This window comes from Humulus lupulus, chromosome X, assembly GCF_963169125.1.
Source record: "Humulus lupulus chromosome X, drHumLupu1.1, whole genome shotgun sequence".
Classification (NCBI taxonomy): Eukaryota; Viridiplantae; Streptophyta; class Magnoliopsida; order Rosales; family Cannabaceae; genus Humulus; species Humulus lupulus.
The window spans coordinates 210,023,879-210,095,967 of NC_084802.1; the positions used below are offsets into that span (position 1 = coordinate 210,023,879).

The 72,089-nt window shown below is 37.7% G+C and overlaps 5 protein-coding genes and 1 long non-coding RNA gene across 7 annotated transcripts; 5 read left to right on the forward strand and 1 right to left on the reverse strand.

Annotated features, from left to right (window-relative positions):
- Window positions 1-16,916: 16,916 nt before the first annotated feature.
- On the forward strand, window positions 16,917-20,007 carry LOC133804029 (lysine--tRNA ligase, chloroplastic/mitochondrial-like). Of its 2 annotated transcripts, XR_009878275.1 has the most exons (7): window positions 16,917-17,142; window positions 17,239-17,283; window positions 17,879-17,936; window positions 18,492-18,560; window positions 18,984-19,091; window positions 19,659-19,793; window positions 19,924-20,007. XR_009878275.1 is itself a non-coding variant. In XM_062242174.1 (6 exons), the coding sequence occupies exons 2-6, from the start codon at window positions 17,240-17,242 to the stop codon at window positions 19,734-19,736; spliced, it is 357 nt and encodes a 118-aa protein (XP_062098158.1). In that variant the 5' UTR covers window positions 16,917-17,142; window position 17,239; the 3' UTR covers window positions 19,737-19,945. The 2 variants fall into 2 exon arrangements, 1 of the variants encoding a protein (XP_062098158.1); XM_062242174.1 differs by having other exon boundaries at window positions 19,659-19,945.
- A 1,921-nt stretch (window positions 20,008-21,928) lies between these two features.
- On the forward strand, window positions 21,929-24,594 carry LOC133804978 (putative ubiquitin carboxyl-terminal hydrolase 11). Its single transcript, XM_062243072.1, has 6 exons — window positions 21,929-22,019; window positions 22,133-22,273; window positions 23,012-23,182; window positions 23,314-23,571; window positions 23,668-23,816; window positions 24,195-24,594. The coding sequence occupies exons 1-6, from the start codon at window positions 22,014-22,016 to the stop codon at window positions 24,259-24,261; spliced, it is 792 nt and encodes a 263-aa protein (XP_062099056.1). The 5' UTR covers window positions 21,929-22,013; the 3' UTR covers window positions 24,262-24,594.
- An 11,688-nt stretch (window positions 24,595-36,282) lies between these two features.
- LOC133804802 (uncharacterized) lies at window positions 36,283-39,310 on the forward strand. The gene is made up of 4 exons (XR_009878637.1): window positions 36,283-36,450; window positions 36,686-36,740; window positions 36,892-36,964; window positions 38,910-39,310. It is a non-coding gene; the product is annotated as an uncharacterized LOC133804802 (long non-coding RNA).
- Window positions 39,311-41,288: 1,978 nt separating this feature from the next.
- On the forward strand, window positions 41,289-42,316 carry LOC133803237 (plastocyanin). Its single transcript, XM_062241206.1, has one exon. The coding sequence runs from the start codon at window positions 41,559-41,561 to the stop codon at window positions 42,066-42,068; it is 510 nt and encodes a 169-aa protein (XP_062097190.1). The 5' UTR covers window positions 41,289-41,558; the 3' UTR covers window positions 42,069-42,316.
- Window positions 42,317-43,827: 1,511 nt separating this feature from the next.
- Window positions 43,828-44,732, forward strand: LOC133803238 (plastocyanin-like). The gene has a single exon (XM_062241207.1). It carries the CDS (start codon window positions 43,961-43,963, stop codon window positions 44,468-44,470), a length of 510 nt encoding a protein of 169 aa, XP_062097191.1. The 5' UTR covers window positions 43,828-43,960; the 3' UTR covers window positions 44,471-44,732.
- Window positions 44,733-44,827: 95 nt separating this feature from the next.
- Window positions 44,828-49,507, reverse strand: LOC133803234 (phospholipase D delta-like). The gene is made up of 10 exons (XM_062241205.1): window positions 48,280-49,507; window positions 47,810-47,926; window positions 47,322-47,519; window positions 46,945-47,226; window positions 46,775-46,843; window positions 46,533-46,680; window positions 46,264-46,412; window positions 45,894-46,058; window positions 45,539-45,739; window positions 44,828-45,423 (listed from the first exon to the last, which is right to left on the reverse strand). The coding sequence occupies exons 1-10, from the start codon at window positions 49,189-49,191 to the stop codon at window positions 45,130-45,132; spliced, it is 2,535 nt and encodes an 844-aa protein (XP_062097189.1). The 5' UTR covers window positions 49,192-49,507; the 3' UTR covers window positions 44,828-45,129.
- Between the last annotated feature and the right edge of the window lie 22,582 nt (window positions 49,508-72,089).

Consider the following 72,089-nt stretch of genomic DNA (forward strand, 5'->3'; position numbering starts at 1 on the left):
ATTGTAAAGCACGACTGCTGCCGAGAGGCGATGGCCGCGACCGAAGCAATGGACGTCGACCTGATCTTAAACTGTGCTTTGAACGAGTTTACCAGTGTAAGTCATCTTTTTCTGCGGAGATAACTCTTCTATGCTTTACAGTTAGCCTAACTTCTGCTCTGACCGCAGGCAATGCTGACCCTTACCGCTGGCCACCTCCGCTCGGGTGCTGTTTCAGAGGAGGCCAAATATTTGGAGCAAAGGCACACTGATGAACTTAAAGCTGTCGAAGCAAAATATGTCGAACAGCTTGCAGTGGTGCCCGAGGAGAAAAATAAGCTGGTGGAGGAGTTGAAGGAGAAGCAAAAGTCTTTGGACAAGGCCATTGCTCAAAGGGACCAGTTCAAGGAGTCTAACCGCTTCAATTTCCACGCAGCCCAACAGCTCGAGGGGGAACTGGTTGCGAGTAGACAGGAGAATACTACCCTGGAGGGCCGGATCGAGGAGCTCGAGAAAGCCAATGCCAACAACTTGGAAAGGTATAAGAATGCCATTCTCCGATGCTTCTATGATTTCTGGAAGCACAACCAGGGTGCCGACTTCAATTACCTTCCTGAGAATGCAAGGAACACCGAGCTTGCTCACTGTGCCGCTCGACTGGCAGAGGAAGAAAGGGCGAGGATTCCTACTTCCCCTGAGATCTCGCTGGCCGCTGGGATGGATGGGGCAGATAATGAGGATGCCGACATCATCGATCAAGGCCCTCCTCAAGATCCCCCGGCTCCCTAAGCTTTTTCTATTTATATTTTATCTTTTTAACTACACGACCTACAGGTCGTGATGTCAAGACTATATTTTTTTATTGCAGGATGGGCAGCTTTTACTTTTATTTGAACAATTACATCCGAGCAGCGACTGCTCGCGGTGTAAAAGGATACATTTTGACGTTATAATATATTTGCATATTATTATAACATCTGTTCGCATGACCGAACTTAGCATAGCACTTTGGTTTGATTTAACAAAATAACAAAATTTTGAAAAGTACTCTAAGTGCCCTAGCATGCTTTCACTTATTTTGCTCATGTGTTTACATACCTTTTAACGATATGCTTTGCTTACTTGTACCTTATATGTCCCCCAAGTGATCGAGGAGCTTTAGGTCCTTGGTCACTTGCCTTGACAAGAACCTACTCGAACATTACTGCTCGTAGCAATATGACTAGAATTATAATACAGCAAAACAACACACGTAATGAGCAAATACTTGTAATAAATACAATAGTTGGCAAGAAATGACTGGCTGCGCACAGTCCCTTTTACTTCTCATAATAAATGGACTAAACATGTATATACGCGTGATCAATAAGATCTTACATTTATAAGCGATCAGTCACATAAAATGACCAACCCTTTTTCAAAACTTGTAATAAGTAAAATTAATACAAGCCAATTCTTTAAGAAGAATTGTTTATTCGTAATACTTATGCAGGTGTTCTCCATTCCAATAGCGAGGAACGAGATCTCCGTTTAAGCGTGCAAGTTTATAAGTGTCTGGGTGAAGGACCTCATCAATCTGGTATGACCCTTCCCAATTAGGCCCAAGTACTCCAACAGCTTGGTCACGGGTGTTTAGAAAAACTCTTCGGAGTACAAGGTCTCCAACACTGAATTTTCTTTCTCGCACTTTAGAGTTGAAATACCGGGCGACCTTTTGCTGGTACGCAACTACTCGGAGCTGAGCTTGTTCACGCTTCTCATCAATTGAGTCCAGGGATTCCATCAATAGCTGGCTGTTAGAGTCTTGGTCGTATGTTAATCTGCGGTGCGAGGGTGGATCTAACTCGACAGGCAACATAGCTTCATACCCGTACGCCAAGGAAAATGGGGTATGACCTGTTGCTGTTCGGTGGGAAGTTCTGTACGACCAAAGAACTTCAGGCAACTGCTCTGACCATGCTCCCTTAGCTTCTTCAAGTCTTTTCTTCAGGGTATCCTTCAGCATTTTGTTAACTGCTTCGACTTGCCCATTCGCTTGGGGATGAGCGACTGAAGAAAAGCTTTTGATAATATCATGCCGTTTGCAGAAGTCCGTGAATAGATCACTGCCAAATTGGGTGTCGTTATCTAAGACTATCTTCCTTGGTAATCCATAGCGACAAATGATGTTCTTGATTACAAAGTCAAGCACTTTCTTGGTCGTTATGGTTACGAGTGGCTCAGCCTCGGCCCATTTGGTGAAGTAGTCGACGGCAACCACTGCATACTTTACACCACCTTTTCCTGTAGGCAAAGATCCGATTAGATCTATTCCCCAAACTGCGAAGGGCCATGGACTCTACATTTGCTTTAACTTGTTGGGAGCTGCTCGTGGGATTTTAGAAAATCTCAGACACTTATCACATCTCCCCACGAACTCCATTGAGTCTTCATTCATGGTTCGCCAGAAATAGCCCTACCTTAGGATCTTTTTTGACAGACTTTGCCCCCCAGCGTGGTCCCCGCAAAAACCTTCATGCACCTCTTTCATCAACTCTTTGGCTTTCTCCTTGGTAATACATCTAAGAAGTGGCAGTGAGTATCCCCTTCGGTACAGGATCCCATCGACCAGGATATACCTAGCAGCTTGCCGCTGAAGGGTCCTGGCTTTGCTTTTGTCCGCTGGTAGCACACCGCTTGACAGATACTACTTATAAGGTGCCATCCATGTATCCACCATCTGGATGACCAGAGTGGTTTCTGCTGCTTGGATGCTTAGTGCTGATAGTCGCTCGACTGGCACTATGTTTAGAGTATCAGCATCCTTTGCACTTGCCAACTTTGCCAAAGCGTCCGCATTGGAATTCTGATCGCGAGGTACTTGCTGGAGACTGTATCTGTCGAACTGGGCTAATAGATCCTTTGCTTTGTTCAGATAGTCGACCATCTTCAAACCTCGCGCCTGGTACTCTCCCAAGACTTGATTCACCACCAGTTGTGAATCGCTATAGATGTCAAGCACTTTTATGTTCATATCCTTGGCTAACCGCAATCCAGCGAGTAGTGCTTCATATTCGGCCTCATTGTTAGAAGCAGTGAAGTCAAATCTGATTGCACAGTGAAATCGATGCCCTTCCGGTGTTATCAATATCACTCCTGCTCCTGCGTGGGATTCGTTGGAAGAACCGTCTGTGAACAATTTCCACGAGGGTGCTTGGATTTGACACTCAGGCTCGCTGGGTTCTTCAGTCTACTCGCCACCCGTGAGCTCTGTGAATTCGGCGATGAAGTTAGCCAAGGTTTGTCCTTTTATCGCTGCTCGCGGCAAGTAAGATATGTCGAACTGCCCGAGTTCGACTGCCCACGTTAGCAATGTAATGCCCCAAATTTCCTAATAAGGTTTAGGACCTTGATTAGGAAGCCGGGAGGGCCATAATTGATTTATAATGCTATTTAATGATAATATGCATGTTTAGGTGTATTAAATATGCATGTGAACCCATTTGTGATTAATTGAGTGATTTTCATATTTTGGCCATTTCGGGCATTTTTGGCATATATGTGAAATGGGCGTGGTGCTTTATTATTGTTTGGTTATGCCAGGGTTACCCAGCACAAGACGATCCTAGGACATAAGCTAGTGGGAAAGTCACAACGGGATTTAAGCTTGACTTGGAGTAAGTCAAGGGGTATTTAGAGCATTACCGGGTTATTGGGTAATGGGAATTAATATTTGGTGATAAATTAGGAGTTAGTAAGATCAAGGGGAAATTCTGGAAGTTTTGACTATAATGTCCCCGGGGGTGTTTTCGGGACCCCGAGTACTAGGTTTTATTGGAAGCTACTTAAGCTTGAAGTAACCTTTTTAAGAAATAAAAAGAACGTTATGTACATTCTCTCTCCCTAAAAGTTCCCTTTTCGTCTCCCAATCGCGTTTTCGAAGGTATCTAATGTTCTAGGACTCAAATTCAAGCGAGGATCGAGGCATAGCAATCCTAAGGAAAATTAGAAGCTTATTAGCCAGAGGATTTAGTTGAAAATAACTCAATCGGAGGTAATTCAAGTTTTAAGATTTAAGTTTTTAAAAATGTTAAGCTTGAATTGGATTTTGTAAATCGTTGAGTTTTTAGTTCGTTTGAGCCTCAGGTTTTGGTGGTTTTGGACCATTGGGGAGTTTGGGAACTTTGATTTGATGATTTGGGAATGTTTAGACATGTTTTTGGGAGGTTTTAAAAGGTTAAAAATGAAGGAAAATGGCTGCCCCGAAGTTGGGCCGCGGCCCTTGGTGTTGGGCGCCGCGGCGCTTGCTTCAGGTTGTGCTGGGGGCCGCGGCTCAAGGTTCCAGGGCCGCGGCTCAGGCAGGCTTTCGAGCCCGTTTGCATGTTTTAACCCCGAGAACATGGTTTTAGGCCTCGGGATCATTCCTACTACCCAGATTAGTGAGGATTGATGTCTTGGAGGCTAAGTTTTAGTTCAAGGATTGGTTTTAGAACTTGAACTCATTGGATCACCATTTGTGGTTGTGACTAGGTTTTCACTAGAGGCTTGGAATCGGGATCGTGCTTGTGGCTCTTTTGTTGGTAACCTGTGCTTGGACCGAAGGTAAGAAAACTGCACCCCATGTGTGACATGCATGGCTATTATTGATGCATGTTGGATGTTTAAATGTAAACATTGATAGCATAATGAATGCTTAGCAATCTTGCTCATTTGCATATGATTATTATTGAGGCATGTTGGATGATTAAGTGTGATGCATGTGATGCACGAGAAACATGTGATTAGGACATGCCATGAATGATGAGTATGAGATTGGTCAGAGCTTGAGTCTCTGTGTTTGTGCATGATCATTATTATGCTCCCAATTATTAAGTAAGCATGATGAATGCCCCATCTTTGGATGTTTGACATATGATATATGTTTGGTAGCAATGCTTACTTGTGCATGGTACTGACTCATTAGTCAGAATTGGCAAAGGTGTTAGTATCAACTGTGAAGCTGTGACTCATTAGTCAGGTTCGGCGGTGGTACTGGGCACTGGTCGTACGGTGCTGACTCATAAGTCAGGATGGCCTTAGCGTGCTCAACGCAATCCAACAGAGATTAGATCTAATCGACATCTGCATTGAATGACTCAAATGAGCATTAATGCCGGATCGACCTCAAGTTCGATTAATATTAATAAGCGCTTGTCTAGCCAAAGGCTAGAAATCTAGAGCTAGAGCCGGAAAAGGCTAAGGTGACCCATAGGTCACATGGCTAGGAGGGTATAGGACCTCCAGAGCGTGGCTCATTAGTCACCTAATCAGAGCGTGGCTCATTAGTCACCTATCCAGAGCAATTAGTACTGAAATTTCTAGAACATACTCATTAGTATTGTTGATTATGAACTTTTATGCGGTACATGCTGAGTGCTGAATGCAATAAACATGTATCTGCCTGTATAATTGAATGACTGTGGAATATGATAATTGTCTGCTTGTTCTTGGACCGTGAGGCGGCAAGAGGTTTAGTTATTACTACCTGACTGGCCGTATTGATCAATGTTTCAGCAAGGTATCAGATAAGAATGAACCCAGGGCAGACAGATACTTCAGCTGGCCAAAGTGATCAGGGCCAGAATAACAATAACAGCTAGGGTCAGGAAAATAACAAGTCTCAGATTCCACAGCCAGCTCCTGCAAACTGGCAGCTGTTGTTTAATGACTTGCAGGCAACAGTGTTGAAACAGGGAGAGGAGCTTCGTCTCCTGAGACAGCAGCAAGTGCCTGCAGTGGTTAGTGTGTCAGAGGCACCTCCTGTGTCGGTGCCAGCAGCAGAGCAGCTGCCTGAGGTAGGAAATAAATGGGAACCTCTTTATGAAAGGTTCAAGAAGCAACAACCTCCAGTGTTTGAGGGCAGTGCAGATCCTGCCAAGGCATAATAATGGATGAGCATGATTACCACTATCCTTGACTTTATGAGGGTAACTGGTAATGAGAGGGTGGCATGTGCCACCTATATGTTTCGGGAGGATGCCCGGATTTGGTGGGAGGTAATTACCCAGACCAAGAATGTTAATGCCCTGAGCTGGGAGGAGTTTTAGACCTTGTTTAATGAAAAGTATTACAATGATGCCATCAGGGCAGCTAAAGCTGAGGAATTCATTAGGCTACTCCAGGGAAGTTTATCAGTCACTGAGTACGCCTTGAAATTTGATCGTTTGGAAAAGTTTGCCAAGGAACTGGTGCCCACTGATAGGACCAGAAGAGAGAGATTCCTGCAGGGGCTACAGCCCAGATTAGCCCGAGATGTACGTATCACCACTGTGGCAGGGGTGACTACCTATGTACAAGTGGTTGAAAAGGCACTCACAGCTGAGAGTGCAGAGATCAAGATCTGGCGTGACAGTGCAGCCATAAAGGATTTCAGGACGACAGTTCCTCCATTTGTGGGTCCAGGTAGGGGTGTAGGCCCCAATGATCAGAAGAGGAAGGTTCCTGATACCTTCCCAGTTTCAGGTCCTGACAGGCAAGCACGAGGTATTACAATGGGTCGTCCAGGTGGGAATGAGGCTTTGAAAACTCGTCCTGAATGCCCTAGATGCAAAAGGCGTAATTTGGGAAAGTGTAGGGCAAAGGCCTGCTTTTTGTGTGGAGCAATAGGTCATTTTAAGAAAGATTGTCCTAAAGCTAGAAAAGAAGAACCCAGGAAAGTAGATGGCTCGACCCAGCTCGAGTGTTTGCTTTGACACAAGCAGAAGCTGAGGCTTCTCCTTCAATTGTTACAGGTCAGATTCTTAGTGCTGGAACATTTTATAATGTATTGATTGATTCAGGTGCTACACACTCATTTGTTGCTAGTAGAATCATTGATAGATTGTGTAGACCCTGTGATTTTTGTGTTGTGGGGTTTGGAACCTTATTACCCAGTGGAGAATTAATAGTATCTAGGAGATGGGTTAGATCTTTGCCAGTGATAGTGGAGGGCAGAGAGTTGTCAGTGGATTTGATAAAGTTGGTTATGACTGACTTCGGTATGATATTGGGTATGGACTGGTTAGCAAAGTATGGGGCAACCATTGATTGCAGAAGGAAAATGGTCACCTTTGAGCCTGAAGGAAAGTATGGGGCAACCTTTTGTGTTTGATGGTACTGTACATCGACCACGCATTCCTATGATTTCTGCATTGAGAGCTAAGGATCTATTGCAAGGAGGTTGCATCAGATTCCTAGCTAGTGTGGTTGATACCACTAGGGTCGTGCCAGTGAGACCAGAAGATACCAGACTTGTTTGTGAGTTTCTGGATGTGTTTCCAGAAGATTTTCCAGGGTTGCCACCTCACATAGAGATTGAGTTTGTGATAGAACTGGCACTAGGGACGGAGCTAGTGGCAAAAGCACCTTACAGAATGGCCCCAACTGAATTGAAAGAATTAAAGGTACAGTTGCAAGAACTGTTGGATTTAGGTTTTATCAGACCTAGTTTCTCACCTTGGGGAGTGCCAGTTCTATTTGTAAAGAAGAAAGATGGTTCTCTGAGGATGTGTATTAATTACAAAGAATTGAATAAGCTGACAATCAAGAACAAGTATCCTTTGCCAAGGATAGATGATCTGTTCGATCAGTTGTAAGGCAAGACGGTATTCTCAAAGATCGACCTTCGTTCTGGTTATCATTAGTTGAGGGTCAAGGAGGGAGACATACCGAAGACTGCTTTTCGTGAGGTATGGGCATTATGAATTCTTAGTTATGTCATTTGGATTGACTAATGCCCCTGCTGCTTTTATGGATCTGATGAACAGAGTGTGCAAGGATTATCTAGACCAGTTTGTGATCGTCTTTATTGATGACATTCTGGTATATTCTCAGTCAGAGTCAGAACATGAGTATCATCTGGGATTGGTTCTACAGAAACTAAGGGAACACAGATTTTTTGCAAAGTTCAAGAAATGTGAGTTCTGGTTATCTTAGGTATCCTTTCTTGGACATATTGTCAGTAAGGAGGGGATTAAGGTAGATCCAGCAAAGATTGAAGAGGTCAAAGATTGGCCAAGGCCAAAGAATGCTTATGAAGTTAGAAGTTTCCTTGGATTGGCAGGTTATTACAGGCATTTCGTGGAAGGGTTCTCTAAGATTGCTACTTCGTTAACTGAGCTGACACGCAAGAGTCAGAAATTTGTGTGGTCAGATAAATGTGAGAACAGCTTCCAGGAACTGAAGCAGAGATTGATTACAACTCCAATTCTGAGCCTTCCAACAGGTCAGGAGAAGTTTGTTATTTACTGTGATGCTTCTCATCAGGGTTTGGGCTCTGTTCTAATGCAGTCAGAGAGGGTGATTGTTTATGCTTCACGTCAGTTGAAGGAATATGAAAAGAGGTATCCCACTCATGATTTAGAATAGCGGCTGTGGTTTTTGCTTTAAAGATATGGAGGCATTATCTCTACGGAGAGAAGTGTGAGATTTATACAGACCACAAGAGCCTGAAATACTTCTTCACTCAGAAAGACTTGAATATGAGACAAAGGCATTGGATGGAGGTAGTAAAAGATTATGATTGTGAGATTTTGTATCATCCAGGAAATGCCAACGTGGTAGCTGATGCTTTAAGACGGAAGGGTCCAGGACAGATTTACATTGCGAGGTTGATAGCCAGAGAGTTAGCTCATGATATGACCAGAGCCGGTATAGAGTTGTTGGTGGGCCAGTTGGCCAATGTTACGCTACAGTCTACACTGTTGGAGAGAATTAAGGAGGGTCAGTTAAGTGATCCACAGCTGATCAAGATCAGAGAGGATGTTATGGCTGGAGCATCTAGAGATTATACAGTGTCTGAATTAGGCTTGTTGAGATACAAGGGGCGGATATGTGTTCCGTTAGACACTGCATTGAGGCGTTAGACACTGCATTGAGGCGAGAGATTCTGGATGAATCTCATACTACACCTTACTCTTTGCATCCAGGCACCACGAAGATGTATCAGGATGTAAGATCGTTGTATTGGTGGCTGGGGATGAAGAGGGATGTAGTTGAGTATGTGGCTAAGTGCTTGACATGTCAATAGGTCAAGGCTGAGCATCAGAGGCCGGCAGGTTTATTGCAGCCTCTGGATATCCCAGAGTGGAAATGGGAAGACATCACGATGGATTTCATGGTGGGCTTACCCAAGACTGTTGGTCAACATGATTTTATTTGGGTGATAGTAGATCGCTACACCAAATCAGCTCACTTTCTTCCAGTGAGGACTACTTATACAGTTGACCAGTATGCAGATCTCTATGTAAAAGAGATCGTGTGGCTCCATGGTGCACCTAGGTCGATCGTGTCAGATCGTGACCCCACTTTTACTTCCAAGTTCTGGGGGAGTTTGTAGAAGGCCATGGGGACATATTTGAAGTTCAGTACAGCTTATCATCCTCAGACAGATGGACAATCTGAGAGGACGATCCAGATATTGGAAGACATGTTGCGGGCATGTGTATTGGACTTTGGTGGATCTTGGAGTAAGTATCTACCTTTGATAGAGTTTTCCTACAACAACAGTTATCAATCTACCATTGGAGTTGCACCTTATGAGATGCTGTATGGTAGGAAATGTAGTTCTCCCATTCATTGGGATGAGACAGATGAAATGAGATACTTGGGTCCTGAGGTAGTTTAGAGGACCAGTGAGGTTGTTTAGAAGATTAGAGCTAGAATGCTTACTTCTCAGAGTAGACAGAAGAGCTATGCAGATCCCAAACGCAGGAACGTGGAGTTCCAGGTAGGAGACTATGTCTTCCTCAGAGTCTCGCCATGGAAAGGGGTGAGAAGGTTTGGGAAGAAGGGCAAGCTGAGCCCCAGATATGTAGGTCCATTGAGATCCTGGAGAGGATTGGTCAAGTGGCTTACAGGTTGGCTTTGCCACCGGCGCTGTCGGTTGTGCATAATGTATTTCATGTTTCAGCTCTTCGGAGGTATGTGCCTGATGTTAATCATATTTTGCGTTATGAAGATCTAGAGCTTGAGGCAGATCTCTCCTTTGAGGAGCAGCCAATCCAGATTCTTGACAGAAAGGATAAGGTCCTCAGGAATAAAAGGATACCTTTGGTTAAGGTATTGTGGAGGAACAACAAGGTCGAGGAAGCGACCTGGGAGTTGGAGTCAGATATGCAGAATCAGTATCCCGAGTTGTTCAGGTAAATTTCGACGACGAAATTTCTGTAAGGAGTGGATAGTTGTAATGCCCTGAATTCTCCGATGTGGTTTAATGGCGAGATTAGTAGGCCGGGAGGGCCATACTTGTTTAATTATGCTATTAAATGATTTTGTGCATGTTTATGTGAATTATATCATAATATAATGTTATATTCATGCATGTGGGTCCACATTTGTTAATTGAATTATTTTGGCAATTTGGCCCGTTTAGGGCATAATTGTGTATATGGGTGCAAATTGTGAATTATGAATGAGATTCCATCATTATGGAGATATATTCGAGCTAGTTGACATGAGACGGTTTTATTTAGTGGATTAGTGGTTTTGTCATAACGGGGTCAATTTTGGGGTAATAAGAATGTTTATTTGATGATAAATTGGGAGTATTTGAGATCAGGAGGGAATTTCGGAGGTTTTGACTATAATGTCCTCAGGGGTGTTTTCGGGGTCCCGAGCACTAGGTTTTATTTGAGGTTACTTAAGCTTGAAGTAGCTTATCAGATAGAACGTACGTTAGAAAACCTCTCGTTCTCCTTCGTTAGTTCATTTTTTCCATCCGAAGCATTTTCGAAAAAATCTCGAGTTCTAGGAGTCAGAATCGAGCGAGGATCGAGGCATAGCGATCCTAGGAAAGATTAGAAGCTTCTTGACCAAAGGATTTGACGGGAAACAACCTAATCGAAGGTAATCGAAGTTTAAAGTTTTGAGTTTCTAGAGTTTCTAAGCTTTGAATTAGACTTTGTGAATTGTTGAGTTTTCGGTTCGTTTGAACCTTAGGTTTTGAGGGTTTTGGTGCATTGGGAAGCTTGGGAACTTTGATTTGATGATTGGGGAATGTTTAGGTATGACTTTGGAGGCTTTGAGAAGTTGAAAACGTGTTTGGGAATGGCCCAGGGTTGGGGACCGCAGCCCTGTTCTTGGGCACCGCGGCCCTAGTTTGATGAAGCAGGAGAGGTGGTTCTGTTCTTGCTGGGTGCCGCGGCCCTTGGTGTTGGGCGCCGCGGCGCTTGCTTCAAGTTTTGCTGGGGGCCACGGCTCTTGAGCAGGGTTAAGCCCGTTTGCATGTTTTGATCCCGGGAACATGGTTTTAGGCCTCGGGATCACTCCTACTACCCGGATTAGTGAGGATTGGTGTCTCGGAGGCTAGATCTTGATTTGAGAACCCTTGATTATCATGTTATTGATGGTATCCTATAATGTGTTATGATTAGGTAACCGCTAAAGGACTAAAAGCTAAACCGTTCTCAAGGGTCATTCTTTTACTCGTTCTAGCTCGAATCTGAGGTAAGGAAAACAGAGTAAGAAACTGCACCCCCAAATGAGACATGCATGGTTATGTTTTGATGCATGTTGGATGGTTAAATGTGGACATTGATAGCATATTGAATGCTTAGCAAGCTTGCTCATTTGCATAAAGATATCATTAAGGCATGCCATGAATATTGACTATGAAACTGTTCAGAGCTTGAGTCTCTGTGTTTGTGCATGATCATTATTATGCTAGCAACCGTTAAGTAAGCATGATGAATGCCCATGTTTATATATTTGACCTATGATATATGCTTGGTAGCATTGCTTACTTGTGAATGGCACTGACTCATTATTCAGGACATTGACTCATAAGTCAAGGATGGTTTTAGCATGCTTAATGCAAGCCAATAAAGATTAGATCTAATCGACATCTGCATTGGATGACTCAAATGAGCATTAATGCCGGACCGACCTTAAGTTCGATGAATATTAAAAGCGCTTGTCTAGCCCAAGGCTAGAAATCTAGAGCCAGAGCCGGAAAAGGCTAAGGTGACCCATAGGTCACATGGCTAGCAGGGTATGGGACCTCCAGAGCATGGCTCATTAGTCACCTATCCCGAGTGTGGCTCATTAGTCACCTATCCCGAGTGTGGCTCATTAGTCACCTAACCAAAGCATGACTCATTAATCACCTGCCCAAAGTGTGTGGCTCATCAGTCACCTGTCCAAAGTGTATGGCTCATCAGTCACCTGTCCAAGGTGTGACTCATTAGTCACCTGTTCATCTGATGGCTAGAGACTTATCCAACAGTCACTCATCAGTTTAGAGCTATAAGCTCTGTGTGATGTAATTACGTCATCTGATATTGTTCACATGCAATATTGTGTTTTCCTGCTGGGCTTTGGCTCATGGGTGCTATGTAGTGCAGGTAAAGGGAAAGAAAAGCTCACCCAGCCTTGAGTGGAGAGCTGAGGCGACGCTGTGTACATATGCGGCCACTTGACCACCACGGCCAAGAAGTTCTCAGAGGAACTAGGGGGTTTACCTTAACTTTTGCCGCTTAGGTCAACGGATTGTAAATTTTAAATAGTAATGGCCATTTTGAGATGTAAATAACTTGTAAATGTTCTGGTGGGCCCATGAACAGTTTTTAATAAAATATATCATTTCCTTTTTATTGATTTTCACCTTAACTTATTAATGACATTAGAAGCACATTTTTAACCAAAGGATTCGGGCAACGAGTCAAATTTGTCGTTCACCGATCACCGTCGCGTGTCCCGGGGCAGCCGCAGCGTGACAGTCTTCTTGGTAGTTTTTGCCATTAGATTCTTTGTTAAGCTCTCAATGAAAGCACCAGAATGTTGACCCTCTTTTTGGTCAACGACACGGAGTCAAATAAACGATAGGAGATTAGTGCGATGCTTGAGAAAACAATCTAATGGAGAGTAAATGACACAAAGAATTATAGTGGTTCGGCCCCAGTGATTGGTAATGACCTACGTCCACTTGATACTATTATTTATATTGAGCTTCAAAGGTGTGATCAAAGAACTAGGGTTCCTGAGTTTCACAGACCTTAGAAGGAGAAAACAATACAAACGATGGATAATAGTAATGCAATTCGGAAAAAGATCAATAGATCCCCGCTTGAGCTATTTCTTGTATATTTATAGGCTCAAGGAAGGTTACAGGAGTTAATTAATCATATCTTTCCTTAATAAACGGATCTTCAGGTTATAATGAAGAGATATTCTCGGAAATCATTACAACTGTACAGATTTACACTTAAATAAATGGAGTATACGACCAGGCTGGTCGTATATAAAACTTGAACTCCGCATATGGAAATATCTCTGGTCGATAGGCGAGTAGCATCTCTACCACGTATCGAAAATTCTTGCCACGTCATCAACAGCTATTTTTTGGATAAACAATTGTAGAGTCCCAGAATATTTACTTAACTAGCTAGATAGTAGTAGTAGTAGTAGTAGTTAGTATTAGTTTGTAGTATCTTAGATTCCGTGGATTTTGGTTCAAGTCGGGACTTAGTTGGAAACTCATAGCAATAGTTATGAATTTTATAAGTTTAACCTATAGTTTAAGAAATTAATTATAACATAAGGTTTGATTAATATTGCTGGTCCTAGGTGTATTATTTATTATAACCTAAGGTTTAGATAAATCCAATAAGAATATGACACTTGTCATAAGCATGATTATTAGGGAATTAGAGTTTGTTATTTTATGGTTAGTTAAGAAATTTGTGGATTAGGTTGTTATTTAGATAATTAAATAGATTTTCCCGTAACTTTAGGGTACTGTAACTTCCAATCTATTTTTGACCTAGTTATATTATGAATTTCTAAAAATAGTATTTCTAGAAAGTTGTAGATAATTAAATTAGCTTTCTAACAATATAAAGATGGTCTAAATTGGAGTTCTATAGCTCTAATTATGTTGATTTTACTATAGGTGAGTTTAGAGTTACGAGATTTAGGAAGTTAGAAGTTAGGATTCTATTTTTTTTTATTTTTATCTTTAATTTTTAAAACAAGCTTTGACTCCTTAGACCTACCTCTGAATGATTTGACCGAGTCATAAGCCTTTGATTGATGAATATTCAAATATTTTCAATTAAATTCATTATTTTTATTCAAAATCAAAAAGAATATTTTTATTCATAGAACTCTATAAATAGGACTTAGAACTCAGCCCTTCCATTCATTCTTCAACTGTGATCAGACTCCAAGGTGCTAGTGAGACCTTAAGAGTGATAAACACTTGGGTTGGGAAAAGCTTTGCCATTATTAAGCTTTATCAAATACTTGGGAAGTGAGGTTTAGTGTATTTCGGTATTGGAGTTAGACCAATCCATAAGGTCAATTAAGGTACTCTTATTCTTTAAGTTCAATCCTTTAAAACTCTTTAGTTTTCTTAGTTTCTTTTATTCAGATCCTAACTTTCGTTATTGGTTCTTGATTAGGTTCTTGAAACTTAAGTTCTTTCTTGGTAAGTTTCTTCTTGATGGTTTAGTTCCACATTCATTCTTTATTCTTAAGAAATACTCACCATTTGTATTGTTGGTTTTAGGAGTGTTCCAAATCCCGTCTTTTTTCTCAAATATCCCAGTGTTGGTAAGGAAAATAGGATAGATCTTGTATGCTTGTATGATATGATATGCTTATATGTTATGTTTATGTATAATATGTTATGATAAGTTTATGTTATAATATGTTATGGTATGTGTTTTATGTTATCTAGGGTTCATAGTTGCTTAGCTAGCAAGCCCTAGTGTTTATCATTTTCATGGTTTAGAGTTATGGTTTACCCTACCTCAGATATTAGACAGAGGACCTAGATGGGTTATCATATACTACCATGTGATCTAACCTACCTCAGATATTAGACAGGAGACCTAGATGGTTTATCGCATGCCATGTTAATGAGTTAATGACCATTAATATTGTAGTCCTATATGGTATATGTTTTTATAGCCATATGTTTTATAGTGTATGCTTATGATATATGATATATGTTTTTATAGTCATATGTTTTATAGTTTAGGTTTATGATGTAGTTTTATGCTTATGATATATGATGTATGTTTTTAGTAGATTTTCCTTGCTGGGCATTAGGCTCATTCCTTTATTTTTAGTGTAATGCAGGAAACTAGACACGGAGGCGAAAGGATTCTTGGAAGCTTGGCATGTGTGTTGAGGATGAATGGACTAAGTGGACTGCGTGTCGATCGAGGATGGCGTTATTTTTAGTTTTTTTTTTAAATTATGTTTCTATGTAATTTCCGCATTTAGTTTTGTACAAAATTTTATTTAGTTTAAAATTATGTTTTATGTTTTAAATAATGGGTACCCATACCAAAATTCTATTTTTACTTTGTAATTTTCACAATATTATGTTAAAGTTTTAATAAAGTTATGATTATTTCTTATGTATATGTTCTTCAAAGTAATAGCTATGTTTAGTAGTTCTAATGGTCCAAGGTCGTAGAATAGTTGGGTCGTTACAAAAACTCAGACCAAGAATGTAACGCCCTACTACCTTAGAGTCGTTACTAAGTGAGTTTTAAACGTGCATTCAACTCACTAATCGAGGTTTTAAGACAAAAGTGTAATTTAAACCATCATCAGAGTCATAAACTTTGAAAATAACCATTTACTAAAAATTACAAAATGTTTAACCTTTGGGATCCCAAAATACTGTTTAGAAATATTTACAACTCAAAAATATAATCAGAGTCGGCTAGACGACAAAATTAAGGTTTAGTACAATCATCTCCCAAAAATACCCCTGGCCGTGGCAGCCAGGCAGGCCAAATATGTACGCGCCGCCTCACGCTCTCTGTACTCATGGTTGGTCGACTTTCCCCTTGCCCTTACCTGCATCATAGAGCACCCGTGAACCGAAGCCCAGCAAGAAAACCCTCACAAGCAAATAACATATGTATATTACACGCTTAATGTAAAAACATGCCACCATCAGGCTAAACACATACGACCATGTCGTCCCAGGCGCTTACCAGGCCCTAGGTTCGCGGTCCACACCGTGAGGATATCCTAGGTATCCTTTAGGGTCTCGCCCTGGCAACTCGCACTCCGCGTGCTAAACGCTGCTCCCGGCCCCTTGCCGTTCTCGGCCTTCGTCGTTCCTGGCCGTCGCCATTCCTGGCTCTCGTCATTCATTCATTTATATGTACACATAATATAACTAAATAGATACTTAAACACATACAAATTCAATCATAGGGCTACGCCCTGCAACACAGTCATATAGGGCCGAGCCCTGCAACACAATCATATAGGGCCGGCCCTGCAACACAAGCTCTATGAGAACAGTGGTTTTCTTACCTGTATCCCGAGCTTTCCAAGCACTGATGTCCCGAGCACAGTCCCCTAGTACGAGCCTCGCTGAAACCCTAGTCACAACGCACCAACAATATCCATCCATCAAGTTCTAATCCATTAAATAACTTTGGGTCATAATTCTAGTCTCCGGGACATTGAATTCTATCAATCCGGGTGATAAAATCCATCCCGAACCTTAACTATTCACTACACCAAACATCTATTTCCATAACACAAGAAGATAAGACTATTTAAAAAGTATTATAGTAAGGATGGTTAAAAAGTGGTAAAGTACAAAACCAAATGAAAAAAAGGCAGCACCTTTAGGAACTCTCGCTAAATAATATAGTCTCTCTCAAAAAAAATTCACATGTAAAATAAAATAAAATATAGAAGAAAGAAAACCCTTTCTCCCACCCGATCCCTATACTTTCCTTTCTCCCTCTCTCTATCGCATTTTTTCTGCTAGGCCCGAACGACGACGGCAGGGGCTCGGGGAATGGTGGTCGACGGCGGCAAGGGGGTCGGGGTCGGGCTGTTCGGCGGCAGGTGGCTCGGAGCTGGGCTCGACAGCAACGACTGGTGGCTCGGGGCTAGGCTCGACGGTGGGTGGGGGGGTCTCGGGTCCGGGCTCGACGGCGCAGGGGCTGGGCAAGACGTGGAGGCTTGGGGGCTCGTTAGGGCAGGTGCATCAGTGGGGTTCGATCGTGGCAGAGTATGTGAAGAAATGTGTTATGGAAATGGCGAAGAAATGAATGGTGAGCAAGACTTATAAAAATTTAAAATGGCGAAGATGAAGGCCTTGAGAAGTTGGAGGAAACTGTAATAAGCACAAAGCATATTGCACTGACAGTTAATGAAGAACTAGATCTGCACACCAGACTTATTGTATGGGTTTTGTCTCTGATATTTCACCTTGATTGTTTATATTTTAAAATGTACTCTGCTCTGTACAAGTAATAATGCAACTATGTTGTTGTGCAGGATGACTTGGACTACCATGTGGATACTACAGACTCTAGGCTGCGGGTAATAATCTCATTGCTCATATAATTCTAATAAGCCTTAAGTTGCTTGTTTCAACTGCATGTGCTTTACTTTTATACCTTCAGTCTGCGGTCCTGTCCTTAGTCAAAACTTGTTAGTGCCTGATTTGACATAGTTTAAGAATATTTGGAATTCTTGGAGTCATCTCCAAATAATTGGATGAATCGACCTGGAAGGAAGCCAAAGAGAGAAAAGAAAATGCATATATCTAAAGACTACTAAATTACCACCTGTAAATCATTATTAGTTGCTTACTTTTGTTAAGAAACTATCACACTAAAAGAATCCTCAACAAAAGATGATATTTTTGCTGAAAATGTTGTGTTCATATGTCGAATTCTGAAACTAACATCATCTTTATCTTTGTTATCTATTTTACTTAAATAGAGTAAAATTTTATGTTCATACATCGAAATCTGAAACCAACACCTTATGTTCGTTACTGTTATACAAAAACAGAGTAAAACATTGTGCTCTTAAATGGCTTGCAAAAGACTTGTCTAAATGGCTTTTTAAAGAAAATATATATTTTTTGGGGTATACTTGGTTATAACTAAACTTTACTTTTCTTTTAAAGGTACATTGATATGATTTCCAATCCTGAAGTAGCTGATGTATTTCGGAAGAGAGCAAAGGTAAGTTAGGCTGAGGAGTAATTAAAGACCTTTTAGTTATTTAAAGTATATGTTCTTTCCAGAAATAGTATTTTTATTAACTTGAGGACCTTAGAACTATCTTACATGATTGCTTCAAGTGTACTTAGCTTCTGATAAAGTATTTGAATAGACAAAAATAGCATTAAATGACCTTTCCTGAGTTGAAGCACGGTTCATTGGATTTTATTTTTTTCTAAAAGAAAGGTTACAGGGTTATAATTTCTATATTAAGTTCCTTAACAGCATTAACACTTAAGGAGATAATTTATTTATGCAAGTTATGGATATTTTATCTTTCTTTTGAACAAATTTGCTCTAAATATTAGAGTGCTTACGGTGGTTGAATGTATTTAGCAATTATGGAGTTGTTGAAAACTTGAGCAAAAGAAGGATGGTATACCAAGTTGTTTCTAGTTTGGGCATTTTGAAATATACATATATAAATTCAATATTGTTCCCTAGATAGAGTGGTTGAGGCATCTTGCTGTTTATACATTAAAGATGTTTTGCTATTTTTTCTTTTTGGTGGATTAGATTGTATCAGAGTTATGCAAGACAGTGGAATCTTTTGGATTTCTCGAAGTTGAAACTCCAGTTCTACAGGTTTGTGGATTTTCTAACCATTTTATGGTCATATGGTTCATATCAAGATTTAGCATTTCTGTAATGGAATTTGACTTTATAGTTTGGCTGAGTTCTTATGTAAGATTACTGTTACTTCTGGTGATGCTTGTTCAATTGCTTAGCTTTTGTTCTTGGCCAAGATACAACTTATAGAATACCCTATTCTATAATTTTTAAAAAAGATAATGTCTAGTTTATTGTAAAGATGACTGGAGGTTGAACTGTTGAAATGCTTAGCTGGGAATTCTTTTGGTTCATATTTTATAAATTTTGATTAACTGTATTCATTTCCAGGAATAGTTTTTACTTTTTCTGTATATGACAATTTTTTGGTGCCTTAATTTACATACATTAGTATTGTTTCTATTTGAAGGTTGGTTTTTAATTGACTTAATCAACTAGGGAGCAGCTGGTGGAGCAGAAGCAAGACCATTTGTTACCTACCATAATTCGCTAGGAAGGGATCTTTATTTGAGGATAGCAACAGAGCTCCACTTGAAGAGGATGCTGGTGAGGATTTAAAGTATATTCATTTTCTTTCGAGTGCTATACTAACATGCATAATCTCTTCAACCGCCCTCTGGTATTTCCAAGGTGTAATTTCTCCAGTTTAACTTGGTCATTTTCCCGAAGCTGCTTTCTAATTTTTATTCATTAGTTTGTCTGTATATGTCAGAATTTATCACTTCCATGGCAGTATTGTTTTGCTAAGCAAGTTTTTTCTGTGTAAAGATTTTATATAACATTCGCTGTTTCCAATGTAGATTTCTCAAGGCTGACAGCATTTATAAGAAATTCATTTGTCTTTTAATGATAATTCTTGAGCTCTTCTTTATATCTATACAAGAGAACACATACAGACAAATTCTTATCCGTCTCTATGCCTACACCAAATTTCTCCTCTTTATAGATTTTACTTTTTTTTTAAATTGGTTTATATAACTATTCCCATTCATTAGTTTATTAAAGTTCTCATTTCTTACAATATATATATATATGTATAAATGTATATATTTACTTTTCTCTCCATATTATTTTTAATCTTTTGCACTAAAATTAAATCTCTGTGGATGACAGGTTGGAGGATTTGAAAAAGTTTATGAGATTGGTCGAATATTCAGAAATGAAGGGATTTCAAATCGTCACAATCCATAGTTTAAAGCAATGAAATGGAGCATAAGATTAAGGCCTGGAAGATTTTTCACAGTTCCTGTAAGATTGGAGGCTTTTTTATTTCCTTCTTTCTTGGACTAGGAAACTTGAGACTTACAGTTTTTCTTAACTTACAATTTGTCCTCTTATTGGCATGGATATCTGAACCCTCATTTGTTTTTTAATTTAGGAGGAACTGAGAGCACCGTATAAGTCAATACAGTGAAATATCTTTAGTCATTGAGTTGTAGGATTAGACAAGTAGAAAAGTACAGGACATCTTTATTATTTACAATGAAATGGGGAAGGACTTGGATTGATGGTATGTGAGACTGTTATCTAGGTCGGACATGTTCATCTGTTATAGTTTATATAAAATTTACTGACTTTTAATTATTTATTTTAAATTTTTTTATTGGTCATTTTGTTTATAAGAAAAATGATAACTGATATTGCTCTTTTATTTGTAGATTGCATGTCATGACCCTTAAGTCATGTTCTCCTATAGTTGGTGTCGACGTGATGTCCTTTGATACAGAAAGAGAAGTCTTGCTAGCTTGGAGGGTATTAGTTTTGCATTGCTTTTCTTTTATGAAAATGAAAAGTGTTTGTTAATACTGTTAAGGTGCATTTGTTATGAATCTGTTCTCAATATTTATATCTTATTTTTCATACTTTTAGGGATTTTCATTTATAGGTTCCTTTTCATTTCACTCTTATGGTGGGAGCTCTAGCTTCAGAAAACTATTTCTCTTGCCATAGTGAAACATAATGTTCATTCTAGTCTGGAAAAGCAATCAGACAAACAAGCAAGTTTTGGGGATTAACTTGAACTTGAACCCACCAAGCAAGTTTTGGGGATTTATGCTGGGATATTAGAGCACACATGTGTTTTTGGACTTGCATTTCTGAGCACTGAGATATATAAATGATAAGAAGGCATAATTTTGTAAGTGTATTTTTTATTTGTCTTGGCTTTTTTTTTTTTTTTTGGATTTGAAATGAGAAAGAACTAAAATTGTTTGATGGCCAAAGACAGAATAATCTATATATACATACATATACTATATATATATACTATAGTACTCTCTTGCATATCCTCAAAGTTGGTCAGCCATAGATTTTGATGGCTAGAATTTGCCACTGATATGAATTGCTATGTGTTTTTTGACTTTGGATTGAAGTTTTAGTGCCATATTGTGGATACGTTCCTCTGTTTTCATGTGATTTATTTTTTATGCATCTGGTTTAAATTTCAATTCTATTACTATTGATCCTAAATTAAGTTTATGATTTCATGGGTTGTGTTGAAATGCCTATTCTCAAGTGTTCCCTCATTTGCTTCTGCCTTATTTTTGTGCATGCATATTTAATGCTTATTTCTATTCTTGCTTGTTAATTTATTGGAACATATATAATACAGTACTAATTGAATATATTTATTTATATATATTGTTATGAGAACACTCCTTGCACTCATGTCCATGGTATATATAGTTTCTCATTGTTTTAAACATTGATTTATGTTTCTGCTTGTGTATTTCTCTCTTGTTTTGGACATTTAGCATTAGCTAGTTAGATTAAGTTTATTTTTCATTAAAAATATTAATTTATAATAGAAAAACTTGTTTTAAATAATTGGGTGAATATTTTATAATGTTATCTAATGGTGATCATATTTTATTTTCTCTGTTTATGACATTTTAAATATGTTTTTTCTTCTTCTATTTGTTTAGTGTACATTATTCTATATTAAAAATATCCCCTTTCCATTTTCTTTATTGTAATTTTAAAATAAATTGTAGAAGTTATGGAAGGATTGGTGCCAATTACCATTTAGCTTTCATTCATATTTGGGCTTGCAGCAATATTGAAATAACAACCACATGGAACTAATGATTTGATCTGACCCAATGATTTTGATCCCTTATTGGGGTGCTTTTGGTGCACTTTTCATCAACTAAAACTTGTTATGGATTCACTTATATGGGTATTTTGGCTAACAGTAAGCAATAGTGTAGATAATTCTCTTATCTTGTTGGTACATATTGACAGAGTTTCAAGTTCTGCAATCAATTCTTCTAAACATGCATTTTGACCATTGAGCATACAAACACATTTCACAACCTGTTTTAAGTGGCATATTTTGGTTCTTTAGTAGTTGGTTTATATGTTTATACTTAATGTTTTATACTTATTTTTGCTTCTATTTTTATGGGTATGTTTTATTTAGGGTTTTAGCTCACATTTCTTGAGATCAATACTGAAAATCCTTTGGGAATGCATGTAGGTTTTAGTTCTTTTTTTTATCTTCTTTCTATTTTTTTTTATGGGGATAACTTGAATTTTAAGTAAGTCTGGTGCTTATACAATTTCTAAAGTATATTTTAGCTGTGCAGGGTGAGCTTGCAATCGCCTTTGGTGAGCTGTTGAGGAAATTATGGTCCTCAGGGCGAACTACAATTGCACCACGTGTTTTCAAGGGAAAATTAGCTCGATTTGCTCCCCAGTTCAGTGGCTATAACCAGCATGATTCTCAAGTTAGTATTGTATATTAAATAATAATCGCAAAGCTTTCAATACTGAATACTTCAATGTTTAATGTATTTTTATGTCCTGATGTTTATTTTTGGGAGAAATTTTAGCGCATGAAGTTGGAGAAATCAATCAGTTATTTATGTTTATAGTACTCTGGTTTTGGACTTGTGCTTGCAGATGATACTGGGACTAAGTCTAAGTTTTGCTTTTATTTTTTCTCAGCCTTTTTAAATTGGGCAAATGCTTTTCTTACTAATATTTAGTCACTTCATTGAGCTGATGATTTTAAAATTAAAACCTCTTTGTGTGGCTTCAGCAAACAAAATTGTATTGTGCTTATCTGTACTTTATGACGTTAGGGTCTGTTAGATATGTTTTGTATGATTAGTTTGTCCATATTGCAAATGAGATAAACCATTCAGGGTAGTTTACATGTAGCACACATACATGTATATATAATATGGGGTCGTCACAACAGGATTTGTTTCACTATCAATCGAGAAATCAATTTTGACTTCTTGATTTTAATCTATAGTCCACCATATATCACCTTTATCCATATATCATCAATCCCCAAAAAATTTAAATACTACTTTTCATACAAATTATTTGTTCCTATCAATAGGCTAAAGAAGCATACTGATTGAACTGACTCCTATATATATATAAATATATTTTTATAGTTTACTCTTTTTTACGATCACTATATTGCTTCATGTCATAAAATTTTCTCTTTGCAGGAACTTCTTGCATTCTTGTTGGATGGACTGCATGAGGATTTAAATCGTGTTAAACGAAAATCTTACATAGAAGCAAAGGATTCAGATGGTCGCCCAGATAAGGAAGTTGCCGTTGAGTGTTGGAAAAATCACAGGGCCCGGAATGACTCATTGATAGTGGATGTTTGCCAGGTGAGTGGGAATTAAAGTATTCTTTCTTGAAAGCTATATTTCTTCTTTCCTTGAACCATAAGCATTTATTTTTTCCTGTACTGGTACAAAAGTATTTTCTTCTCTTACAATGTTTATATGTTAATGGTCAGGGTCAATATAAGTCGACACTGGTTTGCCCAGCATGTGGAAAGATTTCAATCACTTTTGATCCCTTCATGTATTTGTCGTTGCCTCTACCTTCAACTGCAACTCGGCAAATAACCGTGACTATGTTTTACGGCGATGGAAGTGGTCTTCCTATGCCATACACTGTTAGTTTGCTAAAGCAAGGTTGCTGTAAAGATCTTAGTGAACAACTAAGTAATGCTTGTTGCTTGAATGCCGATGAGATTCTTCTGCTTGCAGAGGTAAATTTGGTTTCCATTGATATCTGCTACAATTTATTTTATTTATTCCCTTATTTTTAGTTCTAGTGGTTGAGTAACTATAATTTCGATTGCCAGGTTTATGAACATAAGATTTTTCGATATTTGGAAAACCCCTCAGAGCTATTGGCTCCAATTAAGGAGGATAACCATATTGTGGCTTATAGACTTTCTAAAAACGTCGTGGGAAGATCCAGAGTTGAAATAATTCATCGACCACATGAAAAGTAAGCTTGCATCCCTATCCTTATGTAATTGGTAAATAGCACTGGTAAACATGTGATGTACAAACTGGTGTTGCCAATCCATCTATTGAAAAATAGCTTTAACTAAGTAATTTCAGAAGGGGATTATAGTATCAATTAAAATAATTATTGGCCTTACATAAGTAAGACTTGTTCATTAAGAAGCTGAAGTCCGTATGAATAAAGTTCAAGCGCTCCAAGTCAAGTGTTGACTAGATAATACTGGCTATATTATCTGCTTTTGAGAAATATGTGTTTTAATTTTTTGTATCCTAGTCATTTTATGTCTTGGATCATCTACGCAGACTGCTTGTTAGACTTCTGCTGGATTTCCTAACTTAGATAGTTGGATTTTTCAAGTGCCCGTCAGACAGAGTTAAGGGTTGTCAGGGAAAGCTTATCGGTACCCCTTTTGTTACTTATTTAAAAGAGCCAATATGTGGAGCCAATGTTGAAGCCGCTATTACTAGATTGTTGTCACCTTTGAAGAGAACGCGTCCTTCAGTTAAGCTCCAGAATGGTAAGGAAAATGGATTTGAAAAAGAGGTTATTGAAGAACCATCAAACAACTACAATTCTAAGAACCTGTCAATGGATGATGCAGAAGTAGAGGAAAAATCCAGCGAAACGTTATTTCTTTGTGTTGAAAGTAGTAACTTTTAGACTCCTTGAATACTTAAAATAATATTTTGTTGTTGATGACAGTGTTGAATGTTTTAAACTAAATTCTGGATTGTTAATTCAATGTAGAATGTTCTTACTTTTTGTTATTTGCAAATCAAGTTCATTTGATGATGCTAGTATATATTAAAAAGCTAATTTTAATTATATAAAAAAATTTAAAATATAATAGAATAAATTAGTGTTATATAAATAAAATATATAATGAGAATTTAAACATATCTAAATATAACAATAATACGAAAATTGAGTTATAATATCTATTACAATAACACTTTTTATGCAAAGAATTATGTTATGCAAACTTCATTATATAACACAAATAATGTGTTATACTAAAGTGTAGTATAACACAAAAAATGTGTTATACTAAAGTATAGTATAACACAAAAAATGTGTTATATAATTGACTATAAATAACATAATTCAACACTTATCTATATATTAAAATAACACAGAAATTGTGTTATCGTTGACAGTACAATAACACATCTGTATAACACTGATAAAGTGTTATGTAAAGTACCCTGACCTACGATAACATAGTCGGTCTTAACACATCAGAAAGTGTTATCGTATGTTTTGATAACACATTTTCGGTGTTATTAAAAGCATTTTTTCTTGTAGCGATTGAATTCCCGAGCCTAAAGCCTCTTTAAAGCCCAAAAATGCTCTAAGCGTCGTGGCCCTAAGAACCCATGCCGCGACCCCCAGCTCAACCCGAGGCCTTGCCTCATTTCAGCCTACACGCGCCGCGGCCCTTCCTGAAGGGCGCCGCGGTGCGCCTCCATTTCCAGACGCCCTTATGTTCTAAGGGGCCGCGGCTCAGCAAGAACAGCGCCGCGGCCCGACCCCTCGTGCCCAGAAAATCTCACCATTTTTACCACAAAAACCAATCCAATTAACCCCAAAATCAAGCCAACAATCCAAACCATTAATCACAGAAGCTCTACTATGTTTTCAGTAACAGAGCCTAACAAAGAACTAGCTCAAAACCTCATCAAATCTCAAGAATGATCACCCAACACACATGCAAAACTTTGACATTTCAGCAGAAAACCAGCTGCAATTCAACACAACTCAATCATATTAAAGAGCTTACCTTGGGCAGAAGTGAATCCCTAAATCGGTTCTCTAAGCTCCAAGCCTCTAGCTCCCAAAATCCCAGCTGAAACTCCTTAGTCTTGATTAGTTTTCACCAAAATTTCCCTTGCTAAGACTTAAAGAAAATAAAGAGAGAGAAGAGTGTGTCTTTGGGTCGGTTTCTCCAAGTTTCTTAGTACTCCTTTGGTTTTTGTTTTATTTACTTAGCCTCTAAGGTTACCCCAAGGCTCGGGGTACCAAAAACGTCCCCGAGGGCAAAATGGTAAATTTCCCTAAGATTCCCTCCTAAACATTCTATCTTCATATATATCTCCAGATATTTATTTCCATAACCCGATAACCCCATAGAACGTCCAATACCCAAAATACCCCTCGACTCGCCTCGAGTCGGATTTTCGACCCCGTTGTGACTTTCTAGCTAATCGCTCCCTAGGACTGTCTCGGATCGTGCAACACAGATATATCACAAATCTTTCACAATTATTTCAAATATCACATTTATGCCCTCAACGGCTAAAATTACAAACATGCCCCTAATAACCAAACGGGGCCCACATGCATATTTAATTCACCTAGACATGCATCACTAATCACATATTCACACAAATTCGCATATTATAACAATAAATCACTTATTGCCCTCTAGGCACGCTAATCATGGCCCTAAGCCTTATTAGCAAATTTTGGGTCATTACAAGGAACGAGAGTTTGTTTTTGGTCTGTTTCCCCTTCAGTCTATCACCCAAAACCAGAGTCTGAAAATCGTAGGACATCTAACCTATTTTCCTTATTATTTGATTTATTTAATCTGACTTAATTTGTATAAAAACCAAATGACCTTTCTACTCTCAACCTCAAATTTATCCTTAATAATCACTTAAGACCCTTATTGTAATTTCCACCAAAACTAATAGTTTTAACTTTTGTCAATTACACTTTCTATCATAAAACCCATAATTCTACTTGGACCCCCAATACACAACTTATATTACACTTGACCCATAATACCATAAGAAAATAATGTGTGTGGATTACTTGATAGAACACATAAATAAACATGCATCATAAATCATGCATATCATAATTCATATCCTTAAACACATAATGCCATACAATTTACCATAATACCATTACTAGTAAAAGCGGATATTACAGGCTACAACCTATGATAGCTCGAGATGTTCGCATTACCATCGTGTCAGGGGTGATGACTTATGCACAGGTGGTGGAGAAAGCCCTTATTGCAGAGGGCATAGAGAATAAAATCTGGCGCGAGAATGCGGCAAGGAGAGACACTAGGAGTACGGGACCTCCATTTATGGGTTCAGATAGGGGCGAAGGCCTTAGTGATCAGAAAATGAAGGCTCAAGATGCCATTTTAGCTCCAGGCTCTGACAGGAGACCACATGGTATTCAGATAGGTCATCGGGGCGGCAATGAAGGCTGGAGGACCTTTCTAGAGTGCGCCAGATGTAGGAGGCACCATGTGGGAAAATGTCGGGCAAAGGCCTGCTTTTTGTGTGGGATAGTGGGATACTTAAAGAAAGATTTTCCGAGAGCAAGAAAGGAAGAACTAAGGAAGGCAAACAACTTGCCTACAGCTCGAGTGTTCGCATTGACACAGGCAGAGGCCGAGGTCAACCCCTCGGTGGTGACAGGTCAGCTTTCTAGTGCTGAAACCACTTATACTATTTTGTTTGATTCTGGTGCTACACACTCTTTTTTTTATAGTAGGATTATTGATAGACTGTATAGGCCATGTGATTATTATGTTGTAGGGTTCGGAACCTTATTTCCCACTAGAGAGTTAGTAGTTTCCAAGAGATGGGTCAGATCATTGTCAGTGACAGTGGAGGGTTAGAAAGTTTTCAGTTGATTTGATAGAGTTGGTTATGACCGACTTTGACATGATTCTGAGTATGGACGGGTTAGTGAAGTAGGGGGAAACCATAGACTACAAAAAGAAGATGGTAACCTTTGAACCTGAAGGTGAGGACCCCTTTGTACTTTTTGGCACTATGCATGGACCCTGTGTACCTATGATATCAATATTGAGGGCTAAAGATCTATTGCAAGGCGGTTGCATGGGATTCCTAGCCAGTGTGGTAGATACCACTTAGGTCGTGTCAGTGGGACCAGAGGAGACTATACTGGTATGTGAGTTTCCATATGTGTTTCCAGAAGATTTTCCAGGGTTGCCGCCACACAGAGAGATATAGTTTGTTATTGAACTGGCACCAAGGACAGAGCCAGTGTCTAGGGCACCGTATAGAATGGCCCCAGCATAGTTAAAAGAACTATAGGTACAGTTGCAAGAGCTGTTAGACTTGGGTTTTATTAGACCCAACTTCTCACCATGGGGTGTACCAATCTTGTTTGTAAAGAAGATGGATGATTCTCTGAGGATGTGCATTGACTATAGGGAACTAAACAAGTTAACAATCAAGAAAAAGTATCCTCTGCCAAGGATAGATGACCGGTTTGATCAGTAGTAGGGTAAGATGATATTCTAAAAAATAGATCTTCGATTTGGTTATCACCAGCTGAGGATCAAGGAGGGAGATGTACTAAAGACTGCTTTTCGTACCAGATATGAGAATTATGAGCTCTTAGTCATGTCATTTGGTTTGGCTAATGCCCCAGCCGCTTTTATGGATCTGATGAACAAGGTGTTCAAAGATTATCTAGATCGATTTGTGATCGTCTTCATCGATGATATTTTGGTTTATTCTCAGTCAGAGGTAGAACATGAGTAGCATCTCAGGTTGGTTCTACAGAGGCTGAGGGAACACCGATTGTATGTGAATTTTAAGAAATGTGAGTTCTGGTTACCGCAGGTGACTTTTCTTGGTCACATTATTAGTAGGGATGTGATCAAGGTGGACCCAGCTAAGATTAGGGCAGTCAGAGATTGGTCAAGGCCAAGGAACGCCTCAGAGATCAGGAGTTAACTTGGATTGGTAGGTTATTACAGGTGTTTTGTGGAAGGGTTCTCAAGGATTTCTACCTCATTGACGGAACTGACACGCAAGAATTAGAAGTTTGTGTTGTCAGATAAGTGTGAGAACAACTTCCAGGAATTGAAGCGGCGATTGATTACAACTCCAATTTTAAGTCTCCCAATAGATTAGGAGAAGTTTGTGGTGTACTGTGATGCCTCAAGACAGGGTTTGGGTTGTGTTCTTATGAATACGGGGAAGGTGATTGCCTATGCATCATGTTAGTTGAAAGAGTATGAACAGATATATCCCACTCGTGATCTGGAGTTAGCATCAGTGGTCTTTGCATTAAAGGTATGGAGGCATTACCTATATGGGGAGAAGTATGAGATATACACTGACCACAAGAGCTTGAAGTACTTCTTCACACAAAAAGACCTGAATATAAGGCAGAGGCATTGGCTGGAGTTGGTGAAGGATTATGATTGTGAAATCCTATATCACCCAGGAAAGGCCAATGTGGCTGCAAATGCCTTAAGCCGGAAGGGTCCGGGACAGTTATACAGTGCGAGACAAATATCCAAGGAGTTGGTAGAGGATATGACCAGAGTTGGAACAGAGTTGTCGGTGGGCTAGTTGGCAAACATCATGCTACAGTCTACACTGTTGGAAAGGATAAAGGAAAGTCAGTTGGGTGATCCACAACTGAAAAATATCAGAGGAGACGTCCTAGCTGGAGTGGCAAGGGACTATACAATGTCAGATATGGGCTTCCTGAGATACAAGGGTCGGATTTGTGTTCTGATGGACATTGTTATTAGACGGGAGATTCTGGATGAATCCCATACTACCCCTTACTCTTTGCATCCAAGCACCACGAATATGTATCAGGATGTGAGATCGCTATATTGGTGGCCTGGGATGAACAGGGACATGACTGAGTATGTGGCAAGGTGCCTAACCTGTCAACGGGTCAAGGCAGAGCATCAGAGGCTAGCAGGGCTATTACAGCCTCTGGATATTCCAGAGTGGAAATGGGAGGATATCACAATGGGTTTTGTGGTTGGGTTACCCAGAACCGTGGGTCAACATGATTCAGTGTGGGTTATCGTGGATCGATACACCAAATTAGCTGACTTCTTACAAATGAGGACGACTTATACAGTTGACTAGTATGCATATCTCTATGTGAGAGAGATAGTGCGCCTTCATGTGGCCTCGAGGTCTATCGTGTCAGGTCGAGACCCTACATTTACTTCCAAGTTTTGGGGAAGTTTGTAGAAGGCTATGAGTACACAACTGAAGTTTAGTACTGCCTATCATCCTCAGACAGATGGCAATCTGAGAGGATGATACAAATATTAGAGGACATGCTGCGAGCATATGTGCTGGACTTTGAAGGATCCTGGAGTAAGTATTTGCCTTTGATAGAGTTTTCCTACAATAATAGTTATCAGTCGACCATTGGGGTGGCTCCTTATGAGATGTTGTATGGTAGGAAATGTAGATTGCCCATTCATTGGGATGAGACAGGAAAAAGGGAATACTTAGGTTCTGAGGCAGTTCAGAGGACCAATGAGGCTATTGAGAAAATTTGAGCTCGGATGCTCGCTTCTCAGAGTAGACAGAAAAGTTATGCAAACCCGAAGCACAGGAACTTGGAGTTCCAAGTGGGAGACTATGTCTTCCTTAGAGTCTCACCATGGAAAGAGGTGAGGAGATTTGGGAAGAAGGGCAAGTTGAGCCCTAGATTTGTAAAACCGTTTGAGATCCTAGAGAGGATCGGTCAGGTGGCCTATAGGTTGGCCTTACCCCTGACACTCTCTAGTGTGCACAACGTATTTCATATTTCCATGATGAGGAAGTATGTATTAGATGGGACTCATGTGGTGAGCTATGAGGAGCAGCCAGTTCAGATTTTAGATATTATGGAGGAAGGACAAGGTCCTGAGGAACAAGACTATACCTTTGGTTAAGGTATTATGGAGGAACAACAAGGTCAAGGAAGCGACCTGAGAGCTGGAGTCAAATATGTAGAATCAATATCCCGAGCTATTCAGGTAAAATTTCGAGGATGAAATTCCTACAAGGATAGGATAGTTGTAACGTCCCAAATTACCTAATAAGGCTTAGGGCCTTGATTAGGGGGCCAGAATGTCAAATTATGGAAAATTATGTGATATATATGTGTGTCATTATATATTATGTGAGTTATATTATAATATGAGTAGATATGCATATTTAGGTATATTAAATATGCATGTGGGCCCGTTTCTTATTTGAAGGGTAATTTTTGTAATTTGGCCTGTTACGGGTATATTTGGAATATATGTGCATATATGTGATATATGTGTGAGACCACATTATTATGTGGATATATTTGGGTTACTCGACATGAGGCGATCCTAGGGAGCAAGTTAGCGGGAAAGTCACAACGGGACCAAATACTCGACTCGGGGTGAGTCAAGGGTTATTTTGGATATTTAGTGCATTATCAGGATATTGGGTAATGGAGATAAATATTTGAGGATATATTCAGAGTTCGTGAGATTAGGAGGGAATTTTGACCATTTTACCCTCGGGGACATTTTTGGGTACCCCGAGCCCTTGGGATTCACTTAGAGTTACTTGAACTTTAAGTAACCTCTCATAACCGAACAACACAGAAAAACAGAGGAGCTACTCTCTCTCTCTCTCGATTGATTGGGAATTCTTGCAATCTAGGAGGATTGGAAGCTAGCTTAGGCTCAGGATTACTTGGGGAAAAGCTTAGCATCGATTGGGGCAACAGAGGTAACAATTTCTAGCCCTAAATTTGTCTTTTTCTGGTTTTTGGCTGAGTTTTAGAAACTCAATATGAGATTTGATGAGGTTTTGGCCAAGTTTTAGCTTGGGTTTTGATGGTTTTGAGCTGCTGAGTTGATTGGGAACCTTACTTTTGAGATTTAGCTATGTTTGATAGGTTTTTGGTGGATTTTGGCTTGAAGAAAATGGGGAAAATTATGAGTTTTCATGTTGAGGTGCGGCCCTGTTCTTGGGGCGTCGCAGCTCTCATGAAAGTAGGGAGAAGCAGGTGCTGAAAGCCCATTTAAGCCACATCGCCTGTAGTGGCGCGCCGCGGCGTGTGTGGTCCAAAGGAGACCCCTTGGGCTCTCTGACCTGGGGTGGGCCACGGCTCTTTAATTTTGGGTCGTAGCGCTTGAAGGGATTTTGAGCCCCGGGAAGGCTTTGAGTGTGAGAACTCAAACCTAAGAGCTCGGGATTGATCCTGCTACCCAATTTAGTAGAATTTGACGTCCCGGAGGCTAGGAATCGGTCCGAAAGCCTTTATTCGCTCGTTATTGACGAGATTCTATATTTGGTTGTGACTAGGTTACCGCTAGGGGCTCAGAAACCAGGATCGTGCTCAATGGTCATTCTTATTTTACATTACAATCGGACTTGAGGTAAGAAAACTACACCCAATACATGATGTACGTGATTAAGGCTTGGGTCGGTTGTCGAATATAGGCTTGATTAGGGCTTGGTCCCCTATAAATGTGCATGATTATGATTATGCCTATGATTATTTGATTAAGCATGTTGAATGCTCTGTATCTGGATATTTTCCATGTAATGTATGCATGTTTGCACTATCTGATTGAGAAAACATTGAGTTATAAGTCAAGGGAGGCAATAGCACGCTGAGCGCTGGTCGTTGTGGTTGGGCCTAATCAGGGGCACATCATACGCTTGTCCGACCCAATGGTCGTGGAAAATTAAGCGCCAGGTACGCTGGGTCAGCTCCAAGGCTGATTTTGCAGAGGATATGGCAACGAGCCCTGGGGTGACTTATTAGTCTCATATCCTAGGGCATTGGGCCCTAGTATGACTTATTAGTCAGTTAATTAGAGCAACTGGTCCCGATATGACGTTGTAGTCATTTATAAGTAGAATGCATGCATGAGTAGGGTTATTACTGCTAGGCATGCTTATTATGATTCTATGATATATCATTAACTACTTATGAGCATGTTGAAGTTTTCTTGTTGAGTCTTGGCTCACGGGTGCTATGTGGTGCAGGTAAGGGGAAAGAGAAGCTGGATCAGCCATAAGTTGGAGAGCTTCGGTGGCGACGTGTACATATGTGGCTACTCGACCACCACGACCGGATTTTCTCCTTAGATCGACCGGTTTTAATTTTTGGATTGTAATTACATTTTTAAACATTATTTTGGGATCCCATGTATGAACGTAAATATTTTAATGAAATGGTTACGCCTTTTGACCAAAAATTTTAACCCTAAACCATTAATCACGTTTAGTTACACGGTTATGGCCAAATGACTCATTTAGCAAGTCTAGCACTATTTAAAATACACAATGTAACGGTCTTGGCTATCCAGAGGGTTACAATGATATTTTTTAATTATGTTTTTTGTTTTGTTTATATGCTTTAAGGTATATATTTTTAACACACAAAAGAAGATAATAGTTTCTATTTTTTTTTACAGGAGAAGTGAAGTGAACTGCTAGACATTGGATTGTTTTATTAATCTTTTATAAGTTTATATTTTGCTAATTTAATTAGGATTTTAAATTTGTTTAAGCTGATATTAATTGGTCAAATTCAATTAGGTCCAAAGCCTAAACAACTCACAATAATTTTAAATTTCAAACTAAATAACCAAGTAAGAATGTCTATTGTTTTTTTTAACAAACTAAGTCATATTATTAAGAGGTCTAAAGCCTTTTTAAAAAAAAATTATGATAGATGTTATCCAAAAAACGGACGCGGATGATGTGGCAGGCAATTTCTAACACGTGGCTGACACCTGGCAAAATTCTGTTAGAGTATCGACCAGTAAGACATTGCAAGCACGGAGCTGAGTTTTATCACGACCAGCATGGTCGTACATTCCAGATATTTCAAAGATAATCTTATAGAGATCATCGTCATATCCGAGATTATCTCCCATGCTTTACTGAATATCCGATTATTTAGGAAAGAATATCTGTAACTAATTCATGTAATCTTCCTTGAGCCTATAAATAATGAGAAAATAGCTCAAGGAAAGGACTTTTGGCTTTTGCTTATTTAGAATTACATATTCAGGAGACAATTAGAGCTATTATATTACGATTGTACTATTTGTCTCTCTCAGGCTGGTGAAACTCAGAGAACCCTAGTTCTTTGATCACTCCTTCGAGATCTCATATCAATAATAGCTTAAGTGGACATAGGTCATTACCAGTTCTTGGGGCCGAACCACTATAATTCCTTGTGTCCTTTACTGTTTTTGTCATTACATTCATTCCAACACCTCTTTCCACGTCAAGTGTTTTGACTCCGTGTCAGTTGGCCAAATCGAGGGTCAACAATAGAAATAATTTTCTAAAATTTAATTATGTAAGCAAAATAACTTGTATTTTTAAAAGTTTAACAAGGTAGGAAATTGCAAACAAAGTAGGAAAGGTAACAAAAACCGAATTTAAAAAAAAATTGCGATCAAGGCCCCCAATAGGCCCAAACTCAAAACTTGGCCCAATTGTATTCGACACTCAATTAGATTTGCTCCGACCAAATCCGAAATCTAAAACCCGAAAATCAATAAAGTGAAAATTACATGTTATATGGGATTTTTAATAGATTGTGCAAAAATATGGCTTTTTTTCAAGAAAAGTTAATCTATGGCTTTTTTTTTTTAAATTTCACTTTTATGGGTTTAGTTTCCCATATTTTTGTATAAAAGTTTGTTTATGCCATATTTTTACTCGTAATCAAGTTTTATTAATTTGGAATGGTATGTTTGTAATTTGATTATTTTTTTGAGCTTATTTGATTTTTTTATATTAATTTTATATAACTATTTGTATATTAAATTTTTCCATGGTTGTTTTGAAAATGTTTTTTTTTTTAATATGAATTGTGTTTATTATTTTTTTTATTTATTGTAAACATTTTTTTTCCTTTTTTTTAGGTTGTACATTTTTTTTTTCAAAACCTGGGTAAGGTAACCAGCTACTTAATTGATTTTTCAAAGTTATGTAAAAAAAAATCCTACAGCTTGCTTAAATAACATTTATCCAGAGGGGTAACCAGTTACTTGTTTGATTTTTCATATTTATGTAAAAAATAGTCTTAGAGGTTAAATAACATGTATAAGAAGGGGTAACTAGTTACAGTGAGATTAGTAACTTACTGCCATAAGATGGGCAACCAGTTACCATAAGAGGGGTGACAAGTCACTCATATTAGAAATGAAAAGAAACATCACATTTGAAGGAAAAAAAAGAAGAGTAAGTATGATTTAGTAACCTAGGTAACCAGTTACCATATAGAACCCAGAAATATACACACACATCAGAATGTGAAGGTAATCAGTTACCTCCTGAAATATACAAACAAAGAACGTGAAGGTGACCAGTTACCACAGATCTGAAGACACAAAAAAAAAAAAAAAACAGATCTGACCACGAACCAACCTCCTCCGTCGCCTCCGACCACCACCAGAAACCCCCATCCCCTACGCGCAAAACCCCGTCGCAAACCCAGTCATCCCCGTCGTTTTGCGCAGCTCCGAGCACCACAAATCGCACTCAGCCCAGGCGCCACCCTTGTTCCTCGCCTTCGACCACCACCAGCACATCCCTCACCTCAGCCTATCCCCGTCATTTTGGATTTGGGGGCTTGCGAATGGAATCGTACAGAGATGCACGGATTGAGGTTGTGTTCGTCGATGGTGCGACTGGGGTGTTCTTGGCTGGGTTTCACGGAGGTGTGCACCTGAGGTGGTGAGGGTGGCTGGGTTTCACGGAGGTGCGCCTGGGGTGTTCTTGGCAGGTGGTGAGGGTGGGTGGTCGGAGATGGTGAGGCAGCCGAGTGGAGGAGTGGCTGGGTTTCATAGAGGTGCGGTTGGGGTGTTCTTGGCAGGTGGTGAGGGTGGGTGGCCGGAGATGATGGTGGAGATGGTGAGGCAGCCGAGTGGAGGAGTTTTGGCTATGGTGGAGATGGTGAGGCGGCTAGGGCAAAATGAAAGAGAAGATGTGACTTGGTTGAAGGATTTTTGGCTATGTTAATTACCATAGTACCTCTCCTTTTGTTGATTTTTTTTTATTAATTTTGATTTCCAATATAAGATTAGTTTTCCCATAAACTAAGTTTTTGTTAATTAAATTTTCCCATACAAATTAAATAAAGTTTAACTCCCATATTTTTGCACATTGTTGGCTAAAAAGCCATATTTTTTAAAAATTCCCATCAATAAAATATGAAATTCGAAAGGTCGAGTTCAGTATCACTTTTCTAAATTCGAAACCCGAATCTGATGCGCCCGAAACCCAAAAATCCGACCTGTGTGCACCCCTACTTAAGACACGAGACTGCTCCATTGCTTTTTTTTTAAAAAATTCTTCTAAGCTTATGTTATAATTTTAGCCAATAATTTTATTTTGATCTAAAGGTGTAAAATTGATGTAAATTTTAATGTAAAATGTGGTGTATGTTGAATAAGTTAAAATATCATGACTAATTATTTTGTAAAAATAAATACAAATATCATCAAACTAAAAAAAATCCAAAAGAGAGTCGGATATAGAGTCTCTCAGCACTCTTTCTCCCAAAATCTCTAGACAACTCAAAATTATTTGCTCCAAGAAATTCCTCTCACGCTCTCCTCTCTCTCTCGCCTCTCTCAAACTCTGACCTCACTCAAGCCTCTCTCGGAGTGGCTCAAGAGGTAAGGCATTTTTTTTTTTTTTTTTTTAACTTTGATTTTGATATTTGGTGTTTTGGTTTGTTAAGTAAAACTTGTATTGATTTTTGTTTTGGTGTTTGGGTATAAATCTTGGTTTCTCTCCTCTCTCACACCTCTCTGCTGATCTGGTTATTCGGTCTCCGGTTTCGCACTCAGGTAAGTATCGCCGATTCCTCTCTCTCCGATTGCAAACTTCCATTTATATATATATATATATATATGATATATAAATTGATTTAGAGTTCCTAGCTTGGGGTTGAAATGTTTTGTGATAATTGTTCAAACCTGTATAATATAGTGTTTAAGAAGCAATTACTCATTTTTGAATTTATCTGATTACTGATACTAATTTATTTTGTTATATTGTTTGCTATTATATTGCTTATTTCAGATATAGAAAGTTATGAGCTGCTAAGTTTGGGTTTGTGATTATATCTCAGCTTCAGGTATAATTTTTTTTCCTCTATTGAATATTATTTGAAAGTCTTATGTGTTATGCTTCTGATTTATAAGGTTTTTATTTTTTCATTTGTTTTCTTCAGATTTTAATCTATCTGATGAAATTTTGTGTTTATTTTATTTTTGTTTAAAATTCAGATGTCAGAAGCTATATTCATAATATACTTGTCCTCCTTGCAATTCACGATGTTGTTCTCTGCACTGCTACAAGGTGAGCTTGTATTCAAATTGGTATCTGTTGGCATTGCTAGAGAGGATAAAGATAAAGCGTTTATGGGTTTTAAGCCTGGCATGACGTGTTATTGTTTGTTGAATTTAGGTTTAATGAGTATTACAGAACTATTCATACTTGCTCTATCCGTGCATATTTACATGTCAAAGATTACTAGAAATAAGGCAATATGGCGTGAATTTATCCGCCTATATCCAAGATTCAATGAAAACATAAATGTGAAGCGTAGAACTAATGCTTGTTTTATTGCTACAATCATGGTTGTGTTCCAAGATTTGTATATTGGAGCAGGATTTAAAGTCTCAATCTAAATAGGGATAAAAAGATAGCGTCTTTCCTTTCCACCAGCTATATGACTTGAAACAGATCACAGCTTGTTTTTTTGTCTAGCCTTGAAGTTTAGAAGGAAAAATCTATAATGAACAGGTATTGTGGATACCATTTACAAATAAAAAAATTCTAAACATCCTAATTTCAATGTGTGCCGTCGTTTTTCATTAGATATAAGAAGTCAACCGCCAACTGTGGCTCTCATGGCTCTTTGAGTTTGAGCAGCATAATCCAAATATGACACATAGAAGGTATTTAGTAGAAGTAGTTCGTTAGAATGTGTAAAGTTTACTCAGAAGTGATGCTTAATGAGTATACAGGCTGAGCATGTGCCCTGATAGATAAATGGTCTACCTCCAGCGACTATTAATAATGATTAAGCAGTATATCTTTTTATTTTACACTTGTTTGATTAGCTCTAAAGATTTACACTTATTTTTATTCATTTTTTAAATGAAAGAACATTATTTCAGACCTCAAATTGGAGCTGAGAACTTTTGAGGATCACGTGCTATATATAGTATCTGATCTATTTACATTTATTTGTTTTCTATCCCTGTATCTTCAGTTTATTGTTAGCTTCAAGATGATTTTAACAATAGGAGTAATTAGCTGCTTGGCTGACTAATAACATGTCTCACATGTACAAGTAGTGATATATACATGTGAATTGGATTTTTAGTTTCATTCAAAATATCCCTTGTTTTATTGAAATTTCACAACACAATAGAATGTGATTTTTAATATTTAAACCGATTAATCTTGATATGGGTTTGAAATAATTAACTTTAATAGTAAATAAATGAAATGGGGCAGCTCCAAGTCTCAAACAATACTGTTGTTGTAGTTTCTACACTAAGTGAATCATAAGAACTCTAACCAGTTCTCAACTCTAAAGCACATTTAGAGAAACCACTTGGTGTTTGGTATAATTATACATTTGCAAATGTACACTATGAATGCTGCATTATATGCTTTAAATTTGTTTGAATAAAGACTAGAAGTCCTTAGATTGGAAAGGATAACTCCCATTCATACCTATGTACAACTTCGTATGGACATAGGAATGTCTTCATAAAGAGGCTATTATTACCATTACCCACCCCAAAAGATTTTTTAAGAGCACTTTTATCATTACCCACCACTAGTGATTTTTCGTCCTTCATATATGTCCCCCCAACTGACCACTTCTACGAGCACAGTTATTTGAACTAACAAATGTTTGATTGAGTAACATTTGTATAAAGCAAATTATTGAGCAACACATTAAGGTTTTATATGAATATTGTAGTTTGCCGTAGCTTTCTTCTTTCAGGTCTATCCCTTTGCCCTTTGTGTAGTTTGTGATTGGGGTCTTTTCTTAACTGTGGTTTTCTTTTTATTCTGTGTTTAAGCGGTGATAGTTTGTTGTTTTCTGTTTTAGTAGTGCTTGCTTGTTGTTTCCATCTACTTTCTTTTGCTTTATTATACGAATGTACATATTACATATAAATATATAGATTGTTATAATCCTTCCACTAGAGATTTCTTAATTTTCTTTGTTATGTTTCTTCTACTTTTCAAATGATAACAAAAAAGGTCATATATCTTGCAGCCTAGGCCTGCACACTCTTGCATTGGCTGTGGCTCATATACACATTACAGAATTTTTTTGAGGAGCAGCAGGCTAGAGATTTCTGAGTTTGAATGTTGTTACAGAGACCTCTAATCTTCATGAGGAAGCAAAAACTTCCACCAAAGAGGCCCTAATTTTAACCACAGAAAAGTTAACTTGGTCCAAATTGGTTCTTCAGACCCAGTCGAAGAGAATGTACAATCTACTGCAGCATATTGCTCACATTGCTTTATTATTTTCTTTTTTCTTTTTAGGATTGGACGCTCTCAAGATCTTAATTTTAATCTATTTTGCATTTTACTTTTACTTATTAACAATGACTATTTGTATTAAATTTACTTTTACTATAATATTTTTCATTGAAAAAATCATCATATTAATATTTAGTAATTTTGCTTTAAAAATAAAATAATAGTTTTTTTTTTTTTTAAAAAAAATCTAAATTTTTTGTAGCAAGTTTTTGGCGAGGCATTAAAGCGTTGCCAAAGGCCATGCATATTTCACTTTTGGTGACGCCATATTGTGTCATCAAAAGAAACATATTTTATACTTTTGGTGACGCATTATTGCATCGCTAAAGATCATAAATTTTAATTAAAATTGTATTTTTATATTGTACCTTAGGTGATCCTAAAACTCACTTTCTGTCACACATTTTGCCAAGTGTTGCGAAAATTCGCATTGTAACTTTTGTTATGAACTTTCAACGATGGTACCTCGCAACACATAATTGTGTTGTGAAAAGTTGGGTGACGCAATATAAATACTTTGCGTTGCGAAAAGTCTCTTTGTAGTGTATCATACTATTTAAATAATAAAAGTTAAGTAATAAGTAAAATGTAGTCATTTAAAATATTGAAAATAAAAATACAAATTATTATTGTTTAAGTAAATAGATATTATTACTATGACGAATTTTTCACTAAAAAAAATAAATGTCATATTCGAAATTAAATTTTAATATCGTTTGTAAGCATCACTTTGTTTATTTGAGCTAGAAATCGACTGATTTTTTTTAATTATTAGATATAGATACTACAAAATTGAAGAAGTAGTAGCAAATTTGAAAATATTAGTAATTTGTATTTTTTTTTTAATATAATTTTGTCCCAGACCTTGTTACATGGTAACACATACTGCGTCTTTCTGATATAATTTTTGTTTTTTTTCGCTTAATAATAGATATTTTAAAAAAAAAAAAAAATCATTTTCATGACTCGGAATTTACCTCAATATCGTTTGTAAATCTTATTTCTTTAAACTATAATTTCTAGATTTAAAAATTTTGCATTTTGTTTTCAATTAAAGTATTTGGTGAATGCAAATTCCCATCGAAACAATAACAAATGCAAATCCCTATATATAAAAAAAAATTAAGAGAGAAGAAAAGTCATATATAGTGTAATTTTTACTTATATATATTCACATTCTATTCTATGGTTTCGTAGATTTAAGTAAAGAAGAAGATTTGATTCATTAAAACTACGACATCCTTCTTCAGTAGCAGTTCCACATTGTTAGCCTCCTCCATCTTTATCGACTTGGAGAATATTGCAATCTTTCACTTTTTTTAAAATTTGAGATGAAATTTATTGAGTGTATGCAAACATGGTTTATTTGATTTAAGTATGGTTTAGAAATTTCCATATTTTGTTTTGTTTTTATCCTTATTATATTTAGTTTAAATTCTCATTAATTAAATATACAAAGTAGAATATTGTTACAGGACATCATATGATGTTCAATACCACATAATGCGATGTGCGATGATTGGTGTAATTTAATACGACGTGCGATGATTAGTGTAATTTAATATCGAATCTTATATATTTTATTTTAAATTTGAACATGTGAGATTTAATATTAAATTGCATGAATTGTTATCAGTCGTATTATGTAGTATTCGATACCTTAAAGTATCATATATCAACACTCTACATCAATCGTAAAATGTATGCATCTATAATTTTGTGTTCTTGACATTCGTGTTATCTAAATTATCGTATTTCATAAAATTTGTCGTTACACAAAACGAAGGATAATTATAATATTGTTATGCGATACCATGGTACCCAACATAACTTGTATATGATAATCGGTGCAAATTAATATAGAGTTTTATATATTTACTTTTAATTTGAACATATAAAACCAGATAATGAAGTACATCAACCAATATTTAGGACATAATGTGGCTTTAAAGCACCTTAAGATACAACATTAAACAAAGTTAGATGGGCTTTCTCTTTTAACCAATATTGGACTTGGTACTCATTGGGCTGGCAATGGCCCAATACATCCGCCCTCGAGTGACGAGATTAGTTGTAAGAAATTCACCTTACTTTACATCTCAAGGAGTCTCTGGCATACATTATCCACCTCACATCACAAAATAAAAAAAAAAACAAGCCACGTCATCGGATAGTATCCAAAGCAGCCAATCAAACTCATCATCAAGATAACCCAAAACTCTCACACATACATTCTTTATCCAATTTCCTCAAACTCAAACCACACAAACCATCCTTAAAAGCCCTTCTCAACTTCCTATCTTCATCTCCTGATCTCCTCTCTTAAGCTCGATATCAACACTCACCAGTTAACAGAAAATCCAACTAATATTCCGACATGGCCACCATGACCTCTGCATCAGTCACCATCCCATCCTTCACCGGCCTGAAGGTCGCCGGAGCCACAAGAATGAGCAGCGGAGTTAAAGTCAACTCGGTCAGCACCACTCCAGTGGCGAAGATGAGCTTGAAGGCGTCGCTCAAGGACGTGGGTGTTATCGTGGCTGCAACAGCTGCTAGCGCCATACTGGCGAGCAGTGCCATGGCTCAGGACGTGTTGCTCGGCAGCAGTGACGGGGCGCTGGTATTCGAGCCCAAGGAATTCTCCATTAGCTCAGGAGACAAGATTGTGTTCAAGAACAATGCTGGGTTCCCTCACAACGTTATTTTCGACGAGGACGAGATTCCCAGCGGAGTGGACGCATCAAAGATTTCCATGTCGGAGGAGGACCTCCTTAACGCTCCTGGAGAGACCTACGCTGTTACTTTGACTGAGAAAGGCTCTTACTCCTTCTACTGTTCTCCTCACCAGGGAGCTGGCATGGTTGGAAAAGTCACAGTTAATTAAGTTGTTGGTTATGTAACTGAGGCTATTTTTATATATATATATATATTTATATATGTTCTCGATCGAACATTTTCTTTAATTTAATTATCTCATCTTTTTTCTTTATCTTCGGGGTTTTTTTTTTGTGCTGGAAATCATGTTAAAATGTGTGTGAGGTTCTGGTGGTGCTCTACCATATTATAGTGCTTAGCTTATTTTATTTTTGGCTGACACTTTCTTTTTTCAGTAAATTGTTGATTTATAATCTATTTATGTGGTACATAACATATCTAATTGGGTTTATATATCTTTAGGGTTGAGGTTCAATTGCTAACTAAAATTACTGCGAACAGAGTATTATTATTTAGACTTCAGACAAAGCGGTTTTGATAGAAAGTTCATTAGCCTTTAAACTTTGACACTATGATACTCATATATACTGAATATAATCCATTGAAAACACATGAAAATTTATCGAAATTCATAGAAAATATAATCGTCTTTTAAATAATTGTTAACATTCTAAGGGAATTTCGGATGAATTAAACTATATATTTTCAAACCATCAAAACTTAAATTACTTCAAAACAACTCGAATCACTTAAGCATATCAATATGATTGAGTGATCTAATGAAAGGAATGCATATACATGCTTCATGATCATTCTTGTGAACAAATTTTCTCTTCATGATATACAGAGATAAGGAAAAGAAGAATAAACGAAAGACAGTTTTATGCCAAACGAATCTTTAAAAGGTTTTGTGCATACAATTAACAAATTATAAGACTATCACAAACCAAGTTGATTTCTTGTTCAAAGTAAGTTCCAAGAAAGAAAAAAAAGTTCTAATTCAAACCTATTCTGAAGCCATATGATCTGGAAGTGGAACTCCACTGCAGCTATACATATGTTCACAATTGCTGGCACACCCAACTTTAATGTCCATCTCGCCTACAATACATACACGAACGTGTTAATACACACACACACACACACATATATTGTGATCAAAGCAATAAGTAACACTACAATATGTGTAGAGTCTCGTGGATCGATCTAGCATCGATCATTTGACCAAAATAAGGGAAGAGGCAGAAGAATTAATATAATCGTTTGTGTTTATATATACGAAGAAGATTTGTGTTGTCTTGTAATTTCAAGTACTATATAACTAGCAAGTACAATTTATAATGCAGTACAATGCTTGCAGTACACACTGCTACTACTACGTACGACATATATAAATGTTAATTTTGAGATTTTTAGGGGGCTAGATTGTTTTTGCTTATATGCGTTTGTGTTTTTGTTTGTTTTCATAATTACTTGAACGGTGGAGATATGTAATTCAGGGTTACTCTTTAGCTTTTATAGAAGGTAAAAATCTATGGAGGGTACGTGAAGTTTTGAAGAAGAAAAAGCCTAGTAAATCCCAAATTTTAGAGAAAATGAAAGTGAGCTTAATCGAAAGAGAGAGCTGAGGTGATTTTATTTATAACAAAGGATGCAACTACAGTCGGTTACAATGAGATACAACTAAATAACAAAACAGATTATTACTAACTATCTTAAGTAATCTGTTGCTTAACAATAAAACTAACAGTTATGGTTTTACAATTACAGTACAAGGGGATACCAATCATAGGGACATAGCACAGGAAAAAGCCAATGAAATTCATTTCTTAGATAACACAACTTCCATTAATATCCATACCATTTTTTTTTATTCAATACAGACCACACAAAAGAGTAGTGTTTTTTCTCTACTTGCTTTGCAGTACACTTTTGGTCTCAATTGCCATCTACTCTCCACCACTATTTTTAAAACCAACACTCCCATCTTCACCACTTGACTGATCACTTCTCATCGCCTACCTACCTATATCGCTTTGAAAAAAGAAAAAACAGTTATCCATGGCCACCGTGACCACCGCAGCCGTCGCCATCCCATCATTCACCGGCCTGAAGGCAGCCAAGGCAAAAACCATCACCTCCGCTAAGTCCTCTTCTCCCGCCGCTCCTCTAGTACTCCCGAGGCTCAGCGCGAAGGCGTCAATGAGGGACTTTGGCGTGGCAGTGGCAGCCACCGCAGCTAGCGCCATGTTGGCGAGCAACGCCATGGCTGTGGAGGTGTTGCTCGGCGGCGGGGACGGGTCGTTGGTGTTCGAACCGAGCAAATTCACGGTGAGCGCAGGGGAGAAGATTGTGTTCAAGAACAATGCTGGGTTCCCACACAACGTGATCTTCGACGAAGACGAAGTCCCCAGCGGCGTCGACGTCTCCAAGATATCTATGAACGAGGAGGACCTTCTTAACAGTGCTGGAGAGACATACGTAGTCACCTTGACCGAGAAAGGTGACTACTCTTTCTACTGCGCGCCTCACCAGGGAGCTGGCATGGTTGGCAAAGTCACAGTCAATTAACTTTGTTTTTCTCTTTTGCAAAATATCACATTAATTTCAAATTTTTTCATAGGCGCACACTGTACTACCTACTGTCTACTAGCTAGAGCTCTCTCTTGATATAAATACATATATATATATGTATATATATAATAGCAACTACTTGTAATCATTTGAAATTGTGTGAAGTGGTTTTATTGTAACTATTGTTGTTGTTTGAAGTTGTAGAATTATTGTATAGTATGTCCTAATTTTCTAAATTAGTTTGTTCTTTGGTTGATTATCCCGTTTGTTTTATAAGGGTTTTAATAACTTTCGGATATGAGGAATCTACAAGTGTAGAATCAACACATAATGCCACCCCAGGAGTATCAAATATGAAAATATATGAATGAACGTTTGTGTATAAATTTTGACAGTAAACAATACAATTGAACAATTTTTTTTTCAGTGAAATTAAAAGTTTACAACTCAAAAGAGTAATGAACCTAATTTCCACCTACGGACAATTAATGTGAAGCCAATTGAACTGACCGCTATGTATGAATGGTAACAAATTACAAGAAGGTTAAGGTTATATATAAATTAGTCACTAATATATATATTGATTACTCCTTCGGGGGATGAAGTGAATTCTGATGAAATCACCAAAAGACCAAAACTGAGAAGAGCTAGCTAGCTCATGTAGTTAGAGCATCAGGAAAGTTGGAACGGCATCCAAGCACCTTACCACCCACATCAGGGAAAGTCTCTCGTCCAGGCAAGGGACCAACCTTCCCACTAGAATCTACTTCTACTGGGTATTTAATCAGGTGACCCTGCAATGGTGTAAACTCCTCTGCTACGAAACTTGTCCAATTAGCTTCAGCTATTTGGTTCACACGCTTCACGCAATCCAAACTTTCAGGCTCTTTGAATTCATCTTCTACCAGCCCCAAGTGCTCTGCCCATAGTGACATTCGGTATCCGTACACCTTTACACACAACAAACATAAAGATTTAAGCTTCTGTTTTGATAGATGACACAAGTTAAAGGTGGTCAAATTGGTTGGTTATGGAAAGAACGAAGTTTTTAGAAAAGGGGCGAACCTGGCCATGTGGATGTCGTTTTCTGTTACCCCATGTATGATAAGGTTGATATGCACCCATGGCTATCTCAGTGTCTCTTGAACCAGCCATAGACCTTTGGTTGATATTGGCCGAACCTATTATCACATACTCATCGTCTACTATCATACCTTTGGCATGGACATAGATCATAAACCGTTGAAACTTTTGTGAGGCTGAAACCTGAAAAGGGTTGTTGGCATAACACAATTTTATCATAACAAAGTTGTACTACTAATTGAATGATTAAAAACCCAGATATCACCTTAATTATGCTTAAAAGTTACTGATTATTGATGGTTTCAAATTAAAAGAGAAGAAAATTATTTCTTCTTACTGTGTCTCCACTCTTTGAAGTATGATTGGGTGACTCTTCTTTAGATAATTCCTCCCGTTTACCAAGACAGTAAAAATTTAGATAGTCCTGTGGATGAGCATTCTCAACGTGCGTGAATTTCAATTCTTCTGCTATAACTTCATACATCATTTGCATTGTTTGTCCCTGAAATAAATAAGAATTTTCAAACTCACACATCAATTGCTTTGTTTTAGTGTTTCAGACATAAGACATTGGCATAGTTCTATTATCACCTACCAAAGTAAAATGCATTTACAATGTCACAGAATTTCTTTTAGCAAATCAACCTATCATTTTCTTTTGTACCCTGTATATATGGAAATGTTATACATGTAATTTTTCTTTTTACCTGCCAAAAAAGTATTTCTTGCATTGCAACAGAAGATGGTGGACCTTCAGGCCACATAGGCATCACAATATACACAGAAAATCTCTGTTTGGCTCTTATCTTACTGGCAATCTTTAATGCCAATTCCACTGGGATTAAATTATCAGCACCTAAATGAAAAGAAAATTAAACTTGTCAAAGTGAGAGAATAGTAGGCAGCTACAGATTGTGACAAGATTAAACTTTGGCTTATGTAGCATGTCATGCAAAGTTTGAGATAGTTCAAATACCTGCATCTTTGTAAGCCGGCCATGCATACGATGACCCAATAAAATACTGATTCTCAATATATATGAAATGTTGTGCAGCTCTGATTGCTTGGATGTATGCTGTTTGAATGCTCTTGTCTATAACCAAGTTTTTTGCACAAACAAGATTCTGCAATACAGAATAATTTCAAACATTTGGTATAAATACAAATTAATGCAAAAAAGAATGAGCATTATCCATAAATTATGCCAGAGCGAAGAACCTGAGCCTCTGCTACATAAATATCTTTAGGAAATCCTTTCAAAGATCCAGAATCTATAGATCTGAAAACCTGTCAGTTCAAGAAAAATCAAGTAAGACCAAGAACTAAACAAGCTAAGATCACATGATGTAAAAGGATTAGTGACTCCAGATATGTGGGCTATAGTTAACCTGAACATGCCAGTTTTCGGGATCATCTTCCTTGGAAACCCATAATGCAGGATCATCATTGGGAATTCCAGGAGAAGGACTAAGAATCCAAGATATGCGATCCAACTTTATCAAAGCATCATCATGCCAATAAGAAACCCTCTTAAAATGTTGCCCCAATTTTGACCATTTTGAAGCTTTTCTCCAACGCTGCTCGAAATTTTTAAGAACATCATATGCTGCAGGACCTTCGATTTTGCAATGTAAATCATGCCATGGTTGCCTTGGACCCTTAGTTCCAGCCTATATACTCACATAACAATATCAAACGAAACAGATTCAGAAAAGTACTTAAAAAATATGACATCCATATAATTTAAAAAAAGAGAAAAACTCACAGAAAAAGTTGGATTGTGATAATCATCCTGAAATACATGAGTGTCAAGATCACGAAATAGTCGATGCTCAGGTGTGTCATAGCGGCCATCACAAAGGTCTAGACCTCCTATAAAGGCAGTTACCTTCCGGTAATTCCCTGGTGCTTGTGAATCCACAATTACACATTTCTGATGATGTGTAAAGAGGGTTCCAACGACCTGAACTCGATTATCAGCAAGTAATAATACAACATTAATTCTTTGCCTCACAACCGTAGTATAATGCATAGCTCATAATAAATTCATATCAAATAAACAACTAAGTTTCAGCTCAAGATTATTCTTTTTTTCTGAAGATAATGTGTTGTGTTCTTTGACATTATCAGCCAAACTTTACTTGCATCAACGAAAATGCAAAGCAAAAGTAGCCTTATAAAAGTGAAATATACTAGGAAATTGGAACTGAGAAAAATGGTGAAACAATTACTGGACCATGGTATAAAGCATGCCTGTTGCTTGAAAATGCTAAGCTTACTGCTGGCATATCTAGGCGACAGCACACATGTAACAGACGAGTGCTTGAAAAACTTGCGGGTTTCTTCATCATGAGTTTGCATAACTCCAGTCTGCATATTTATATGCAAAGTCAGTCCACAAGAATCTTATTAGCACGAATTAAGAAAGAAAAATAAATTAAAAAGAAGGTGAAGTAGAATTCATAAAACCAATGAGATTGTTTTAGCTCTTAACAAAGAATGATCGATGTCACTCACAATTAAGTATTTAAAAGATATTTGCTGAATAATATGGCCAAGATATTCTGTGATAATGAGAACTCTAAGATACTCTGTTTTCTTATACTATTAAAATTTGCAAGTGTACCATAATTGACTCAAAACAAGTTTCTCTCAAAGTCAATTTATTATATTGTTTGGACAAGAGGAACGATATTGAAGCAGTAAAAAGAAAATTTTCATACCGTATTGAGAAAAAATCTACTATGTGAAGTCTTATCATCCCAAACAAGAAGAAGAACTCGTACTCCTTCTTGAGACTTATACTTGAGCAACTCCCCCAAATTCAAATTCCCACCACTGGGCAATGGCTTTGTCGGCTCTCGAACCAGCTTCACCTTGTGATAGATTGACCAACCAGCAATGTAAACCATGTGATGAGCTTCTAAAATGGCGTGACAAATGTCCTCCCAACACTTCTTCTGCTGAAACAAAACCCCATCATCCAATTCAATTGGATCAAACATCGAATCCGGAACATGGGCATCCTGATACAGCGTCACCGACCCTCCTTGCCGGACTGGAAAGTAGCAATTTCGGATTCCGTAATTGTCTGGATCGGACGATATGCCGTAGCGATACATGGGGTTGTCGTCACATTTCGTAAATCTCATCTCGATTTTAATGGCGGAGTCGGGCTTCGGCGGTTTCCCGAATGAGCCGATCACCGGGAACCAATCGCTAATCGCTTCGCCCGTTAAGATTTTCTGAGCAGAGACCGATGCAACTCCGATCAAATCGGCTCCAAACATGTCGTTGTCTTTAACGTAGAACTCGACGTGGGAGACCGGGTGGGCCAGAGGAATCTTGAAGCGCTCGTTCCATTTGGGGTTCTGGGAGTTGGAGATGACGCGAGTGCGAGCCACTCTTGCTCCGGCGAGGCAGACGGTGACGTAGGGATCGCTGGTGATTATATTCCGGTGAACCTTATGCTTGTGGTGGCTTGAAAACGGAGAATGGCAGGTCTTAAAGGCTGCGAAGAAGCGGCGAAGACGCTCCGAGACCAAATCCATATTCGGCAAGCACCGCGCCTCGATGATTTTCAAATCAAGGTCGCCATGGAGGTAAACAACCGAGTCTGACTTATCTTCCACCATTGAAGTTGAAGCTCCAAAACCAGGGTTTTAAATATTTATATACATATATATTTATATATATAAAAGAAATGGAGGACAGAAGATCGTAGAAGCACGGAATCTCAGACAAGGCGGTGAAGATGGGGCCGGGCCGGACGAAAGGCGTTGGCTATCACCGGAGGAACCAAAAACGGTGGCGTGTTATGTGATATTGAATCACATGGAGTGGAGAACAAGGATTTTCCGTGGGTTCCCTCCGATGAAAGCCAACGGCGATAACCGAAGGCGGCAAAGCCAAGTTTGGAAAATTGTGTTAAATGAAAAAGTAAAGAGGGTGGGGTGTGGTGGGGTGTGTGCATGTTATTCATAGAGTTTGCATGTATGGAACACGTGGCCATCTTCTCCTATTATATTATAGTCCCTTAACCGTTTCAATTTATAATTTTATAGTCCATCCTTCTATATGTATGTACGTTAGGAATTTTCTAGGCATTTTGTGAGTTTTCAAGAAATTTTGAATAATTTATAATATTGAAAATTAAGTTTAAATATGTTGTTTTTCATGCATATAAAAAAAATTAGTTGCGCGTGCAATAATATATTTCAACTTAATTTTTAGTACTGTAAACTATTCAAAATTTTCTAAAAATATGCTCAAAATAGCTACAATATATATGGTCATAAAACAAATTGCGCTGAAAGCTATTCAAATGTCAAGAATATTGAAAGCCCATCAGTAGGACTTAAAGTAAAGCCCTCGTAAAAAAATTGTAATATATATGGCATACTATACACCATCCTATTGATTTTTATTTTTATTTTCTATTATAATATGTTTTTTTTTTTTAAAACGAAACAAAATTACATATTATAATGTGATGAATTACATTATATTACACAAACATAGTTAAATTCCTAACTTTTTACTATTATAGTAATTTCTAAATCAAACTCTACATACTAGTAAAAATTCATACCGCACAATTTATCATGTTTTTTAATGAGAAATGCTAAGGGCTAACACTGTATGAAGTTGATATACTATTATTAGTGTAATTTAATATTGGGATCCACACAATTTAGTTTAATAATAAATATAGAGTATCGCTAATTAATTATGATAAGTCATCTCTTATGTTGTTGGACACCTTAAGATAACTAATAGCAACATTCTTTTTTATTTTTGTAATAATATGTACTCAAATATGTGACATTCTTTTTAAAATAATACTAAATCTTAATTTACATAAATATATAATTGGTTAAAATTGAATCTATTACTTTAAAAATTAGTGTCACATCATTAACTATATAGAATGTATGTAATTAATGCACATTCTTTAGTACTTTGTAGAAAAAAAGTAGTGTGAAACAACTATACATATATAATTTTAAATTTAACAATATATAAGAATAAGATGTAATCTTTCTTTTATAGCGTAGGATATCTAGATATCTTATAATAATAATAATAATCGAGATGAAATGTCCATTTTGTCTATGTGAATTAGTGGTGAATATTTGACCCACAAAATTTGAAAATCCGCACAACCCACTCGACCCGCAACTTATTTTTTGGCCAAACACATTAATTTTGGGTGAGATTAGACCCAAACCCAAGTACGTCCGGGTCAAGTTCGGGTGTGGTAAATACACATATACGGGTTCGGGTTACACTAACAAATAAAAAAAAACAAAATTTAATTTTAATTTTAATTCAAATTTGATGACAAAAAAACCCTAACCCCCTACCCTTTCAAAAAAAATTTGCCAATGCTCAATTTGTAAAAAATCAATTGAACCAAACTAACTACAAAATTAAAAAAAAAAAACACATGTGAAAAGTACAAAAAAAAAAGGTGTCAAAAAATTGGTAATTTTGAATTTTTTTTTACCAAGGTCCATTTTCGGCCCAATCCCACCCGAAACCCAACCCCACCCGACCGACCCCAAATTACCCAAAAAACTGAAAAAATTTGGAGCGGGTTCGATACCCCATTTCCCAACCCGAAACTAGGGTTGTGCAAAAGTTTTTGCAAACTGCCCAAACCAAACCGAAAAAGCCAACAAAAAATACAACCCGAATAATCTGACAAAAATTCAAATCGCCCAATTATTATATTAGGCGGTTTGAGAATTATACCAACCCGCCCAAATAACCTGAATAAACCGATTAAGAGTTTTTTTTCATTTATACATACATATATTACGTATATTATTACATATATTATATGTAATATTAAATATTATTTTAAAATTTTTAACAATGAATTTAGAATGATGTTTTAAAGTTTCAATTTAGAATAATATGTCTAAGTTTGGAAGATGTATACTATATTTTTAATTTGTTGAATCTAATTATTTGAACATTTTTTTAAAAGAAAAAAAAAAAGATTGCCTGAAGCGGGTTAACCTGACCAAACTGCCTAAAACATTGGACGGGTTAAACTTTTTTTTTTTAATTGGACGGGTTAGAGTTGAATTTTTGCAACCCAATTTTTACATTGGGTTTATTAAAATATGTTATGCCCCGATCAAACCGACAAATGAACACCCCTACCCGAAACCCATAAGACTCAAACCCGATGCATCCGAAAACCGAAAACTCGACCTGTGTGCACCCATAATATGATTTACTTTTTTTTCTTTTGAATGCTAAACAAATTGTTTTTCACTGTCTTTTAATATATATTTTTTCTTGCTACAAAAATTAATAATTCTTAGTGTCATGTGAATTTTATTTAATTATTAATTTAAAATTATAATAATAAGTAGAATACATATTTCATTTATCGAAATATTTTTGTATTGATTATTTATTTTATTTGAATTTGATTTTTTTTAATTATGATTTATTGGAGAGTTTGGATGGGATTGAATATTCACTCTACCAAGAAAAAATAATCATAAACAAGTAAAAAAAAAAGAGTAGAAAAAGAAGGTATTAATGGGTGATGGCACATTTCTTCACTTCTATTATTTGTTTCGATGCATAATTTTTTATTAAGTTATTATTGTACTAAATTCAATAAAAGGCTGGTTTACAAATATGGCAAACACAATTAATGCTATTGCTTCGGGACTTGATGTGTTGTGGTTTGTTACATTGAATAGTTTAGTTTAGTTTAATCTTCTTTATGGCCAATTGTGCATTCCTATACTATTTCTCATTATTTATTTATTTATTTAATTGATTGTGACACTTTCATTAAATATTATCCAACGTATTTGTTCTTTCTCAATTTGTTCGTTATGTTACTCCTTTTCTTTAATTTATGAAATGTTAATAAATCAAACGAATTTTAAGAATTCTTTACTAATATTAAAAATAAATAAAAACATTAGTTCATATATAAGTTATTACTTAAAGAATTACTTCCAATTATTTATCAACCCCCCCAAAAAAATTGTTCTCTCTGAAGATATTTAAAAAAAAAAACAGATCATAGTTTATAGTTTATAATAAGTTGGTTCCACATCCCACATATTTGATATTTATTTACAATAATGTATGTTTAGCTCCTCATAATAATAATAATAAAAAATAAAATAAAAAACTGAATCGAGATGTACGATCCTAATTCTTAGCACAAAAAAAAACAACAAGAATTATGTGCGCTACTTTAAATTTTAATCAACTTGTGTTAGGCTTATATATACAACTTTACTTGCCTAATATTTTAATTTTGTTTAGTTTTTCATGTATACAAGACAAAGTTGAACTACATTTACAGTACTAACATTTTTAAATAGTTACTTGTACTCCTATATTTAAAATAATGTCAATATTATCTCTCCAAAATATTAATAAAACTTACTATTGAAGTCGATGAAGCTCGGTCCGGCTTGTGCCTAGAGCATCTATATATATAATAGATATATAGATAATAAGTTTGTTTAGTTTTATTTATTAATTATTTTTATTAAATTTATATTAATATTATATAAATTTTAAATAAATATTCTATATTAATTAAATAATTTATTTATTTTTGTTTAGGTTTATGTTTGTTCTAGTTTTTGAATTTGGGAGTGACAACAAGAGATTATATATTATATGCTTAATGTAATATTAAATATTATAAGTAAATTTTAAATTTAAGTTTCTTGCTAGTTTTTATAAAAAAAATAATTTGTTGTTAATTGACAATAAATTATATTATATGTTTAATATGATATTATTCTAATAAGTGAGTTTACGTTTAATTAAATTTTATTTAAGTTATGAAACATACGATTTTATTATTTTTAAATAATTATCATTTAAAAATATTTAAAAAATATCTTATTGTAATTTGTTTAATTATTTATTATTTTTAAATAACTATCATTGTAAAATATCTAAAAAAATATCAGATTTTGATTTGTTTAATTATTTATTATTTTTAAATGATTATCATTGTAAAATATCTAAAAAATATCCTAATTTATTATTTTTATATAATTATTATTGTAAAATATCTCAAAAGTATCTTATTTTAATTTTTTTCATTATTTATTTTATTTAAGTTTAAGTGTTTACAAACTACTGTTAAATATAAAAATATTCCGTTAAAGTTAACATTAAAAAAAAAAACCGTTAAAACCAAGAATTTCCGTTATCTACACACTTATTATATAGAAGAGATATATATATATATAAAGGAGAACTTCAAGGATATTATGTGGCACTCTAAAATCTCTTCAAATCACTCTTTTTATTTTCTCATTTAATCTAATTTTTTTATTCATTTTCTATTTTCTAAAATATCTTAACAATTGAAAATATCAATATATATACATATTAATTTGATTAAAAATTTATTTAGTTAAATATCTTAACTACTTATTTATTGAAAAATACTAAGAAAATTAATTAAAAATTACGTAATAATTTTCGATTATCTATATATCTATTTTTCTTATTATATTATAATTATGTTTTTTTATTCCAAAGTGAATAGTTTTACAAAATATTTATATTTATATCTATATATAAATGAGAAGGTGACATCCTATATTTTTTACAATCTATTTTTACTATTTTGTGAGAATTTTATATTGTGTCCAAAAAAAAATATACATACATATATACGTACATCAACCCTTCAACAAATGTAACAGAAATAACCAAATTAATACACATACTTATAAATACATTGATTCTAATATAGTCATACGTAACAGTAGTTATCCAATAATAATAGCATGAAAGAGATATCAATAAGAATGGTCACATATGGTTTCACTAAACAGTTATCACAATTAGATTTTATTATATTATTATATCATTTTATAATTAACATTTTACAATCTAAAGTATCTAATTTTTTATTTTCTTTAATATTTTATTCATTTTTTCAATTTTAACCCATAAAAGTATGCCGTTACAAAATAATATGTTGCTTTTACAGGCAGTTCTCTTCCTTAGAAAGAGAACTACCTTGATATTGGTAAGAACATATAATACCTGAATATTAATGAGAATTAAAATTTATTATCGGGTGTTGAATCGCTTGATGCTGTCATTTTTATTTAAAATTCTAATTATTATTATTTTCACTAAAGAAAGTAAACTCTGAATATATCGATTTACACTGTATATATGAATTTTAAAGAACTCACGTATCAAATTTTCAATTTTTCTTTTCGCTATGTAATTCAGTAAATATTAAATCTATATCTTTATATCTATATCTATATATATCTATATATATATATAAATGAGAGTTTCGAGAAGATTATGTGAGACTCTAAAATTTATTCAAAGCACTCTTTTTATTTTCTCATTTAATCTAATTTTTATTCATTTTCTATTTTCTAAAATATCTTAACAATTACAAATATTAATATATATACATATTAATTTAATTAAAAATTTAATTTGCTTAAATATCTTAACTACTTAATCATTGAAAAATACTAAAAAAATTAATTAAAAATTACATAATAGTTTTCGGTTCTCTATATATCTATTTTTCTGATTGTATTATAATTATATTTTTTATTCAAAAGTGAATAGTTTTACAAAATATTATAATTATTATCATTAATCATTAATATTTATAATTATATTTTTCTCTTATTTGATATTTTACTAAGCTTGTGAAAATAAGATATTACTAATGTCATTCTTTGGATTTGTGATTTGTTTTCACTATAATAAATAAATATTTTATAGATTGTAATTTTAATAGACATTCCCGCAGCAACAAAAGATGCGGAGGTTAATGTGAAACACGAAAAATTCTTTTTAGAAATAAGGAACACATTATGAATGAAAAATAATATTACTAAAAATAAAATAATGCACAACAACAAAAATAATAAATGTTTATTTAAATTATTTATGTTTTTTTTTAATTTAATTGTAATAGTTGTTATACCCAGATTTCGAGCCATGATAAATATGACCTCGAAAGATGGATTCGCAACAAATGGTCTCGTAAGGATTGAAGTATGCTCCAGGATTGTATATCGAGCCTGCAAAGTACGATATATGACCTCGAATATATGAGCTCGAAACGATCTCGATCTCGAAAGGTAGTTCTGAGAACACATTCATCTTCGGGGACGACTTCGGATCGGGGGTCTCGAGCTAGATGTACGTACGATCTCGAAAGACACGTGATCTCGGAAGATGCCATTAGCTCGAACAAAGACGTGAGACCTGAGATGCTAAAGCCTTAAAGATACGCGATAATCACTTTGAATATTTACAAGTGTTATAAATATGAGATGTAATCCTCATTTATTAATGTAAATCCCCAAGAATCGTGGGATATTATTTGGTCAGTTATGCGTTTCCTGGTCTTCAGGGACGTTTCCTTTTATATCTGATTATAGGCATTTAAAGCTATTTATTTTATTCACAAAAGAGTAACTACCCAAAATATGTGGGATAGTATTCTGCATCCTTCTCTATAAATAGAGAAGTCATGCACCATTGTAAAGGACCGAAATTCTGATCCTGGAGAGAAAACTCTGGAGAATTCATGCTAAAGAATTTTTCAGAGATAATCTTGAGATTAATAACAGAGACTCGTGGACTAGGTAGATTTAACTGCTGAACCACGTAAAAAATCGTGTGTTTGATTTGTTTGTTTCGTTTGGCCATTGTCATTCATTGTTTTTGTGCTCTTCTTTTATCTGTTGACGAAAAACGGCGTCAACAGTTTGGTGCTTTCATTGAGAGCCTTAAGCATTCATCCCTGAGAGATTCATGGCTACAAACAATCAGAACACCCCTGACGAAAGCTACCCAAGGCGTCCTGGAAAACAACCAATGGAGAACCCGGAGTCTGAGGAGAGAAGTGGGTCCTCCGATTCCCGGGGACCACCGCCTCCACCGAGGGATGAGGATATGTACTACAATCCTGAACGTTACGTTCCTATTGTAGAACTGGAAAACCGGCAGTTGAAACAGCTGTTGGCAGAAGCCAACAAACGGAATGAGGAGTTGACTAGGATGGCCGCAGAGGCGCAGGTGGCTCAGCCCCCGCCTTCGCGCGAAAACCAAGTCCCTCCTCCAAGGGACGTGCATGTTCCTCCCCGGAGGCCCCGTGGACGACCACGAAAAGATGCTGCCACGAGGAGGCCGACTCAACCTCCGGCACCAGCAGAGCCATCTGCTCCTCCTAGGCCCCAGAGGAGTACCCGAGCTCGGGTCCCGCCTAATCCACCTGTGGAAGCGCCTGCAGGAACTGAGAATAACCGAGCTCCTACCGAGGCTCGGACTCAGGTTCCTGGTAGCGCACCGAACGCGACTGACCCATCTCGGGCAAATTCTAGACCCTCTAGGCCGAGGCAAGGGAGGCAGCCACCGTCGCCTATACGGTTCCCTCCATCTCCCATAAGATATCCTTCACCTCCCCGCAGAAACGCTCAACCTGTTCGGAATCAGGATCAAGGGCGTACGGGGGATAGACAAGGACACAGGGAGACTTTCCAGGAGCGGAGAGGCGCACAATCTGAGAGAAGTCAGACGTCCCGGTCTCGCACTATGGAAACAAGGCGACATGGGAAGAACCCATCTCGAAACGACCGATCAATGAGTTTCACCAGTGACGAGTCCGGAGAGACCAGGTCCGCCAGTAAACGCGACCGAGGTCGTAAAAATACTGGAAGCCGCAAGATCTGTCCTGACCTGCGGAATCATCTGAATCAGAGCAGGGGGAAGGGAGATCAGACAAATCCGAACCTAAGGAATCACCTAAATGGGCGTAGAGATCCCTCACGGAGACGCGAGCCTGGGATCATGATCAATGACTGTCAATTCCAGACACCACCTAAGGACCCAGTCCAAGAAAGGATTGATCAGCTCGAAAAAGCCTTTAGGCTTTTAAAGAATGAACGAGGGAACGATCGATATGAGGACTCTGACGAGAAGCTCGAGCCGTTTGCTCCAAATATTTCTAACACTCAATTTCCTCAAGGGTTCCGGATTCCTCACGTCCCAGCGTTTGAAGGAAAAACCGACCCATGCAGTCACCTGAGTACATTCAACACTATTATGAGAGCTAGTAACGTGGGTTACGAGCTCAGGTGTATGTTGTTTCCAACATCATTGGCCGGACCTGCTAAGAGTTGGTTCGAAAAGTACAAGAGGCACTCGATAACTTCATGGGATCAGTTGTCTAGAGACTTCAAGAAGCAGTTCCGAGCTATGATGGGAGTCAGACCAGAGGCATCCACTTTGACTAACGTCCGACAACAGCCGGGCGAAACACTGAAAAGCTACCTGACAAGATTTAATCTAAAGGTCGCACGGGCTCGAGATGTGGATGACAGTGGGCACCTGATGGCTATCCGAGCTGGTGTGTTACCCGGAAGTGCCCTCTGGGATGACATGCAAGGGAAACCGGTGAGGTCAATAACCGAGTTTAACAGACGGGCGCAGAGATTTGTCAATGTAGAGGAGGCGAGGTCAACGCTGAATGCGACCTCGCAGACCGAAACTACAACGATAAACATTAAATCTGCCTCAACCTCGGCTGACCAAGCAGCTCCACAGCCTACCTCGGAGAATCCCTCCAAGAGGAAAAAGAGCGAGGGAAATAACCCCGAGGCTGAAGGAGGAAAGAAAAAGAAAGGAGAAAGGTATTTCTCCATATATAAAGTACACACCGAACTCAACGAGTCTCGGGAAAACATATACCTAGCTAATGAAAACCAGGTCCCCTTCAGGCGTCCAGACCCAATGAGAAATCAAAAGTCAAAAAGGGATTCCAGTAAGTATTGTCGGTTCCATAGAGACACCGGACACACCACTGATGAATGTCGACAGCTGAAGGACGAGATCGAGGGGTTGATCTCGAGAGGTTATTTCCGGCAGTATGTCAAAAACCAGAGTACTGGACAGACTACTGCGAGTCAGAGAGTAGCCGCGCCTTCGACGGCACAAAATAATAACTCCCGATCTCGGGAAGAAGACAGGCCCCCGCCGATTGATGGAGAGGATGTAATAACCATCTCGGGAGGGCCTCATCTCGCGGGAGGGGGCAGAAATGCTCAAAAGCGATACGTTAACGAGTTGAAGACAGGGGACGGGTCTCCTTATGAACCCGAACCTAGGGCACCAAAAAGCCAAAGGGTTGAAACGCAACCGATAACATTCACTGAGGAGGACGCATCTCATGTTCAGTTCCCTCATCATGACCCATTGGTTATTACCCTTCAGCTTGCCAACAAGAGAGTCCGCCGAGTTCTCATAGATAATGGGAGCTCGGTCAACATTCTTTATAAGGCGACCCTCGAGAAAATGGGACTCTCCCTTCGCGACCTGAAGGCATGTGCAACTACTTTGTACGGCTTTTCAGGAGAAGGGACTGCTTGTATGGGATCCATTGAACTCCCCGTGACCTTGGGAGACTATCCAGTCTCGGTGACCAAGATGATGGAGTTCGTGGTGGTAGATTTACCATCTGCCTACAATGTACAGCTCGGGAGACCCGCCCTGGTCGGGCTGGGGGCAGTGTCATCTGTGAGGCACCTGGCCCTTAAGTTCCCAACCCCAAGCGGGGTCAGGACTTTAAAAGGAGATCAATTGGCAGGAAGGGAGTGCTATAGCATTTCTTTGAGGGGAAAGAAACAAACGAGCGCTCAGGCACTCGTTATCATACAAAATAAAGATGGAACGGTTTTAGAAATTGACGAGGAAATCGATCCAAGGATTGAGGAGAAAGTTGACCTCCAACCTTTGGAGGAGCTCGAAGAAGTTCAGCTCGAGGCAGCTGATCCCTCAAAGAAGGTGAAGGTCGGAAAACACCTCCAAGACGAGGCAAAATAGCAATTAATTTGCTTTCTGAAGAAAAACCAGGATGTCTTCGCATGGTCACACTCAGACATGGTGGGGATAAGCCCGAATGTAGCGAGCCACGCATTGAATATAGACAAAAGCTTTCCCCCGAAGCAACAAAAGCGAAGACAGCTGGACGAAGACAGAAAGAAAGCACTAAAGGAGGAAGTTGACAGGCTGAAAGCAAACAATTTAATTAGGGACGCTTTTTACCCTGACTGGGTAGCCAATCCAGTGTTGGTCCCGAAGCCCAATGGGACGTGGAGAACCTGCATTGACTACTCAGACCTCAACAAGGCCTGCCCAAAAGACTGTTTTCCGCTGCCAAGAATTGACCAGCTCGTGGATGCCACGGCGGGGCATGGCCTGATGTCGTTCATGGATGCCTATTCTGGATATAACCAGATTCCCATGCATGCCCCCGACCAAGAACATACGAGCTTCATTACAGATAAAGGGCTATACTGTTATAATGTTATGCCATTCGGACTCAAGAATGCTGGAGCCACGTACCAGCGGCTCGTAAACATGATGTTTTCAGAGCAAATAGGGAACAACATGGAAGTTTATGTTGATGACATGCTTGTAAAGTCTCAACTTAACAAGAACCATGTTGATGATCTCGAAGAGTGCTTTGGCGTACTCAGGAAATACAACATGAAGCTAAATCCTCAGAAGTGCACTTTTGGGGTATCTTCAGGAAAATTTCTGGGCTTTATTGTCAACTCTCGAGGGATCGAGGCTAATCCCGACAAAATAAAGGCCCTGATTGATATGCCTTCACCTCGGAAGCATAAAGATGTCCAAAGCTTGACAGGCAGGATGGCCGCCCTGAGCAGATTCATCTCGAAGTCAACGGATCGAGGCCTTCCATTCTTCAACTTATTGAAAGGAAGTAAGAAGTTTGAATGGACAGAGGAGTGCGAGCTGGCCTTTCAGGAGCTCAAAAAGTACTTAGCTAAACCGCCCATCCTATCGAAGCCTAAGACGGGAGAAGTATTGTTCCTATACCTCTCAACTACCGAACACGCGATAAGCGCGGTGCTCGTTCGAGAAGAAGAAAAATTGCAGAAACCCGTCTATTACATTAGCAAAAGATTACTGGGGGCAGAGTCAAGATATCCATTGATGGAAAAGCTTGCCCTCAGCCTAATCCACTCATCTCGCAAGCTCCGCCCCTACTTTCAAGCACATCCCATCCATGTACTGACAGATCAACCACTTAGGCAAGTCCTGTCTAAACCAGAGGCGTCAGGTCGGCTCCTTAAATGGGCTGTTGAGCTCGGACAGTTCAAGATCACTTACCATCCAAGAACGACCATTAAGGCACAAGCCTTGGCAGACTTCATAGTGGAGTGCACTGGTATAGCCGACGACGAGGTAATAACCACGGCCCACGAGCTGTGGAAACTTTACATCGACGGCTCGTCAAATGAAAATGGAGCGAGGGCAGGAGTTATTCTGATCACTCCTGCAGGGAGCAAATTTCACTCTGCTTTAAGATTTGGTTTTAAAGCATCTAATAATGAAGCTGAATACGAGGCTCTACTTGCGGGACTACGAATAGCAAAAGAGCTCAAGGCCAAAGCTATACATTGCTACAGCGACTCTCAGCTCGTGGTTAATCAAATCTTGGGGGAATACCAGGCTCGTGGCACAAGAATGGCAGCTTATCTGGCGAAGGCAAAATCCGCATTAGAGTATTTCGAGTTTTATGCAATCGAACAGGTTCCCCGAGAACAAAACTCAAATGCAGATGCCTTAGCTCGGCTCGCCACTTCCGCCGAAAATGAAGAGCTGAATGTTATACCTGTAGAACACCTATCAGCACCCAGCATTACTGAGCCAGACGAGGAAGATGTGTGTATGATTGAAACAGAACCAACCTGGATGAGTCCAATAGTTGATTATCTCGAAAATGGAATTCTTCCAAGAGATCGAAATCAAGCTCGAAGGTTGATGTATCAACTTCCTCGTTACACCATTCTGGATGGAAAGTTATACAGAAGAGGGTACTCCATGCCGCTGCTTAGATGTGTAACTCCTCCCGAAGCTAAGAAGATCATTGAAGAAATTCATGAAGGGTTCTGCGGAGACCATACCGGGGGGCATAGCCTGTCCAAGAAGATTATACGCCAAGGATATTTCTGGCCAACCATTAAAACGGACTCTTTCGAGTACGTGAAAAAGTGCGAGAAATGCCAGAGATTCGCAATGATACCCCGAGCTCCACCTTCCGAACTGACCATGTTGACATCCCCATGGCCTTTCGCGGTATGGGGCATCGACCTCATAGGCTCACTCCCAACTGGCAAAGGCGGAGTAAAGTATGCTGTGGTCGCCGTTGATTACTTCACAAAATGGACAGAGGCTGAACCATTGGCGACCATAACTTCGAAAAAGATCCTTGATTTCGTGGTAAAGAACATCGTATGCCGATATGGAGTACCAAGAAAGATTGTATCTGATAACGGAAACCAGTTCGATTGCGACTTATTCACCAACTTTTGTGACAAGAACGGTATAATAAAGAGTTTTTAATCAGTGGCTCACCCTCAAGCGAATGGTCAGGTCGAAGCCGTTAACAAAACCCTCAAGAGTTCTCTAAAGAAGAAGTTGGAGGAGGCAAAGGGACGATGGCCCGAGGAATTACCTCAAGTCCTTTGGGGATATAGAACTACAGCTCGGACATCAACGGGACATACCTCGTTCTCTCTAGCGTACGGATGCGAGGAAATGTTGCCCATCGAGGTCGAAATCCCAACGATTCGAACTCAAATTTACGATCAGGATTCAAATCACACTCGGCTCGAAGAAACCCTAGACTTGATCGAAGAAAAAAGGGAAGAGGCTCAGCTGAGAAATGCTGCTTACCAGCAACGAACCACAAGATATTTCAATAAAAGGGTTCGAGATCGAAAGTTCGGAGTGGGAGACCTGATTTTGAGACGCGTATTCTTAGCAACCCGAGATCCAGCAGCTGGAGTGCTCGGGCCAAACTGGGAAGGACCATACCAGATAGAATCAGTCATCCGACCTGGCGTATACAAACTTGCGAGATTAGATGGGAGCCTGATACCACGAGCATGGAATGGCGAACACCTTAGACTATATTATCAATAGTGTAGGAAGTGTTGCCTGTAACCATGAATTTCTATCTGTACTAGTTTGTTTGTTTGTTTGTTTGTTTCTGAATTTCATCAAATAAAAGGTCTGCTTTGTTTCACATGTAATGTATTTTTATTTTTGCAATCTCCCTTAATTTAATAACCTATGGTCACACTCATAGGATATTAAGGGGGCATCATTGGTATACATACCACCAGCTTAAAAAATAAAAAATATATATAAAGTATTTGGATGTAACCAAGTACGCGATTTAGATAGTTCGGACATAACCGAATTATCAAAAACATAAAGTATTTGGATGTAACCAAATACGCGATCTTAGATAGTTCGGACATAACCGAATTATCAAAAACAAAGTATTTGGATATGACCAAATACGCGAGCTTAGATAGATCGGATATAACCGACCATCAAGAACCTAAAATATTTGGAGTTAACCAGATGTGCAAACACAACAGGTTTGGAACAAACCAGCCAAATTATCGATCGATGATAAATGGGAGCCTAAACCTATTGCGAAATATGTCGAGATCGAGGCTGGAATATCTTAAAGAAAAATAGTTTCGAACTCATAACCTCGGAGGCAAAATACTGAGGATGAGGAAAAGTGACTAAAAAGATAACCAAATCATTCATATTACATACCATATAAGTACTTTTGAGTTCATGGTTAAAGTAATATCCGACCTTGATAAGTAACGAGGTCGGAAGCGGATAATTCGAATAAACTATGCATGAATGCATCGAATTTCGAGCCCAAATCCAAACTATGTTTGTATGAATAAATAAACATAACCGGTTCATCAATTTAAAAATATGCAAAATATTTCGAGCCAAGAAATGTAAAGCATATAAAAGAATGGTAAAAGAAATTGTATCAGCCCCGTGGGCATATATTAAAATAGTTACAGAAATAAGGGGACGCAGCCCCGATAACTGATCTCCCCGAGGTCAGATTCAAGAGAGAGGAGTCTCCTTGGCCTTCTCAGCATCAGTGGCACCGGACCCCTCAGGACGAATAGCATGGCTATCCTCCTGAGCTTCCTCCGAAACGGTGCCCGGAGCAGCCTTTTCCTTCTCGAGCTGCTCAGCCTTCTCCTTCTCAAGCCGTTCAGCCTCTTCCTTCTCGAGCCGGGCATTCCATCGTTCAAGAAGCGGCGCCTCGTGGGGACCCAAGAAGCTGGTGTCCAGCTCTTCATTATAAGCCCACATCCGGTACATGGCTGAGTCGACCGCCTTTTCCTTCTTTTCTTTGTACTCGGCAGTAAGGCGAGCTTTGACATCCTCTATGAAGTCGAAGGTGGCGGCCTTGTCCTCTTCGAGCTTCTTATTGGTCTCCCGAAGCTGGGTGTTATCTTTCTTTTGCTCCTCGAGTTCAGTTTTCAGCTTTCCGAGCTCCTTGGCCATATCCTCACGCTCCTTAACCACTGCCTCGAGCTTAGTATTCGCCGCCTTCAGATCGCCGTTCGCTCTAAGGTGGAGGTCCTTCGCCTCTTGAGCATGAGTCCTGCTCGAATGGATCTCGTTGTTCAGCTCGTAATTGAGCTGGGCAGTAAAGGCAAGAGCCTGAAAAAAGGAAGAAACCTCCATTAGCCTCAGGACGGAGTGAATGTAAGAAAAATGAATATAGAAGGATACTTTCCGCGGCAGTGTGCTCGATACTCTTCTCGTATAGGACAGTGCGGTCTCGGGTGCCAGTTAGGCACTGCCACTGAGGAGCCTCGAAACTGCCGTAGCTCTGGCCGATCCGGGACATGACATCCGAAATCAGCGTAGATCCATGAGGTCTGGCAGCGTTATCCACCACATATGAGTCCATATGGGTGGAGATGGTTAGCTTCTGAGCTCGAGAAGCAGAAGGTCTCTTGGCGAGCTGAGCAGAAGACTTTTGACCCACCACAGGAGGTTGGGATTCGACCACGACAGGGATACCAGCCTGCGAGGCCGGTGCCACCGCAGAGACGACGACCTGCGAGGAAGGCATCGTCGTGGGGGCGCTGATCTGGCCAGTCGACGTAGCAGCAGAGCTCGAAGCCGACGGGGGAGGAGGAGGCGTTTTCTTAGATCTCTTGGAGCCTTTCCCCGGCTGGCTGGTCTTCAGTGACCCTGCCCTGGGGCGTTTGCTCCTCTTGGCGCCTGCATTGTCGATAAGGGCGTTGAGGTCGGAGTCCATCTCGCCTGCACAAGTCACAACACTGAGTCAGTAAAAGAGAAATGTACAGCAAGTAATTTCGGTATCAGACACATAGAGTGATGATGGAGGAAACCTAACTGGAACTCTCCCCCGAGCTCGAGCTTGGGGACCATGAAATTCCCCCGTCTTCAGAGGAGGCGGGGGGAGTGCCTTCCCTATAAGTAGGGGATAACCTCGAGAGGTCCCTATAGTCATTGGTCCCGTACTGCACCGCTATCCCATTCCACACCTCGTCCGTGGTGTACATGGTATCATATTTCCCGAGCCCACTATCGAACCTATGGACACAGTCGTCTACCCAACTCCATATGTAGAAGTGGTATCTATCCTGTGGGCACGAGACTAACCTATTGGGCCTGTGTTCTAGTAGTGTGGGGGACCACATCCTCGAGGTAGGGAGGACTTTACCTTCATCTGAGTTCGAGCTCGAGGCTTCATCATTGGCCTCATTCCCGGATCGCGGACTCCTCAGACGAACTGGGAGTGTTGGCCTCCTCTCTCTCCTCGGAGGAAGGGCGCCTGTAGGCAGGGGCACCTCTTCCCAACGTTCGTATTTTTTATTAGACCAGTCAGAGGTTGACTGGCCTTCTCCCAACAACCCACAAGCTCGGAGCTTGCCCTCTTGAAGAAGATACGAAAGAGACCTCCTGCCATAAGGAAGTCGGAGCAAGGCCTCTCTGTGCTCCCTCATTGCCTTGGTGGGGGAGGGACGCTGAAAATTAGCTGAAAGGCGAAATACATTTCAGCTAAGCATGGTCTTAAGGGCTGAAATTCCAAGCTCAATAAAAAAATAAAAGTAACAAGAGTACTTACGAATCCGCCTGAACGAACGATGTCGAGACAGGGACAGACCGTCTGTCCAGAAAAAAGCCTTTTTGGAGTCAGGAGGGTGGTTTGGAAGATCTTCAAAAATCTTCGTCTCTTTGGGGTAGCTCGAAAGATAATAAAAACCATCTCCTCCCCGAGCTCGGGAGGGGTTACTCTTCAAACAAAAGAGATATAAAATCTCTTGGGGAGAAGGTCCTGTCCACCCCAGCTCGTGGAACAAGGACCTCAGGGCAGACAGCACCCTGTATGAATTGGTGTTGAGTTGGAATGGAGCCAACCCAACGAAATCAGTGAAGTCTCTGAAAAAGGACTTCAGGGGCAGCAGAGCTCCTGCCCTTATATGTTCCTGGCTCCAGGCCGAATATTTCACACTGACGTCGCAGCCCCCAGGGGCGAAACAGCTCCGTTCATGACTAGCCGGAGCTCGACACTTCAGGGTGTCCAACGAACTAAGGCCATGGAGGGCCAAAATGTCAGTTATTTGGTCGGTGGTGGTAACCGAGCTCTGGTAGAGCTCGGCTTCGAACATCTCTCTCCGAGGCTGCGAGGACGAAGGTTCCGCCATTAAAGAAAATTGGAGTTCCCCTGGATGATATGCAACCGTGACTTTTAACGCAGGGTCGAGGGGAATTGGCCTAGGTCCTGGGTTGGGCTCCGGATAGATGGCCTCCCGAAGAACTCTTCTCTTCTTTTCAATGACCTCGTCTATCTGACGGCGATAGTGGGCTCGAGTGTCCTCTTGCTCGCGCGCAAGCTCGTATTCTTTTATCCGACGCTGATTCCGGACGAACAGCGATTCTGGGCTCGGAGATTTAGGCTCGTAAGGGATGGCCGCAATGACCCCCACCGTCTTTCCAGATTCTGTGACATCTAACGAGAAAGAAAAAATGGTGAGGGCCATGCATGCAAGAATCACGAGCTAGATGGTATGAGCTCGGGGATTTAGGAACAAGAAATTAAATATTGAGATCCTTACTAAAGAGTCAGAACGTGTGTTCCACGGGAAAGAAAAGGAGCGTGGAAGATTTTTTGAAAATCCCGAGATTCAAGGGAAAGAAAGGTGGCGGTTAACCAGAAAGGGTATTCTTGGGTTTCGTGCATTTGTCGAGGACAAGGGTTTTTACCCGAAAACTTATTAGACAAGAAACATGGCCTAAAATTTTCAAAACCCAGAAAATTGAAACTTTGCTCAAACGTTAAAACTGGATATAAACCAGTGATGCGAAATCCAGCAGGGGAAGTCTAAGAAACTTGAAAGCCTATCGAAATTAAACCCCCTATCTTATTATGCTAAGAACGTAAACTAGCATACACAATAAGAACAGTATGGATAAAAAACTGAAAACAAAAATGGCATACTTACACAGTGATGGTGATTGCAGAGAAATCGTCGACTGAAGAAGAGGTTGCAAGAAAGAACTCACTGACTCGAACAGACCAGAATTCCTGGGTTTCTTTGGCCGAGAGAACATGCACAGAGTAGAAACTGTGGCAAGGGGTTTCTGGGGATGTTTTTCTTCTTCTCTTGCAGACGAGGAACAAAAGTGAAGGAGAAGATGAAGCGGGGTCTTGTATATATAGGTGGGAGAACGGAATTAATCAGGAGCGTTGAATAAAATCCTCACTAGATCGAACGGATGGGGATCAATGACAAGAAGGCGCCGAAAAGTTGTCAGACGGACGATCGTGGGCGTGTTTCCAAGGTACTCAAGTACCTAAAATGAGCAATACCCAGCTGACGCGTGTCCATTTTCAAAGGTGTGACGGTACAGTTCCCAGAGAAAGTAGTTCAAAAGTTTCCTTCTCTTAGGATTCGAACAAATACTTTTGAGGGGGCAAGATGTTATACCCAGATTTCGAGCCATGATAAATATGACCTCGAAAGATGGATTCGCAACAAATGGTCTCGTAAGGATTGAAGTATGCTCCAGGATTGTATATCGAGCCTGCAAAGTACGATATATGACCTCGAATATATGAGCTCGAAACGATCTCGATCTCGAAAGGTAGTTCTGAGAACACATTCATCTTCGGGGACGACTTCGGATCGAGGGTCTCGAGCTAGATGTACGTACGATCTCGAAAGACACGTGATCTCGGAAGATGCCATTAGCTCGAACAAAGACTTGAGACCTGAGATGCTAAAGCCTTAAAGATACGCGATAATCACTTTGAATATTTACAAGTGTTATAAATATGAGATGTAATCCTCATTTATTAATGTAAATCCCCAAGAATTGTGGGATATTATTTGGTCAGTTATGCGTTTCCTGGTCTTCAGGGACGTTTCCTTTTATATCTGATTATAGGCATTTAAAGCCATTTATTTTATTCACAAAAGAGTAATTACCCAAAATATGTGGGATAGTATTCTGCATCCTTCTCTATAAATAGAGAAGCCATGCACCATTGTAAAGGACCGAAATTCTGATCCTGGAGAGAAAGCTCTGGAGAATTCATGCTAAAGAATTTTTCAGAGATAATCTTGAGATTAATAACAGAGACTCGTGGACTAGGTAGATTTAACTGCTGAACCACGTAAAAAATCGTATGTTTGATTTGTTTGTTTCGTTTGGCCATTGTCATTCATTGTTTTTGTGCTCTTCTTTTATCTGTTGACGAAAAACGGCGTCAACAATAGTTTTACAAAAATATATATTAACAACATGTATAATTTAATTTGAATTTGATTTATTTCAACGATGTATGTTTTGAATTTAAATTTGATTAGATATTTCATTACAACAACTATTTAATTAAATTATAAATATAAGTAAACAATATTTTTTTCTCATTTTTTATATTACTTTTTTAATTTATAGCTATTAATTTATTAAAGATTTTTTTTATCTATTTTGTCTCTTCTCTTTTTTCTCATTTTTATTTTAATAAAAATTATAATAGATAAAAATATCTACATATAATAATAATAATATATTTTAACTTTTTGACAAAATACAGGATCCAAATGTTAACTTTTAACAATAAAATATTCAAACGGGTAATCAACTAAATTATACGTGGTTCAAATAATCTATCTTTACATTCCTATTTTTTAATTTTTGACAAAACACAACGTCCACAAGTTAATTTAAAAAAAAAATTAATGGTCAAAATGGGTAAACAACTAAAATACAAGGTTCAAAATGGTGTGAACCCTTATAGAAAACATAAATTATATATATTTATATAATTTACTTTTATAAATAATTTTTAACCTTTTGAATAAATATATGATCCACAGGTTAATTTTTAAAAATAAACAATCAAAATGAGTAATCGGCCAAAATATAGTGTTCAAATAATAGATTTATCTATTTCTATTTTAATATTTTGACAAAACTTGAGGTCTACAAGTTAATTTGTAAAAATAAAAGTTCTAATGGGTGATCGACTAAAATACAAGGTTCAAAATAGTGTGAACCCTTACAGAAAACAAAAATTATATAAATATATAATTTAATTTTCATAAGAAGTTTGAACATTTTAAATAAATACATGGTCCAAAGGTTCATTTTAAAAAATATAGGGTCAAAACGGGTAATGAGCAAAAATACAGTGTTCAAATAATCAATCTATCAATTCCAATTTTTATTCTTTTGACAAAACACGAGATCTAAAAGTTAATTTTTAAAAATAAAGACTTCAAACAGGCAATTTACCAAAATAAATCTTACACAAAATATAAGGGCCTGATTGATTCGTGATTGTAAAACTGTAATTTCAAAAACTATGATTCTGAAATAAAAATATAAATTTAGTGACTGAAAATATGCTTTTAAAAATGTGATTGGTTCATATCTGTAACTGTTTTTAAATTTTTAAAAAACTGAATATGTGATTGATAGAAAATTTGAAAATATAACAGTACCAAAATATGTGATTGATTTAGTTAAATCTAAAAATTGTTTTAGTTTAATATTTTAACTTATTTAAAAATATTAATTTTTTTTAAATTTTGACATAATATTATATGAAAAATACTATTAAACATAATTGATAACCAAAACAAAGTAGACAAATATTAGAAAATTATAAAAATAATACCAGAACATACAAAGTATCATCCAGACTTATATATATCCACTGCACATAAACTTATAATAACCATAAACAAATAATTAGGATTCGGATTCACAGAAAACGTGAAATTCTCGTTTTCCCCTTTTTAGGCAAATAATTAGGATTCTGACTGGGATTTTGTTTTCAAAAAGAACAAACCAAACACTTATTTTTGTGGGCCCATTATTTTTTTAGTTTTTGAATTTATAAAATTGGATTCAGATAAGAAACCAATCAGGCCCTAAATTTTCTTATACATAATTTAGACTTTTTATAAAAAGAACTACGCAAAGCGTATAATAATAATAAATAAAAGTAAATGTACAACAAGCTTTTTTAACTTTGTTTTCAGTACTTTAAAATTTGTCAGAATTTTTAAAAAATCTACAGGAGGTTCGCTATACAATAACAGTGAACACCATCACGAAATAAAAAATTATGGTCAAAATGTCTTCACGTGTCTATATAAAGAACATGTTGTACAAATATGGTCAAAATGAATCACCACCCCACAGTCTCCCAAAAAATATTTTAAAATATATATGTTTTAATAATTACAAAAGACTGCGCGGAGCGCGGTTATATTTTCTAGTTTACATAATAAGACCCAAAATATTTTTAAAATATTATTTTTTTACATAAATAAAAGCTCTTAAAAATTTGAAAAATATCATTTTATATATAATTTTTTTAAATAATATATTTTGTACTATGTAATACAATAATTTTAAAATATATATATATATATAAATAGACTTTTTTATTTACGAAAATAATTGTTATTATTAATGAGATAATTCATTTACAATTATATAGATTGAATTGGAGTATGAATGTCCTCTAATCGTACAATAGAGTAAATTTATCAAGAACATGCACAATAACATTTTACGTGGATATATGCTATAAGAAAATTGTTCTTGTTAATACTTGTCAAAAATATTTATTTTTCCAATGAATATTTAATTAAAAGATATAAATTAAGGCTGCTGTGATCTCATGAAACATCTAATAATTGTGTTTCTGGTTGTATATTTTAGTTAAATCTACACAAATAATAAATAAATATTAAAGATATAATTTCAAAAGTTTTCATTATAAAAATAACTTTTTCTATGCGGAAACGCATTATGTTATCTTCATATTATCTTCTAGATAATGGTCTCTAATTATTAGAAAAGTAAATGCTTTTAGAATGGTGAGTGTGTGTTTGGTTGGCTGTGGAATCACTTTTGAAATAGAATGAGTAGTTCTAATATTTGGTTTATCATTTGAGCAAAAGGATTATAGAACCAACAATTCCTATATTATCATTTGAGTAGAGGAATAATAATTCCATAGAATACTAAAAAAATTAATACTTGTAATTTTTTTTTAAAAAAATTGTGAATATTGTTAATACATCACATTCTATCCTGACATCTAACCAAACAAAATAATTGCATAGTTTAATAAAGTAAAATGTGATTTACATCACTATTCTTATTACTATTCTATTGTCATTTTGGTGAACCATACGTCAACTAAATATTTGAACTTGAGAAGCTTCTTGACTAATGAATAAACTTACTAATATAAGTTCAGTGCACACAATTTTTTACGCTATGATAGATACTATTAAATTAAGTCGTTCTAATAATTTAAAGAATAATTAATATTTTTGCTCCCGAACTATGACCACTGTATGATTGTGCCCCCTAAATGATTCGTGATGTTAAAATTATCCCATAAACTATGCATATCACTGAAATATAGGACTTCTATTAGATTTCGTCCTAGATGGCTAACAGATTGATGATGTAGCATTTTTTCTGTTAATATGACAGTAACATGTATAAAATAATTAACAATTTTACCCCTCGAACTTTGACTACTACCAAATTATGCCATTTTTATTAAAACTATTTTATTTTTTTCTGTTTTGACTCTCAAATCATAACCTTTCAAGACTGGCTATTTGCGCCTAGCCTTGAGGTTGATATGTCCTTCAGATGTAGAGTTTGGATCCAAAGAAACAAAAATAGTATCTCGGAGTTCTTCTTCTTAAGCAGTGGCTTCACTTCGAGCTCCCGAGTCTTTTATAGTGTGCACTATAGTCCCCTAAGAGCAAGTCCAGTGCATGTTGACAAAGGAGTGACTTGTTGATGTAGACTGAGAGGCTAGGTGAGAGAAGAGTGCCTCAGCATTGGAGAGGGATAGTGCCTTTCAAAATTGAAGCAGTCCTTGCCTAACAAAGCAACTTTGCTATCCACTTTTTTTTTAATTATATATATATATATATAAAAAACAGTTGGCACACAATTATTATTGTTTTTTATTTATAAAATGTAAAAAAAATTGGCACACAATTGTAAAAATGGTCCAAATTATTATCGTTTTTTATTTACTATTGGTACACAATTTTTTTTATTCTATAAATACTCATCTATT

Bases quoted from the DNA above. Each gene is read 5' to 3' on its own strand.
- LOC133804029 (XM_062242174.1), top strand. From the start codon at position 17,240: ATGACTTGGACTACCATGTGGATACTACAGACTCTAGGCTGCGG. The intron at 17,937-18,491 runs GTAAGTTAGGCT...TTGGTGGATTAG, and splicing joins TATTTCGGAAGAGAGCAAAG to ATTGTATCAGAGTTATGCAA. The intron at 19,092-19,658 runs GTGAGGATTTAA...TGTGGATGACAG, and splicing joins TCCACTTGAAGAGGATGCTG to GTTGGAGGATTTGAAAAAGT.
- LOC133804978 (XM_062243072.1), top strand. The intron at 22,274-23,011 runs GTTAGTATTGTA...TTCTCTTTGCAG, and splicing joins ATAACCAGCATGATTCTCAA to GAACTTCTTGCATTCTTGTT. The intron at 23,183-23,313 runs GTGAGTGGGAAT...GTTAATGGTCAG, and splicing joins TGATAGTGGATGTTTGCCAG to GGTCAATATAAGTCGACACT.
- LOC133803237 (XM_062241206.1), top strand. From the start codon at position 41,559: ATGGCCACCATGACCTCTGCATCAGTCACCATCCCATCCTTCACCGGC.
- LOC133803238 (XM_062241207.1), top strand. From the start codon at position 43,961: ATGGCCACCGTGACCACCGCAGCCGTCGCCATCCCATCATTCACCGGC.
- LOC133803234 (XM_062241205.1), bottom strand. From the start codon at position 49,191: ATGGTGGAAGATAAGTCAGACTCGGTTGTTTACCTCCATGGCGACCTT. The intron at 46,844-46,944 runs GTTAACTATAGC...TTGAACTGACAG, and splicing joins CCGAAAACTGGCATGTTCAG to GTTTTCAGATCTATAGATTC. The intron at 46,413-46,532 runs GTATTTGAACTA...CTTTTCATTTAG, and splicing joins GCCGGCTTACAAAGATGCAG to GTGCTGATAATTTAATCCCA.